The 71,936-nt window shown below is 44.0% G+C and overlaps 1 protein-coding gene and 10 non-coding genes across 11 annotated transcripts; 10 read left to right on the top strand and 1 right to left on the bottom strand.

Annotated features, from left to right (window-relative positions):
* Positions 1-11,754: 11,754 nt before the first annotated feature.
* Positions 11,755-13,034, top strand: LOC141134730 (uncharacterized). Its single transcript, XM_073624167.1, has one exon. It carries the CDS (start codon positions 11,988-11,990, stop codon positions 12,555-12,557), a length of 570 nt encoding a protein of 189 aa, XP_073480268.1. The 5' UTR covers positions 11,755-11,987; the 3' UTR covers positions 12,558-13,034.
* Positions 13,035-29,455: 16,421 nt separating this feature from the next.
* On the top strand, positions 29,456-29,587 carry LOC141135747 (U8 small nucleolar RNA). The gene has a single exon (XR_012243605.1). It is a non-coding gene; the product is annotated as a U8 small nucleolar RNA (small nucleolar RNA).
* A 2,773-nt stretch (positions 29,588-32,360) lies between these two features.
* TRNAI-AAU (transfer RNA isoleucine (anticodon AAU)) lies at positions 32,361-32,434 on the top strand. Its single transcript has one exon. It is a non-coding gene; the product is annotated as a tRNA-Ile (tRNA).
* Positions 32,435-39,660: 7,226 nt separating this feature from the next.
* Positions 39,661-39,793, top strand: LOC141135751 (U8 small nucleolar RNA). The gene has a single exon (XR_012243609.1). It is a non-coding gene; the product is annotated as a U8 small nucleolar RNA (small nucleolar RNA).
* A 337-nt stretch (positions 39,794-40,130) lies between these two features.
* Positions 40,131-40,204, top strand: TRNAI-AAU (transfer RNA isoleucine (anticodon AAU)). Its single transcript has one exon. It is a non-coding gene; the product is annotated as a tRNA-Ile (tRNA).
* Positions 40,205-41,917: 1,713 nt separating this feature from the next.
* On the top strand, positions 41,918-42,049 carry LOC141135748 (U8 small nucleolar RNA). Its single transcript, XR_012243606.1, has one exon. It is a non-coding gene; the product is annotated as a U8 small nucleolar RNA (small nucleolar RNA).
* A 620-nt stretch (positions 42,050-42,669) lies between these two features.
* Positions 42,670-42,801, top strand: LOC141135750 (U8 small nucleolar RNA). Its single transcript, XR_012243608.1, has one exon. It is a non-coding gene; the product is annotated as a U8 small nucleolar RNA (small nucleolar RNA).
* A 2,727-nt stretch (positions 42,802-45,528) lies between these two features.
* On the top strand, positions 45,529-45,660 carry LOC141135749 (U8 small nucleolar RNA). Its single transcript, XR_012243607.1, has one exon. It is a non-coding gene; the product is annotated as a U8 small nucleolar RNA (small nucleolar RNA).
* A 2,934-nt stretch (positions 45,661-48,594) lies between these two features.
* On the top strand, positions 48,595-48,668 carry TRNAI-AAU (transfer RNA isoleucine (anticodon AAU)). Its single transcript has one exon. It is a non-coding gene; the product is annotated as a tRNA-Ile (tRNA).
* A 10,600-nt stretch (positions 48,669-59,268) lies between these two features.
* On the bottom strand, positions 59,269-59,350 carry TRNAS-GCU (transfer RNA serine (anticodon GCU)). Its single transcript has one exon. It is a non-coding gene; the product is annotated as a tRNA-Ser (tRNA).
* Positions 59,351-63,741: 4,391 nt separating this feature from the next.
* On the top strand, positions 63,742-63,813 carry TRNAW-CCA (transfer RNA tryptophan (anticodon CCA)). Its single transcript has one exon. It is a non-coding gene; the product is annotated as a tRNA-Trp (tRNA).
* Positions 63,814-71,936: the final 8,123 nt, after the last annotated feature.

Genomic DNA, 71,936 nt, shown 5'->3' with positions numbered 1-71,936 from the left:
AGGGCACTGTCTGCTTTCGTAGGTGAGTTTGTATAGGGGTAACACTGAATCCACTGCCTTTTTCCAGGAGTTAAGGGTAGGGGGTTCGGCCGACTTCCAGTGCAGAATTATCTCCCTCCTAGCATAGAACAGCGATAATGTAATGCAGAGCTTAGTGTATATGTCCCCCTCCACCTCACCTAAGTAGCTCAGCAGGAGTACCATGGGGTCTAGTGGCACCCTAGTCCCCCCAATGTCACTAAGCATCTCCGCCACTCCCTCCCAGTATGTTCTGAGCCTTGGGCAAGCCCATACCATATGCCAGAACGTTCCCTCCTCAGTCCTGCATCTAGGACAGTACTGGTCCAGATGTGGGTATATCCTGGCCATTCTGTGTGGGGTGAAGTAGGCCCAATATAGAAATTTGAGCTGCATGAACCTGTCTTTGGCTGCTACCATGGATGGGATGTACAGTGGTGACGGAAAGTATCCAGACCCTTTGCTGTGACACTCATATATTTAACTCAGGTGCTGTCCATTTCTTCTGATCATCCTTGAGATGGTTCTACACCTTCATTTGAGTCCAGCTGTGTTTGATTATACTGATTGGACTTGATTAGGAAAGCCACACACCTGTCTATATAAGACCTTACAGCTCACAGTGCATGTCAGAGCAAATGAGAATCATGAGGTCAAAGGAACTGCCTGAAGAGCTCAGAGACAAAATTGTGGTAAGGCACAGATCTGGCCAAGGTTACAAAAAAATTTCTGCTGCACTTAAGGTTCCTAAGAGCACAGTGGCCTCCATAATCCTTAAATGGAAGACGTTTGGGACGACCAGAACCCTTCCTAGAGCTGGTTGTCCGGCCAAACTGAGCTATCGGGGGAGAAGAGCCTTGGTGAGAGAGGTAAAGAAGAACCCAAAGATCACTGTTGCTGAGCTCCAGATATGCAGTCAGGAGATGGGAGAAAGATGTAGAAAGTCAACCATCACTGCAGCCCTCCACCAGTCAGGAGAAAGTTGTAGAAAGTCAACCATCACTGCAGCCCTCCACCAGTCGGGGCTTTATGGCAGAGTGGCCCGACGGAAGCCTCTCCTCAGTGCAAGACACATGAAAGCCCGCATGGAGTTAGCTAAAAAACACCTGAAGGACTCCAAGATGGTGAGAAATAAGATTCTCTGGTCTGATGAGACCAAGATAAAACTTTTTGGCCTTAATTCTAAGCGGTATGTGTGGAGAAATCCAGGCACTGCTCATCACCTGTCCAATACAGTCCCAACAGTGAAGCATGGTGGTGGCAGCATCATGCTGTGGGGGGGTTTTTTAGCTGCAGGGACAGGACGATTGGTTGCAATCGAGGGAAAGATGAATGCGGCCAAGTACAGGGATATCCTGAACGAAAACCCTCTCCAGAGTGCTCAGGACCTCAGACTGGGACGAAGGTTTACCTTCCAACAAGACAATGACCCTAAGCACACAGCTAAAATAACGAAGGAGTGGCTTCACAACAACTCCGTGACTGTTCTTGAATGGCCCATCCAGAGCCTGGACTTAAACCCAATTGAGCATCTCTGGAGAGACCTAAAAATGGCTGTCCACCAACGTTTACCATCCAACCTGACAGAACTGGAGAGGATCTGCAAGGAGGAATGGCAGAGGATGCCCAAATCCAGGTGTGAAAAACGTGTTGCATCTTTCCCAAAAAGACTCATGGCTGTATTAGATCAAAAGGGTGCTTCTACTAAATACTGAGCAAAGGGTCTGAATAGTTAGGACCATGAGATATTTCAGCTTTTCTTTTTTAATAAACCTGCAAAAATGTCAACAATTCTGTGTTTTTCTGTTAATATGGGGTGCTGTGTGTGCATTAATGAGGAAAAAATGAACTTAAATGATTTTAGCAAATGGCTGCAATATAACAAAGAGTAAAAATTTAAGGGGGTCTGAATACTTTCCATCCCCACTGTAGGTAGAAACACAGTCTTCCCACTCGTCCTCCCCCAGTGCTGGGATGTCCTCCTTTCATTTGTCCATTGAGCGGGTGGGTTTAACGTCGTGGGCTACCGTCAGGTATAGGTACAGAGTGGATAGGGGCTACCCCATCGGGCTTGAAGTCAGCAATCGCTCGATTGAGGCTGGTTCCAGAGTCAACTTGTCTGGGAATTGAGCCCTTGTTGCATGTCTCAGTTGCCAGTATTTAAACTCAAAGGACTGGGGCAGGGAGTACTGTAGTTTCATTTCACGGAAACGCATGATCTTGCCATTTGCTATTATGTGCTTGAGGGTGGTGATCCCCCATTTGGCCCATTGTGAGGGGTCTGGTATTTCGTATAGGTGGGGGAGGGCAGGTTTATTCCATAACGGGGTGTGTTGCATGTCTCAGTTGCCAGTATTTAAACTCAAAGGACTGGGGCAGGGAGTACTGTCGTTTCATTTCACGGAAACGCATGATCTTGCCATTTGCTATTATGTGCTATATTTCGTATAGGTGGGGGAGGGCAGGGTTATCCCATAACGGGGTGTGTGGAGAATTGAAATTTGGTTTAGCATAGATTACCCTGGCCTCCCTCCATGCTCTAATGGTTGTCTTCATGAAGACCGTCAAGGGATGGGGGGGCTTTGGGTCCTCTATACACTAAGTTGGTCAAGGCCGCGTATAATCCTTGAATGGTTGCCTTGAGTCTCACCGCAGGATTTTGTCTGGGTTGGGAGAACCACCAGTGTACCGTAACCAAGATGGCTGCCCAGTACTATACCAAACAATTTGGGAGAGCCAGACCTCCTACCGACAAGGGAAGATACAGTATCCGTTTTGCCACCCTAGGTGGTCTCCCGACCCAGATGAAGGAGGTCAGTACTCCCTCCAGGCATCTAAAAAATGATCTAGGTATGTGGGAAGGGGTGTTATGGAAGAAATATAGATATTTAGGAAGGAACACCATTTTGAGCAAGTTGACTCTGCCGACCGGGGTAAGCAGTAGGGTGCGCCAGGCTGTGCACTTGACTGCAAGCAAAGAGAGGAGAGGCTGCACATTCTTTTCTATAAATTCGTGTGTGGTGTTACTAATTTTAATGCCTAGATAGGTGAATTCACCCACCCATTGGAGCGGGGTACCGGTATCTGCCCTGGGAAGCGAGGAGTGCAATGGAAATAAGACCGACTTGCCCCAGTTTATGCGGATGCCCGAGAATCAGCCAAAGTCCTCAAATAGGTCTAGTGCCTTCCGCCGTGATTATGAGGCATCCGCAAGGTAAAGTAGGGTGTCGTCAGTGTATAGGGACACCTTTTCTTCTATTGCACCAACTACTATGCCCTTCACCCCCGCTTCAGCCCTCAGAGCAATGGCAAGGGGCTCAACCGCCAGGGAAAACAGCCCCGGTGATAGAGGGTAGCCCTGACGAGTGCCTCTTCCCAGTGGAAAGGTTTCGGAGAGCGTGCCATTCATGCAGATCCTCACTCATGGGCCGGCATAAAGCATCCTCAACCATGCCATGAACTTCGGTCCAAATCCGAACTTCAAGAGGACCCCCCACAGGAACTCCCACTCCACCGAGTCGAAGGCTTTTTCGGCTTCGAGTGAAGCCACCACTCCCGCCGACTCCGGCCGTGCCATATCCATATGAGTGAAAAGCCTTCTGATTTTGATGCCTGTTCCCCTTCCCGGCATGAACCCTGTCTGGTCCAGATGTACTAAAGCGGTTATGATTGTGTTAAGTCTCATGGCTAACACTTTGGCCAAGAGTTTTGCATCGACATTTATCAATGAGATAGGACGGTATGAGGAACACAGGGACGGGTCTTTGCCTGGCTTGGGGATCACAACTACCACTGCCTCGCTCAAGGAGTCTGGGAGTGCCCCTAACCTCTGCGTCTCGGTTAACATAGCATGTAATTTGGCCATCAACTCTTCTGCATATTGCTTGTAAAACTCAACAGGTATGCCGTCAGGGCCCGGGGACTTACCAGATTGGAGAGACTTAAGGGCTTTTAAGATTTAATCTGTGGTTATGGGGGCATCAAGCGTGTCACGATATTTTGCGGTCAGGACCGGGATGTCAATGGGGTCTAGGTAGGAAGTCAATTTGTCATTGATGTACTTGGCCTTAGAGCTGTAAAGGTTTCTGTGGAAGGAGACAAAGCATTTGTTTATCTCGTCAGGGGCATACAGAAGGTCCCCACCGGGTCCTTGTATGCAAGGTATGCACATCCCCCCTGATTGTTCCCTGGACAGCCAGGCCAACAGTTTTCCGGACTTTCTCCTTGCTCGAATATGCGTTGCGTTTGGGCAAGTAGGCGTTTCTGAGTGAGAGAGGTGCGAATACGAACAGCCTCTCCAGTCAGAGACTGAAGTACATCATAGTCTCTAGGGTCTTTGAATCTGAAAAATTTTGTTTCTAGCAGGTCAGCCTTCCTTTCTGCACTAATCAAGTCAGCTCTTCTCTCCCTTTTTTTGGTACATTTAATGTACAAAATGCAGGGGTCAGATATGTCCTGGGGAGAGGTCTAATGCTAGCAGAGGGGTGGGGGGAGTTAGATATCTGTTAGGGGGAGTCTTTGGGAGGGGAGAGGGCTAGTGCTTGGAGGGGAGGGTAGAGGGCTAGAGCTAGCAAAGGGAGAGTCAGATATGTGCTGGTGGGATGCTTTGGGAGGGGAGAGAGCTAGCAAAGGGGGTCAGATAAGTGCTGGGGAGTGCTTTGGGAGGGGAGAAAGCTAGAGCTAGCAAGGGGGGTGTGGAGGGCGTGAATATGTGCTGGGGGGTTCTTTAGGAGGGGAGAGGACTTGTGCTAGTTGGGGGGTCAGATAAGTGCTAGGGGGATGCTTTGGGACGGGTGAGAGCTAGGGGGGGGTCAGATAGGAGGAGGATAGGGGAGCTTTGATTCACTGACACTCTGCTGTGCTGCACCAGGATGCCGTTGGGGAGACTGTGACATCAGATGTCACTCTCATTGCAGTCCGGTGTGAATAATGTGTCCGGGTCTCGGGCAGATGAAAACCCAAACACATCATTAAAAAAAAACGGACTGTCCGGGAGAAAACCAGACATGTGGCAACCCTACTCCTTGGGCAAGGTACTCTCCTAACGTTGATGGTATGTGGCCTGGTATGGTTCAGGAGGGGATGGTGTGGATGCTCACTGTCCCTCCTTTTCCTCGCTGGCCAGGCTGCATGGCTGGATAAGGGCCTGGTATAGATAGGTATTTTTTGGACACCCACATAATTTTTTTGTGTTTTTGTCTATAGCAGAATGATGTCCGGGTGGTGGCTTTACTGTTCTAAATGGACATCATATGATGTCCTCTCAGGAAGCGTGGCCGGGCAGCGGCGCAATCTGTCACTGGCTGTGTCCACCAGACACAGCCCATGACTGATCAGTGTACCAGCTTACTGCCAGTACCATGTGACCGCTGTGACCAATCACAGCAGATCACATGACAGTTGTAAACAATGGATGGCTTCCTTTCATTATTATTATTTTTTTTTATTATTCGCTAATTTTTTTTTCCCCACAAAAGTGGAGTTACCCTTTAAAGTGGTATGAAATCTAAAAGCAAATGCAAAATATATCACAGCTTACCAATTTTTGGATGTAATGGCAGCATTAGTTGTCTTTTTTAGGCTTTCTTTCTTATAGTTTCATCTGGTGATCTGGCCAGTAAGTCAGTTTTTCAAGAAAACAAGCTCTCTTGCAGATTGTATCAGTTACAGCGATGAGACGAGCCATTCAGCACTAGCAGGGGTGCTTACAGTGATCAGTTTTATTTATTTATGTAAAACCTTTATCCCAAAAGGAAAAAAAACTGTTTGCTGTAACTGCTTATGAATAGAGATGGTCCAGATGTTCGTTTGTCCACAGACGAACAGAAAATATGGGGCATTTGCAGCAAATTCGAGCGCCCTATAATGTACTGCGAGATCTCAGTGAATCGACGGCTGCTGATTGGCCAAAGCCCTCAACATGGGGAGGGTGCTTTGGTGTCTCCCCCAAAGCACCTTGTCTCCATGCTAATGGGGACAAGGGCCTCTTCCGACAACCATGGCCATTGGTTGTTGGGGTCTGCCGGAGTGGGATCCCGGCCCCCCTATGTGAATGGGTATCTGGTACATTGTACTCCTACCCATTCACCACAAAAATTGTCAAAAAGTAAAAACCACAACAGGCAGTTTTTGACAATGTCTTTATTAAAAAAGAAGAAAAAAGGTGTCCCACGATGTCATAGTTACATAGTTACATAGTAGGTGAGGTTGAAAAAAGACACAAGTCCATCAAGTCCAACCTATGTGTGTGATTATGTGTCAGTATTACATTACATATCCCTGTATGTTGCGGTCATTCAGGTGCTTATCTAATAGTTTCTTGAAGCTATCAATGCTCCCCGCTGAGACCACCGCCTGTGGAAGGGAATTCCACATCCTTGCCGCTCTTACAGTAAAGAACCCTCTACGTAGTTTAAGGTTAAACCTCTTTTCTTCTAATTGTAATGAGTGGCCACGAGTCTTATTAAACTCTCTTCTGCGAAAAAGTTTTATCCCTATTGTGGGGTCACCAGTACAGTATTTGTAAATTGAAATCATATCCCCTCTCAAGCGTCTCTTCTCCAGAGAGAATAAGTTCAGTGCTCGCAACCTTTCCTCATAACTAAGATCCTCCAGACCCTTTATTAGCTTTGTTGCCCTTCTTTGTACTCGCTCCATTTCCAGTACGTCCCTCCTTAGGACTGGTGCCCAGAACTGGACAGCATACTCCAGGTGCGGGCGGACCAGAGTCTTGTAGAGCGGGAGAATTATCGTTTTATCCCTGCAGTTGATCCCCCTTTTAATGCATGCCAATATTCTGTTTGCTTTATTAGCAGCAGCTTGGCATTGCATGCCATTGCTGAGCCTATCATCCACTAGGACCCCCAGGTCCTTTTCCATCCTAGATTCCCCCAGAGGTTCTCCCCCCAGTGTATAGATTGCATTCATATTTTTGCCACCCAAATGCATTATTTTACATTTTTCTACATTGAACCTCATTTGCCATGTAGTCGCCCACCCCATTAATTTGTTCAGGTCTTTTTGCAAGATTTCCACATCCTGCGGAGAAGTTATTGCCCTGCTTAGCTTAGTATCCTCTGCAAATACAGAGTTTGAACTGTTTATCCCATCCTCCAGGTCGTTTATGAACAAATTAAATAGGATTGGTCCCAGCACAGAACCCTGGGGAACCCCACTACCCACCCCTGACCATTCTGAGTACTCCCCATTTATCACCACCCTCTGAACACGCCCTTGTAGCCAGTTTTCAATCCATGTACTCACCCTATGGTCCATGCCAACGCACCTTATTTTGTACAGTAAACGTTTATGGGGAACTGTGTCAAATGCTTTTTCAAAATCCAGATACACCACGTCTACGGGCCTTCCTTTATCTAGATGGCAACTCACCTCCTCATAGAAGGTTAATAGATTGGTTTGGCAAGAACGATTCTTCATGAATCCATGCTGATTACTGCTAATGATATCATTCTTATTACTAAAATCTTGTATATAGTCCCTTATCATCCCCTCCAAGAGTTTACATACTATTGATGTTAGGCTAACTGGTCTGTAATTCCCAGGGATGTTTTTTGGGCCCTTTTTAAATATTGGTGCTACATTGGCTTTTCTCCAATCAGCTGGTACCATTCCAGTCAATAGACTGTCTGTAAAAATTAGGAACAACGGTCTGGCAATCACCTGACTGAGTTCCCTAAGTACCCTCGGATGCAAGCCATCTGGTCCCGGTGATTTATTAATGTTAAGTTTCTCAAGTCTAATTTTAATTCCGTCCTCTGTTAACCATGTAGGTGCTTCCTGTGTTGTGTCATGAGGATAAACACTGCAGTTTTGGTTACTGAAGCCCCCCGATTCACTTGTGAAGACTGAGGAGAAGAATAAATTCAATACCTTTGCCATCTCCCCATCCTTTGTAACCAGATGTCCTTCCTCATTCTTTATGGGGCCAATATGGTCTGTCCTCCCTTTTTTACTGTTTACATACTTAAAGAATTTCTTGGGATTTTTTTTGCTCTCCTCCGCTATGTGTCTTTCATGTTCCATCTTAGCCATCCTAATTGCACCCTTACATTTCTTATTGCATTCTTTATAAATTCTGAATGCTGTGGATGATCCCTCAACCTTTTAATTTTTGAAGGCCTTCTCCTTTGCTTTTATATGCATTTTTACATTGGAGTTAAGCCATCCAGGATGTTTGTTCGCTCTTTTAAATTTATTACCCAATGGGATACATTGGCTAATGCCCTTATTTAATATGCTCTTAAAGCAAACCCATCTCTCCTCCGTATTCTTTGTTCCTAATATTTTATCCCAATTTATGCCTGTTAGCAAGGTTTGTAGTTTAGGGAAGTTGGCTCTTTTGAAATTCAGTGTCTTTGTGTTCCCTTCATGTCTCCTATTTGTGTGATTTATACTGAAACTAATTGACCTGTGATCGCTGTTACCTAAATTGCCCCGTATTTCCACATCTGTTATCAGGTCTGTATTGTTGGTAATCAGTAGATCTAGTAATGTTTTATTTCTAGTTGGTGCGTCTACCATCTGACCCATAAAATTGTCCTGCAAGACACTAAGGAACTGGCGAGCCTTAAATGAATGCGCGGTTCCCTCCGCCCAGTCTATGTTTGGATAATTAAAATCCCCCATTATGATAACACTTCCCATCCTTGCTGCTAATCCAATTTGTGATAGGAGATCCGTCTCCACTTCCTCCCTCAGGTTAGGGGGCCTATAGCATACTCCCAGTATTATTTTCCCCTTAGCTTCATCCCTTTGGAGCTCTACCCATAAAGATTCCACCTCCTCCCTAGCCCCCTCAGTGATGTCATCTCTCACATTCACTTGTACATTATTCTTGATATATAGGCATACCCCTCCCCCTTTTTTACCCTCTCTATCCTTGCGGTATAGGGTATACCCTTGAATGTTTGCCAGCCAATCATGAGAGCTGTTGAACCAGGTCTCTGAAATTCCCACAAAATCCAAATCCTCCTTGTACAACAGTATCTCTAGTTCACCCATCTTGTCCGCCAGGCTCCTGGCATTGGTGAACATGCCACATAGTTTAGACCAATCGCATATTGTCCTCGTATTGGGTGTTTCAAGATTGCAACTTGGACTTGCTACTATACTCACCTTGTGTTTTTGTGCTTTGGTTAACCTACCACTAATGCCCCCAATACTACCCTCTGGAATATCTTCCGCGCTGGCTATCACTGTCTCTGGACCCTCCCCCCCATCGCCTAGTTTAAAAACCCCTCTAACTTTTTGGCCATCTTCATTCCCAGCAGATCTGCACCCTCCTCATTTAGGTGCAGTCCGTCCCTTCTATAGTACCGGTTACCGACTGAGAAGTCGGCCCAGTCCTCCAGGAACCCAAACCCCTCCTTACTACACCAGCTCTTCAGCCACTTGTTTACTTCCCTAATCTCCCTCTGCCTCTCTGGTGTGGCTCGATGTACCGGTAGTATTCCTGAGAACACTACCTTGGAGGTCCTGTTCCTCAATTTAGCTCCTAAGTCCCTAAAATCGTTCTTTAGGACACTCCATCTGCCTCTGACTTTGTCATTGGTGCCAACGTGCACCATGACAGCCGGGTCTTCCCCAGCCCCTCCCAGTAATCTGTCCACAAGATCCGTGATGTGCCGAACCCGAGCGCCCGGTAGACAACATACTGTTCGGCGCTTCAGGTCTTGGTTACAGATTGCCCTCTCTGTCCTTCTAAGAATTGAGTCCCCTACCACCAGAATCTGTCTTTCCTTTCCCTTTGCTGCCCCCCCACTCTCACTGGAGGAGTTCCTCCCCTGGCAGCTAGGAGAGTCCCTCATCTCCAGCAGTGCTGGTCCCTGACTGGTTACCCCAATGTCACTCAATGGAGCGTACTTATTGGGATGCTCCAGTCCTGGATCGGCCTCCCTGGCACTTCCTCCTCTACCCCTCCTGACTGTCACCCATCTACTCTTTGCTAGTGCCTGCACCTCTTTGTCTCCACCCGCCTTTGTGCTGGCCCCTGCCGGCACCTGCCATGTACGTTCCTGGCTCACCTTTAGTATGGAGGGACTTCTCAGTGCTGACAGTTGCTTCCCCAGATTCAGAACCTGGGCTTCCAGGGAAACAATGTGCTTACATTTTGCACACCAGTATTCGCCCTCGATCGGATGATCAAGGAACGCATACATGCGGCAAGATGTACAAAGAGTCGCCTCTCCACACCCGCCGGGCATCGTACCTATTAAATTTAGTGAGGATTTGGGGATTTTACCCTGTCCAAATTACCTAACAACTAGCTTCCTGGCACTAATACTCAAGACAATACACAGGTACACGACAAGACAATACACAGGTACACAATACACAAGTACTAACGATCCACACACACTACTCAGACAACACTCAGATACTCACACTACACAGGTCCATCCATCTTCAATCATGCCGCCCGACAGACCTGAAAAATAGAAAAAAAAAAGCTCCGCCTTGATGGGAGGTCTCCCGGCGACTGCTGTCTCTTGGCTGTGACAGCTGTTATATAGGCAAGGTGATGTAATTGAGTGACCCGCCTCCTTCTGACGTCATGTCGAGGTCATCCAGAGTTTTTAAATTTTTCTTTCTATTTTTTGGGTCCATCGGGCGGCGTGATTGACGATAGATGTTCATCGCGGGACACTTTTTTAAAACTTTTTTTTATAAAGGAATTGTCAAAAACTGTCTATTGTGGTTTTTACTTTTTGAAACTTTTTTTAGTGAATGGGTAGGGGTACATTGTACCTGATACCCATTCACATGGGGGGGCCAGAGATCTGGGGGCCCCCTTGTTAAAGGGGGCTTTCAGATTCTAATAAGCCCCCCCACCTGCAGACCCCGGAAGACCCCAAAGCACCCTCCCCATGTTGAGGGGATGTGGCCTGGTATGGTTCAGGAGTGTGGGGTGCACGCTCATTTCCCTCTCTTTCCTGGCCTGCCAGGCTGCTTGCTCGGAAAAGGGTCTGGTATGGATTTTGGGGGGGACCCTACACTTTTTTTTTTTTTAAATGTTGGCATGGAGTTCCTTAAAATCCATACCAGACCCAAAGGGCCTGGTATGAACTGGGGGGGGTGACCTTACGCTGTTTTCTTCCTTGATTCTTCATCTATATTGCCGGGAGCCGGCTATACATTACAGCCGCGATAAGGTTTAAATTAAATGTTTTCCTGTAGAAATGTAATTTTGCTGTGGCACTGTTCTACACATTGCACAGATGCGCCACTTTACAGGCGACTAAGGGGACCCCCCAGGCACGATATTTAAAGGAATATTTCATTTTTATTGTTTCACTTTAAGCATTATTAATATTTGTGTCATTCTCAAAACATTTGGCCACGGCTGTATAGCCCCCCTGCAGGGGTTCCTGGGCTCTCCTGCAGCATTTATAATCTGAAAACATTTCTAACCTTTTACCATTAAAAAAATGGTTGAATGACACATCTGATAAATTGCTGAAATGATTTTAATTCATAATACAATAAAATCTGTTTTACCTAAATTTATATATATATATATATATATATATATATATATATATATATATATATATATATATATATATATATATATATATATATATATACTTGTACTTGGTCTTTGCCAACAATTACAATGTTGTTTCATGCTCTTTTACATTTCAATGGTTGATTTGTTTATTACTTAAAGTGCTTCTTTACAATAAAGTTGTTTCTGTTTTGAATGCTGTGCTAACAATATCACTTCATGTGCTGCTGTCAGCTTTGTCACTGTCATAATGACTTCTAGAGGAATCTTCCAACGTAGTACGGAACTAGAGAGCAACCAGGAAATTGCTGGACAACTTGGGTTTGGCCAGATAAGAGATCTTGTGTATATATACGGCAATCGAGCTTACTAGGAGTATGGAAAGCTATAGACATCAGAGCAGACAGATTTCAGAAGGGACAGTTAATCTACATCTGTAAATATGGGTGCCCTCCTCAGCAGCCTTTACCAAGTTCTTATGAGCTTCTCTGGCACCAAGGCTCGGATCTTGATGCTGGGTCTGGACGGAGCTGGAACGACCACCATCCTCTACAGGCTGAAGTTAAATGAGACAGTACGTACAATCCCAACCATCGGATTCAACGTTGAGACTGTGGAGCCCATCCGTAATGTGACCTTTACTGTCTGGGATTTAGCCTGGCATAGCAAAATTCGACCCCTGTGGAGACATTGCTATCCCAATACAGATGGGTTGATTTTTGTGGTGGACAGTGCTGATACAGAGAGGTTTGATGAAGCCAGGACTGACCTCAGTGCTCTGCTGGGGGATGATGAATTGAGAGGTGTGCCCTTTCTATTGATGGCCAATAAGCAAGATCTCCCAGGTGCCAGGAAAACTATGGAGGTGGCAGATGCGTTTGGACTGGCGAAGATAAAAGGACATCCGTGGCACATCCAGGGGTGCTGTGCAACCAGTGGGGAAGGACTGCTGGAGGGGCTGGAGGTCTTCACCAACTTTGTGAAGCGGTTTCAAAAGAACAAGACTTGCTAAAGGGCTCTCTGGCTTAAATTCATGTCTATCCATATTATCTTGTCTTTTCTTGTCTAGGGAGCTGGAAGAGTGTACAGCATTATTACACTGTTATCAACTTGTTCTTCACAAGCCAAGGAGCGGAGGAACCGTACAAGCCGAAGATTTTCACACTAGTTATCCAGCTCCCCTTGTTGTCTCTACCATGTAAGACTACCAAAGGAAAGGTTTTGTGACTGTGTATAAGAGATCAAGTACTGTGGAAAACACAATTTAAAGGACTGGATGTAGGATCTGAAAAAATTGTAGTGCAAAAATGTAAAAATTTGTGATTTCGCTGACAGATTTGACAATAGAGGGTCTTACTGAGTAAGTAGAAAATTATTTCTGCTATATTTGCATCTAAAAAATATGTCTATTGTTTTAGGCATTTTGTTTATACGCTGTATTTCAATAAATATATATATTTTTTTTAAATAAAACAAGATTTTGAGCAAATATTTGCTGTATTATCCATCCTTACCTGACTTCTTTTTTGGGGCTCCATATCTGATAGGCATACCAGAGCTGCATTAGCCACTCAACAGAGTGTTACCAGGGTCTGCTGTTAAAATTTTTAGACCTGAGCACACGTACTAGACCAATTTAGTCAGTAGCCAAATAACCTACTGGCATATCTTTGGAATGACAAGTACAAGTACAAAGAGAACAAGCAAACTCCATGCAGACAGTGTCCTGGCCTATATTTGAACCATTGCCGCAAGCCACTGTGGTTAAGGTATCTAAACCCAATATAAAAATATTATATAGTTCAATATATGATCACATATATTAAAAAAAATATGTACTGTATACAGGAACACACATATTAAAAAAAAAAAACCAACGTACATACTAGATTACTTAGACAGAGAAAAGCAAGAATGCCACTACCAGTGTAGGGTGCTGTGGCTTAGTTGGTTAAAGCGCCTGCCTAGTAAACAGGAGAGCCTGAGTTCGAATCTCAGCAGTGCCTGCCTTTTCTTAACCACTTGGCACTGGCCATATGCAATTATGCGGCCACTTGGCGCTGACCATATGCAATTATGCGGTCACTTGGCGCCGAGGGGCCCCATATTTGCGTGAATTGTTGCCAATACACCTGTGCTGAGAGTGTGCGCGCTCCCGAAACAGTCACCGTCGTCTAACCGAAAGCTTGTGATCGGAAGTATTTGGATCACGTGACAGCCAATCACGGTGGTCACGTGATATTAAGCCGTGCTCCGCCTCCTGGTGTCATAAAACTCTTAGAGGGCCAGATGGCGCTGGTGCTATGAGGTTAAAGAGTTGGTTCACCACTGCAGATAAAAACAAACTGTGATCCTATGAACAATATCTAACAATTTACCTGTTACTGTTGTAGGTTGTTTTCACCCCTCGTCCACAACATACATTGCAGTTTACACAGTGCACTGTTTATGAGTATGTAAGGCAGTGTCCCCTTCATCATTACTGAGCTCTGTTGTACAGAAGACTGCAAGGGGTTGATTTACTAAAACTGGAGTTTGCAAAATCTGGTGCAGCTGTGCCAATCAACCAATCAGCTTCTAACTTCAGATTGTTCAATGAAACTTTGACAATAAAACCTGGAAGCTGATTGGTTACTATGTACGACTGCACCAGATTCTGAGTGCCCCAGTTTTAGTACATCTCCACGAGTCTGATACCAAATGAGGATCCTCGTGTTGGAAGGTCATCGTTCATCATTATTGATGATGGATTCGCATTGCTGGATGATGTGACTGACATTGGAATTACATTGGGGACTCCTTGGTAGGGGTACCACCTTTTCGTCAAGCCAAACCGGAACACTTTAGCAGCGGCATTTTTTTTTGGGGGGGTATAGCTATAAGATTGTAAAAGACCCGGGACACTTTTGGTGGCCTGAAAGAGAGTGGTAATATGGCGCATAGCGCCGTGGTGAACAGTGTGCGTGGCTAAATTGTGAGTGTTATGTATGGAATGCAGGGGTCAGAAATATTTAATGTACAAAATGCAAGGGTCAGATATGTCCTGGGGAGAGGTCTAATGCTATCAGGGGGTGGGGGGGGCTAGATATTTGCTGGGGGGAGTCTTTGGGAGGGGAGAGGGCTAGTGCTTTCAGGGGGGTTTGGACGTGTGCTGGAGGGATGCTTTGGGAGGGGAGAGGGCTAGAGCTAACAAAGGGGGCAGATATGTGCTAGTTGGACACTTTGGGAGGGGAGAGAGCTAGCAAGGGGGGTCAGATATTTGCTGGGGAGCACTTTGGGAGGGGAGAGAGCTAGAGCTAGCGGGGGGTGAAGGGCTTGAATATGTGCTGGGGGGTGCTTAAGGAAGGGAGAGGACTTTTGCTAGCTGGGGGGGTCAGATAAGTGCTAGGGGGATGCTTTGGGAAGGGAGAGAGCTAGAACTAGCAGGGGGGGTCAGATAGGAGGAGGAGGGGGAAGCTTTGATTCACTGACACTCTGCTGTGCTGAACCAGGCTGTCATCGGGGAGACTGTGACATCAGATGTCACTCTCAGTGCAGTTTGGTGTGAATAATGTGTCCGGGTCTCGGGCAGATGAAAACCCGAACACATCATTCAAAAACCAGACTGTCTGGGAGAAAACCAGACATGTGGCAACCCTATTCCTTGGGCAAGGTACTCTACTAATGTTGATGGTATGTGGCCTGGTATGGTTCAGGAGGGGATGGTGTGGATGCTCACTGTCCCTCCTTTTCCTGGCCAGCCAGGCTGCATGGCTGGATAAGGGCCTGGTATAGATTTTTTGGACACCCACATAATTTTTTCGTGTTTTTGTCTATAGCAGAATGATGTCCGGGTGGTGGCTTTACTGTTCTAAGTGGACATCATATGATGTCCTCTCAGGAAGCGTGGCTGGGCAGCAGCGCGATTTGTCAGTGGCTGTGTCCACCAGACACAGCCCATGACTGATCAGTGTACCAGCTTTCTGCCAGTACCATGTGACCGCTGTGACCAATCACAGCAGGTCACATGACAGTTGTAAACAATGGATAGCTTCCTTTCATTAATTTTTTTTTTATTTGCTATTTTTTTTCCTCACAAAAGTGTAGTTACCCTTTAAAGTGGTATGAAATCTAAAAGTAAATGCATAATATATCACAGCTTACCAATTCTTGGATGTGATGGCTGCATTAGTTTTCTTTTTTAGGCTTTCTTTCTTATAGTTTCATCTGGTGATCTGACCAGTAAGTCAGTTTTTCAAGAAAACAAGCTCTCTTGCAGATTGTATCAGTTACAGCGATGAGACGAGCCATTCAGCACTAGCAGGGGTGCTTACAGTGATCAGTTTTATTTATTTATGTAAAACCTTTATCCCAAAAAGAAAAAAAAATGTTTGCTGTAACTGCTTATAAATAGGGATGGTCCCGATGTTTGAAACGAACGGAAGTTCGACTCGAACATCGGGTGTTTGTTTGTCCACAGACGAACAGAACATATGACCCATTTGCGGCAAATTTAAGTGCCCCGTAATGCACTGCGAGATCTCAGTGCATCGACAGCTGCTGATTGGCCAAAGCATGCACCTGACCTGAATGCTTTGGCCAATCATAGCACAATCTGCTGGGAGAGCCATGATTGGCCAAAGGCAGGGTGCCTTTGGCCAATCATGGCTCAGGGGGGATGAGCGACCGGCCCCCACCCCCCTGAACCATACCAGACCGCTTGCCCTCAACATGGGGAGGGTGCTTTGGGGTCCCCCCCCAAAGCACCTTGTCTCCATGTTGATGGGGACAAGGGCCTCTTCCCGACAACCCTGGCCATTGGTTGTTGGGGTCTGCCGGAGGGGAATCCCGGCCCCCCTATGGGAATGGGTATCGGGTAAATTGAACCCCTACCCATTCACCACAAAAAGTGTCAAAAAGTAAAAACCACAACAGACAGTTTTTGACAATTTCTTTATTAAAAATGTCCATCCATCTTCAATCATGCCGCCCGACGGACCCGAAAAATAGAAGAAAAAAAACCCTCCGTCTTGATGGGAGGCCTCCCAGCGACTGCTGTCTCTTGGCTGTGACAGTTGTTATATAGGCAAGATGACGTAACCAAGTGACTCGCCTCCTTCTGACATCATGTCGTGGTCATCCAGAGTTTTTTCATTTTTTTTTCTATTTTTTGGGTCCGTCGGGCGGCGTGATTGACGATGAATGTTCATCGCGGGACACTTTTTTTTACTTTTTTTAATAAAAGAATTGTTAAAAACTGTCTTTTGTGGTTTTTACTTTTTTACACATTTTTTGGTGAATGGGTAGGGGTACAATGTAATTCACATGGGGGGCTGGGATCTGGGGGCCTGGCAGACCCCAGAAGACCCCAAAGCATCCTCCCCATGTTGAGGGGATGTGGCCTGGTATGGTTCAGGAGTGTGGGGCGCTCACTCGTCCCCTCTCTTTCCTGGCCTGCTAGGCTGCTTGCTCGGATAAGGGTCTCGTATGGATTTTGGTGGGGACCCCACGCTGTTTTTTTTTTAATGTTGGCATGGAGTTCCCCTTAAAATCCATACCAGACCCAAAGGGCCTGGTATGGACTGGGGGGGGGGTGGGGGATCCTATGCTGTTCTTTTTCTTGATTTTTCCTTTATATTGCCGGGAGCCGGTGTCTTGCCGAATAAGTTCCTTCGGCGGATAGGTTCCCCCCCTGTACTGCGCAGGCGCAGCGCCTGCGCAGTACGTACTACTGTCGGCCGCCGGAGATAGCCGAAGCTCAAACGCTTCAATCAGCTGTACACGGCGCCTGCGCTCTGGGTCCAGGTTCCTTCCCCACTATCCAAGTGGACCTAGAGGGGGAATCTAAAAGTGCCGAGCGCAGCGAGGCCGTGCCCGAAGCGTGGCGAGCGAAGCGAGCCCGCGAGGGGCCCTCTTACAGGCGCCGTGTACAGCTGATTTTCAGCTGTTCCGCTTCGGCTATTTCCGCCGGCTTCTACTGCGCATGCGCAGTAGAGGGGGGAACTAATCCGCCGAGCGGAACTTTCTCGGCAGAACACCGGCTATACATTACAGCCACAAGAAGGTTTGAATTACATTTTTTCCTTTAGAAATGTAATTTTGCTGCGACACTGTCCTACACATCACACAGACGCAGGCAGACTAAGGGGACCCCCCCAGGCATGATATTTAAAGGAATATTTCATTTTTATTGTTTCACTTTAAAGCGGGGGTCCACCCACACCGCCAAAAAAAAAATATTAAAAGCCAGCAGCTACAAATACTGCAGCTGCTGACTTTTAATACATGGCCACTTACCTGTCCCAGGTTCCAGCGATGTCGGCAGGCGACGCCGAGAACCCACTCGGTTCGGGAAGGGACGGGAAGAGGCATAGACTCCCATGGGAGTCTATGCCGGAAGTGGGTGCAAATACCTGTCTTAGACAGGTATCTGCACCCCCCTCCCCCCTGAAAGGTGCCAAATGTGACACCGGAGGGGGGGAGGGTTCCAAAAAGCGGAAGTTCCATTTTTGTGTGGAACTCCGCTTTAAGCCTTATTAAAATCATTGCTCCTGAAAAAACGGCCGTTTTTAAACCTTGTTTTTGCATTGAAACATGTCCTGGGGCATGACCCGGGTCCCCAAACACTTTTTATGACAACCACTTGCATATAAGCCTTTAAAATTAGCACTAGCACTAAAGTTAGCTGGAACTCCGCTTTAACCACTTAAGGACCGAGCCTCCTTCTGAGATTTGTTGTTTACAAGTTAAAAACAGTTTTTTTTTTGCTAGAAAATGACTTAGAACCCCCGAACATTATACATATATTTTTTCTAACACCCTAGAGAATAAAATGGCGGTCGTTGCAATACTTTCTGTCACACTGTATTTGCGATCGCGATGATACCTCACATGTGTGGTTTGAACACCGTGTTCATATGCGGGCGCTACTCACATATGCATTCGCTTCTGCACGCGAGCTCGGCGGAACGGGGCACGTTTAAAACATTTTTTTTTTCTTATTTATTTTACCTTTTATTTTTTATTTGTACACTCTTCTTTTAAAAAAAAAAATGGTGTCACTTTTATTCCTATTACAAAAAAAGCATGACAGGACCTCTTAAATATGAGATCTGGGGTCAAAAAGACCTCAGATCTCATATTTTCACTAAAATGCAAAAAAAAAAAAAAAAAAAATTAAAAAGTAAAAAAAAAAAAAAAAAATGGCCTTTTAAGAGCTATGGGTGGAAGTGAGTTTTTGACGTCAATGATATGGAGACGGGTGGGGGCCATCTTCCCCTCACTCATCTCCATACCAAGCCAGGAGAAGGATTCGATCGCCTCTGCCGCTATTGACAGCTCCGGTAAGCGGTGGAAGGCACCGGAGAGCGGCGGGAGGGGGTCCCTCTCCCACCGCCGATAAAAGTGATCTTGCGGCGAATCCGGGGACATCAGCCTTTATCTTGAAGCGGAACACCCACTGAAGAAGACGATACTGGGATTATGGCAGCTAGCTGCTGCCATAACAAAGATATTTCTCTTCAAAATAGTGACATAAAACTGCGGTAGGCGGTCCACAAATGGTTAATATAATGTATACATAATGTTTTTTTTAATGTATAATATAAATATAGTATAAAGACAAAAGAAATGACCAACACACCAATGCAGGGCGCTGTGGCTTAGTTGGTTAAAGCGCCTGTCTAGTAAACAGGAGATCCTGAGTTTGAATCTCAGCAGTGTCTGCCTTTTCTTGAAGGGTTAATTCCCCTTTGCACAAAAAAGTGCCTATACAGTTATAGGGGCCACAAGACTGCACTGCTATGAATAATGCAGCTGCTATTACTTCATGCTATTTTCACTCTTCTAGAAGCCTGACTGAAAAAGTCCCATAGCCGGCGTTTTCCTTTCCTGTCCATAATGCTATGATGCTTTAGCCGATGCGCCAGCCATTAACCTGTTCAGATGACGGCTACAGTGCGGATCTGGTTTGCCAGGAGGCCATCTATTGACGTCCTCCCATTTCAAAGCTGGCCACGCCCCCCTGAAGGGGGCGCGCGGAGTGTGTTGTGATCACCCAAGTCAATGAGACTCGGGTCATCACAGATCCGAGTAAGGGGCCAATCCCGGCCCGTTACCACGTTATCAGCTGTCAGCCAATGACAGCTGATCACGTGATGTAAAAAGAGACTCGGCAATCTTTTTTTTTTCTTCTCACGCTGTCAGCCGATCTCCGGCTTCTGTTTGCAGGGACATCGGTCCCCGAAGAGGAAGAGCCTCTGTGCCCACCAGTACCGCCTGCCAATGCCAGCAATCAGTGCCACGAATCAGTGCCCACCAATCAGTGCCCGCAGTACATCAGTGCCACCTATCAGTGCCCACAAGTGCCACCTAACAATGCCCACCAGTGGTGCCAATCAGTGCCTCATCAGTGCCACCTAGCAGTGCTGCCTATCAGTGTCACCTACCAGTGCCCATCACTGCCACCCATCAGTGCCAGCTATCAGTGCCAGCTATCAGTGCCTGCTATTAGTGTCTGTCAGTGCCACCTATCAATGCCCTTCAGTGCCGCCCATCAGTGCCACCCATCAGGGGATAAGGAAAGGTAGGTTAATTGTAATTAATTCTTCCCCTATTCCTTTATGTGTGTCTACAATTCATTCTGATCTCTTAATATCTCTATTTGTATGCACTCAGAGCAACAGGAATTGTTCATTATTATCAAGGATCTAAATCACTACTCTTTGTGTTTTTCTTGTTAGTGTTCATATGTATTTATTCTACTATAGTGCAGCTATATAGAAAAAAAAAGAGAAAATAACTCACATCCATTTAATAGTGATAACCCCGCTTGGCTTGTTTTTAACACACACCCACAGTGTTTACAATCAAAACAATAAATGATTAATAATAAACAGTTTTTGTGTCAGAGACCTGGAGACAAAAACAGCAGTCATAGGGGATCCTCCAACTGTTGTCCACTCAGCCTGGAATGGAGCTTCTCACAAGCAGAAACTGAGGCGTGGCTTTGGAACTCAGTGTCAGCCTATATACTCTACACTTTGGTTAACAAATAACTGGCACTTTTGATAAACAAACATGTTGGACCTTTATGCAAACTTTTTGATTTAATTCATTGAATGTATACTCGGCATGTGTGTGTAAAATTTTTGGTGCACTATTATTCTATAAAGCACCACGGCACAATAATCGTATAAATATTGTTTGTAGGTGTGGAAACACATGTCAGTGCAGGCAGCAGGCTATATTCACACCCATTTATTGTTTGGATATTTGAGAAAAGGGTATTTTGCTTATTATTATTAGTTCTCATATGAATACTGCCATGTGGTTGTCAGGAATCTACATGGCAGCATACGGTTTATTGGTTGGTGGGAGGGTCAGATCTGCCGTTGAAATATATCAGTAAAGTTTAATTAAAGTTAAATATTGACATAATTTAAAAACAAAGTTGTGTTAGGGTTCATGCTTGTAACCAGCTTAGATATAAAAACTCCAGAGTTCAGAGTTCTAAAAAAAAAAAAATATATATATATATATATATATATATATACCGTATTTATCGGCGTATAACACGCACTTTTTTCCCCTTAAAATCAGGGGAAAATCGCGGGTGCGTGTTATACGCCGATCCCCTGCGATCCTGACCTGTCAGAACAAAAAAATCGCTGACCGCGATTTGAAAATGGCGCCGCCGGTGCCGAAATACACAGTGCCGGTCCTCGGCTCTTCTCGGCGGCTTTCGGTTTCACTCGAGCGCCGCCCGAACCTAGCCGAGTATACTCGGCTAGTTTCGGATAGCTCCGCTCACCGTCCGAGTGGAGCCGAAAGTAAACGAGAGCCGCCGAGAAGAGCCGAGGACTGGCTCTGTGTATTTCGGCGCCGGCGGCGCCATTTTCAAATCGCGGTCGGCGATTTTGAAGCTCAGAGGCTTCAGCAAGACTGCACTGGGGCAAGGCTGGACTGGGGCAAGGCTGCACTGGACACTGGGGAAGGCTGCACTGACATGGCTGCACTGACATGGCTGCACTGGCAAGGCTGCACTGACATGGCTGCACTAGCAAGGCTGCACTGACATGGCTGCACTAGCAAGGCTGCACTGACATGGCTGCACTAGCAAGGCTGCACTGACATGGCTGCACTAGCAAGGCTGCACTGACATGGCTGCACTGACATGGCTGCACTGACAAGGCTGCACTGGGGCAAGGCTTTACTGAGAAGGCTGCAATGATGGGCATTTAAATGTAAGTTTTTTTCCCTTCAAGTTCCCTCCTAAAAGTTTTTTTTCCTTAAAATTCCTTCCTAAATTGAGGTGCGTGTTATACGCCGGTGCGTGTTATACGCCGATAAATACGCTACATATATACATATATATGAACCTTACTATTAACATTTTGCATTTATTGGAAAGGGCATTATGAGCCAAAATCTTGGGAGTTATATGAACACATATAATTTAAAAATATATAGATGCATACTGTATGCACTAGATTAATTAGACAGAGGAAAACAATGATACCTCTACCTGTGTCGGATGCTGTCTGTGGTTTAGTAGGTAAAGTATCTGTCTAGGCAACAGGGGATCCAGAGTTCAAATCTCAGTAGTGCCTAGTACTTATTTACTAAATATACTCATATTTGGTCTCTAGCCATCTAAACTACCCTGTTTCCCCAAAACTAAGACCTAGCATGATGGTCGGTGATGGCTGCAATATAAGCCCAACCCCCCAAAGAAGCCCTAGTTAAAGTCCTTGCAGGGCTTATTTTCGGGGAAACAGGGTAGGGCTTATTTGGGGGGTAGGGCTTATATTGCAGCCATCAACGACAATCACGCTAGGTCTTAATTTCGGGGAAACAGGGTAGTTATTTACTCCAGCAATATTTACCTCAGATCCCACTTCATGGCTGGTGAAAAGCCTTTTAAAAAAAAATTCCAGGCCCATCAGTAGGCTCCTTGCAAGATCCCCTTAATTGTTAAGTTCTCCATCCCCTATGTTAAACTTCTGCAAAAAAACAAAAACAAAAAAACATCCGTATAGGGAGAAAAATGTAAGTTAAAATAAATACCTCCCCACCCAGTTTCTGTATTGCAGGGCGGTGACGTCAGCATCCTTTGAGAAATATCATGGTGAATTATGAGTAGTCCAAATCCACACTTACACCATGAGACGTGTTTTATAATTTTTTATTTTTTTTTATAAAGGACTTTATCAAGTTTGTTGTGTGTTTCTTTACTACTTTTTTATTTGCCCATGCCCTCCTGAGCATGGAGTTCACCAGAGTTTAATAGGTTGCCACTGAAGACCTCTTCAACTCCTCCATGGCGACATCACGGAGCTGGTGGATGTTAGAGACCTTGCGCTCCTCCACCTTCCGTTTGAGGATGCCCCACAGATGCTCAATAATGTTTAGGTCTAGAGACATGCTTGACCAGTACATCATCTTTACCCTCAGCTTCTTTAGCAAGGCAGTGGTCGTCTTGGAGGTGTGTTTGGGGTCGTTATCATGTTGGAATACTGGCCTGTGGCCCAGTCTCCGAAGGGAGGGGATCATGCTCTGCTTCAGTATGTCACAGTACATGTTGGCATTCATGGTTCCCTCAATGAACTGTAGCTCCCCAGTGCACTTGTGCAGCCCCAGACCATGACACTCCCATCACTATGCTTGACTGTAGGCAAGACACACTTGTCTTTGTACTCCTCACCTGGTTGCCACCACACACGCCTGGTCTTGGCCACTGTGCTGCAGCTCAGTTTCAGGGTCTTGGCAATCTTCTTATATCCTAGGCCATCTTTATGTAGAGCAACAATTCTTTTCTCTGATCCTCAGAGAGTTCTTTGTCATGAGGTGCCATGTTGAACTTCTAGTGACCAGTATGAGAGAGTGAGAGTGATAACACCAAATTTAACACACCTGCTCCCCATTCACACCTGAGACCTTGTAACACTAATGAGTCACATGACACCGGGGAGGGACAGTGGCTAATTGGGCCCAATTTGGACATTTTCACTTAGGTGTGTACTCACTTTTGTTGCCAGCGGTTTAGACATGAATAGCTAAGCAAAATCCAGCCTGCACAAGGTGCTGTGGCTTACTTGGTTAAAGTGCCTGTCTAGTAAACAGGAGATCCTGAGTTCGAATCTCAGCAGTGACCGCTTTTTTTGAATGGTTAGTTTGCAGAAGAAAAACTGGCGATAGGAAACCAGTAGATAAAAACAAATTGTGTTGAAAATATTTGAATAATATACTTGCTTTAGATGTAGGCCATTTTCGCCTTCATGAAAAACTCGAATAGTTGGTGTCATCCCATCCTGTAACATTGCTAGAATGTTGTTATGATGCTTCAGAAGACCCTCCAGCTATTGATGCTTCCCTCCGACATCACAAGAGCATGCTCTCTCTCTCTCAGGTCGGAGCTGAATGGCATGCATAGTAGTGCTAGACATACAACTACTTTACATGACGGCTTCCTTGCTGTCAATGGGTGCAAAGGAAGTAGCAGGTGCCAACCTCCTTAGCAACCAGTGTTGTCCAACTATTCCATTCATTTATTTGCCAACAATCCCCAGCCACGTTAAGAAAGGAGTGGGGTTAGTATGACAATACTGACCAAATATGGCGACATGGCCACATGATAAAGGAGCTTCTGAAAGGTGGCAAGGGTGTGTCCATCATCGCTACCCAGCTGATGGTGTTCTTTGCTCGCAACTGCATCTGCAGGACTTTGATCAAACAGTAGACTGTGGTGGAAGCTCCATGTTCTGTTTTTTCCTCCTGCCTTCTTAGAAGTCCTTTCATATGGGTCAAATTTGACAGCTCCATTCCCTTATAATTGGGATACTCTTGGTATTATTTGGGGCTACATGAGGTTAAGCCAGGCTTGTCTAAGCCAAAGACCGTCCACAAGTTGATCAGAGACAAGAGCATTGTGAAATCTGTTCCTGGCCTACCTCTAGCCACTTGCAAGGTGGTCTGGATGAATGTGTCTTCAAAGAGACTCACCAACAGGCACAAAGATCTGACATTGATGGGGATCCAAGAGGGGGTTGCCTCTAAGGACATTTATGTATGCCAGAAACCTGTGCAGATACAGGCACTGCCCCATTTACATCATCCATGAGGAAACTGCTTTCCATGTTTTGTGGGAGTGCTTTGAATGACAACTGCATGGTCATGCAACACTGTACCCATATGACATTTTTATTATTTTTTGAAACAGATAGAGCTTTCTTTTGGTGGTATTTATTCTCAACTGGGTTTTTTTATTTTTTGCTAAACAAACAAAAAAAAGACTGAAAATTTTGAAAAAAACATTTTTCTTAGTCTCTGTTAATTTTTTTTTCCAAATGTAGTGAAGTTCCGGATCTCTAGAGGCCTAATTGTGACCTCCTTGTTGGTAGAGTGGGTTACAAGGCATGGTGGGTGTAATACAAGCTGAAGCGATGGGCGCCAGACACTTTTTGAATGTAAAGAGGTTCTCCTTGCACGCTACAGTTGCTCACTGGAGATCTTCACTCACTGAGCTCCCGGTCTCTCATTAGACTCGAAGAGCCAATTGCCACTGGATCCCCCGAGCTCTTCCACTTCCATTACTCAGTATCTTCCTCAAGTGTCACCCCCGCTTCCCTGCTGGGTCCCTAACTTGGCACTCACAGATACTCTTCACGTGTCACCCCTGCTGACCCACTAGGTCCCTGGCTTGGCACTCACTGATGCTCCTCAAGTGTCACCTCTGCTGTCCCGCTGGGTCCCTGACTTGGCACTTGCTGAAGTTTTCCCTATTCTTCACCGTCACCGGTTGATGAGAAGACTGCTCTGGTACTGGCTCCAGCTTACTCACAGTGGTCTCCGGTAACAAGATGGATGGTCACTTAGTGGTGACAGCTTCCCCTCTACCTCCAACCACAACTGATTCCCCGTCTAGCAGAACCGTTACTCTCGGTTGGACTCCGATCCTGCAGTCCCAACCCTGCGCTGCTTCTCCTTCTTCTGGATAGGCCTCAGACAGCCTAGCAGCCAGATGTCCCTAGGATAGGCCTCAGGCTTCTGGCCTAGCAGCCTGGGGCACGTCCACCCAGACAGCCGTCTAGGTGGCACAGAACCCCAATCACCTGACTCCACCTAAATAAATAGGCTCTCCCAGCAGGCCAAGGGACTAAAGAAAACCCCTGCCAATTGGCTGAGACACCCCATACATTCATAACCTGACCTTGCTAAGCCCTTGTCTATCTAATGTCACCAGCATAACGCCACTTAGTGACAGAAGAGAGAAGGTGCAGCAAGTCCAGAACTAGAGAGGAATCAGTGGATCTACTAACAATTAACCAGGGCAACTACTGCCTGGCAAACTAAACTTATTTAGCAACCCTGCCTAAACACCAGGGTGGTACACAAATAAGTATTTTTTCTTCTTCGATGATGTGCACTGATAGGCTGCACTGATGGGCACTGATGAGGCTGCATTGATGTGGTGGTACTAAAGGGCACTGATAGGCGGCACGGATGAGGCTGCATTGATGAGGCAGCACTGATGGGCACTGATGAAACTCCACTGATAGGTCTGCACTGGTTATCAGTGTAAACAATGTGCTGACAGGTTTTCCGGTTATCGGCACACCTTTCCTCTCACAGACACAGTGAGTAAGGAAAGGACTGCTGATAAGCATAAAATCTGTTTACGTGTAATCTGCTGTGATTGGACACAGCTGATCACATGGTAAAGGGCGGCATTGATTGGCCCTTTACTCTGATTTGTGATCAGCTATGTTCAAAGGATACAGCGTTCACAGAGCCCGCCCAAAGCGCAGCCCAGGGGGGTGGGGTTCTGGCCGGTCGTCTATGGATGCTCTCCCAGAACTATAGTACTATTTTGTAACCCTCGTTTGGCCATAGCGTGATACTAAAGTGGTTATAGACACTTTGTGGTGGGCGAGAAAGCGTCTCATCCACCGGAGGGAGACATACCTGCCAACTTTTTTTGAGATGGGAGCAAGGGACACCTATTAGCAAAAATAGACAGAGGACATCCGAAACATGAAAATAAGACTGAAAATCTTAATGTGAAAAAACACGAGGGTTTACAACCCCTTTAATGTAATCAGATAGCAGTGCTGATGTCCACAACTAGACACCTTACGGACCCCCCCGCCGACTAGCTACACGGGCCTAGTAACTACTCCATCTTGCCGTAGTACCATAAATACAATGTATATATATATATAAAGATATGCCGCAATGCTATGTTAGCAATTGATCTCAGGACGATGCTGTGGAGCGGACATACTACCTCACCCCAGCTATAAAAACCAACGTATGCTAAACAAATTAGTCTAAAGAACTCATGAATGGTAACAAGTATATTATGCTAATCAAATATCAATTCATGAAATACCTAAAAAAAAATTCCTGAATATTACACATGTATATAGCACATATGCTAACCAAATAAAGGTAAATACCATATAAAATTACAGAAATGAATTCACTTATGTGATTTTGCATGTGAGTAATCTATACACTATAGTATTATATTGCACTATTGACACTTTACTCATCCATTGCTGTATAAAAAGTGTTTATATTGTTTAGATAGCATGGCAATCCTTTTAGAAATGTATGCCCTATACACACACACGTGTATATGGGACGTGATTATTGCCTGCAGCTGTCCGTATAGTTTTATTTACAAGTGGTAGCTCGCAAGAGTTTCTCTAATTTTAGTTATTATTACTATTAGTTAGCTAGTTTTTATTTCGGATTTTCAAATTTTCGTTCTTATTTTCTGATTTTCGCTCTTTTGAATTTTTTCGAAATTTTCATTCTTACTTTCGGATTTTCATTCTAATTTTCGGATTTTCAAATTTACGAATTTTCGGAAAACAATGTTAACCACTTATCTACTGGGCACTTTCACCCCCTTTCCTGCCCAGGCCATTTTACAGCTCTCAGCGCTGTCGCACTTTGAATGACAATTGCGCGGTCATGCTACACTGTACCCATGTGAAGTTTTTACCATTTTTTTTACACACAAATAGAGCTTTATTTTGGTGGTATTTAATCACTGCTGGGATTTTTATTTTTTCCTAAAAAAAAAAAAAAAGACCGAACATGTTGAAAAAAAAACAACTTTTTCTTAGTTTCTGTCAGTAAAGTTTGTAAATAAGTAAATTTTCTCCTTCACTAATGTGCACTGATGAGGCAGCACTAACAGGCTGCATTGATGGGCACTGATAAGGTGGCACTTATGGGCACTGTTTAGGTGGCATTGATGAGGAGGCACTAATATTCTGCACTTATGGGCACTGATAGGCAGTACTGATGAGTAGCACTGGTGGGCATTGATAGGTGGCACTGGTAGGCACTGATACATACCTCCCAACATTTTGAGATGGGAATGAGGGACACCTACTAACAAACATATGTAGGCATAGGACACGCCCCTGCCACACCCCCTTAAAGGAGAATTAACCAAAAAAAAAGGGTTAATTAAATCCACAAGTGCTTTTTTTACCACTACTATTCCTTTATATTGGCTTTTAAAATGTACAAATGCAGCAATTTAGAAATTGGGTGAAAGGTTTAGCACTGGGTAACAATTTTTGAAAGATAAAAAGTACAGTTTATACACAACTATATAGATCAGACCAAAATTAGGGACAAATGAGGAGGAAGGAGGGACAGAGGGACATTGCTCCAAATCAGGGACAGTCCCTCCAAATCAGGGACAGTTGGGAGCTATGCTGATAGGTGGTACTGACGAGCCCTGATAGCCGGGAACTGGTGGGCACTGATAGGCGGCATGGATAAGCAGCACTAATGGGCATTAATGGGTGGTACTGATGGGCGGCAAGTGGTTAAATGGGTTTTCATTTACTCAGATATTTTCGAATGAACAAATTTGTTCGACTATCGTCGAAAAAAACGAATTTTGGAACGAAACAAATTGCACATGTCTAATAAACAAAAAAAGTAGTCACCTGTATTGCTATCATGCAACTTTGACTATTATTGCTTTTGCCATAGCTCCCAACTGTCCCTGATTTGTCACTCTGTCCCTCATTCCTCCTCATTTGCCCCTCATTTTGGTCTGATCTATATAGTTGTAAATAAAATGCCCTTTTTATCTATCAAAAAGTGTTTCCCAGCGCTAAACCTTTCATCCCATTCCTAAATTGCTGCATTTGTAAATTCCAAAAACCAATATAAAGGAATAGTAGTGGTAAAAAAAAAGCACATGTGGGTTTAAACAATCTTGTTTTCTTGTACAATTCTCCTTTAAGGGGGCGTGGCAAGGGGTGTGTCCTACGCCTGCATAATTTTGCTGTTAGGTGAACCCTCATTCCAGTCTCAAAAAGTTGGGAGGTGTGCTTTTCCTATTATTGCTGGTCTTCCGGTGCCACCTGCTGACAGTTCCTGTTACACTGCGGAGCTCCTTGGCCTGTATTGCTTATTAACGTAATGTTCATTTTTAATAAAGAAATTACTGGGGCAACTGTGTGACTTTCTACACAAATGTCAGTAAAAAAAAAACCACACACAATTGTGCTCTGATGTCAAATGATTCATAACGTTGTAATCTTCCTATCTGGGGAAAAGAAAAAAAAAGTCACGCTGCCAATTACTAAGATGGCCACCACTGCAGACAGCTAAGCAATGATGCTCTTCCGTAATTTGGCCGCCTCCTCCTTTATGTCACTTCCTGTATGCAAATATCACACAGGAATCATGGGAAAGGAATCCTGGGTCATTTATATTAGATTTTGTAGATTTTTTTAATTGTATTGTATTAAAAAGAATATAGTAAAAATTAAAAAAAATAAATTTGTAATTTTGGAAAATAAAATAAATCATAGAGCCGAGCAGTAATAATCTCTCCCTGAGCTGAGTGAGGATGTCATAATATTGGGTCTTATGTGAGATTGTTACATTGTATTGTCAGTGAGGTTAATCCTTACCTGTTCCTCCTTATGGAGAAACAGAAATGATGAATGGAGGAGGATGAGTGCTGATTACACGATCTCCCCCACTGCCCTGAATGACAACTCAGGGTGGTGCGATTCTGACACCAATCACTGGCAATCACCATCTTTATTGGTTAAAAAATAGAGCAAGACTGGATTCACACCAATACAACGCAGGCAATTCTTGTGTGAGTTCCCAAATCTCTATCTGAACTACATCTATATATTTTAATCAATATAAAGTTGACGCCCACAAATTGGTATGCAGAACGCAGTGCGAACTGTGAAATCGGATGGGATTGAATCGCATTGTGAAAATCAGATTCCAGTGTGGACAAAAAAAAAGGGTCCTGCACCATTTTTGATGCGATTCGAGTTCAGCCATATAAACAGTAGTAGCTTTGAGTAAGCACTTGGTGTAAGTGCGAAACGCGTCAGCCACTCCACAGTCGTATTTTGTGTACCCTATGATCCTGTATTTTTGAATAAAAAGACGGATTTATCCATTCCTGTGTGCGGCTGTCCAGGTCTTCTTGTTCTCTTCTACATATAAACAGTATGTCTGAATTTGCATCACATGTGACGTGCACAGCAATGTAGTGCGAACCACATGCGATGTCGCATAAGTGTTATTATTTTTATTTTTTTGCTATCTCTGCTGTTTGGGGGGAGGGGGGTGATTTCCCTTCCTATTCCACAGCTGGCATTGCACCACCAGTTTAACTTGCCATGCGACTTGACGATTTAAAGTCGCACCCCATGGCAGGTTGCCCCCCCATTTGCGGCAATGGAACCGGTCGAATTGCTGCGCCCCTTAAAAAAAGGTCCCTGCTCTGTTTTCCGTGCGATTTCCGTGCGATTTCAGTGCGACTGGCCTCGGCACCAGTTATGTGAAGCCGCACAGATATCAGCAAGGTGCACATGAAACTTTTGTATGCAGATCTGACCTTAATTACTATCAGCAGACACATATTATTTTTCTCACGTTTTGTATTTGTCAGCAATTATTTTGGGTTAACAGGCCAACCTATAAGGTTTTTTTTCTTGGTGTACTTATTTGCACTCATACATTTCTATTCTGTATTATTGTATGGTGTAGGTTTGGATTGTATGTATCTAGTTATTAGATTGGGAGGATATGATAGGCGCACCAACACATTTTATATTGATTCACAGCAATGGCATCACAGCACTAATTAGTTGGTTGCAGCTCACATTTCCTTCATTGGTTTATTATTACACTCAGGATCCACATCAGCGCTTTCGTTTTGCACATGAAATCGCACCACTTTGAAGTAGCGCAACTTCAAAACCGCACTGATGTGACGGCGCTATATAAGTACCTGGATTAAATAAATAAATAAGATGTGAACCAGGGCTAAGGGCTTGTTCACACCACAAAAAAAAAAAGTACTCTGGATCTGTTCCGGATGCGTTTCTGCATGCACATTCTGGTGCGTTTTTTATGCGTTTACGGGTGCATTCCAGATGCTTTTTTTTCCTTTTTACTGTACTGAGGTCTGGTGCATTTTTTGCTGCCTTTTTGATGTGTTCCAGCGCATTCTGGTGCGTTTTTGATTGTGTTTTACTGCGTTTCAGTACAGCCCAGGGCAGGTAAAATACAGCATGTTCTACTTTGTTTTCTGGAACTGACCACACTGGTGTGAACTACGCCATCGGAAACCATATAACCCTCTACACATGCGTTTTTGATGCAGAAAAAAAACCCACACTGGACTGTATGTGGTGTGAACCAGTGTTCTGCTGAGAAAGTTCCGCTCGGCGTATAAGTTCCCCCCTCTACTGCGCCTGCACAGTAGGTATCGGCGGAAATAGCCGAAGCAGAACAGCTGAAAATCAGCTGTACACGGTGCCTGTAAGAGGGCCCCTCGCGGGCTCGATTCGCTCGCCACGCTTCGGGCACGGCCTCGCTGCGCTCGGCACTTTTAGATTCCCCCTCTAGGTCCACTTGGATGGTGGGGAAGGAACCTGGACCCAGAGCGCAGGTGCCGTGTACAGCTGATTGAAGCATTTGAGCTTCGGCTATCTCCGGCGGCTGCTAGTAGTTGGTACTGCGCAGGCGCTGCCCCTGCGCAGTACAGGGGGGGAACTTATCCGCCGAGGGAACTTTCTCGGCAAGACACCGGCCCTAACAGAGGAAGTGAGGAGGGACTCCATGATTGTCACCTGAGCTGGTGTCCCCATTGGAAGATTTCTCAATTCCTGCTCTGGGGACAACTCAAAATGTGTTATTGGTAAACAGGACATATAGAGAGGGCAAATCTCTGTAACACCTAATCCCTCTCCACTCCATCCAAAAATGTAATCTATCTAATCTATCTATCTATCTTATCTATCTTATCTATCTTATCTATCTTATCTATCTTATCTATCTTATTTATTTATTTATTTATTTATTTCAGGTACTTATATAGCGCTGTCAATTTACGCAGCGCTTTACATATATATATTATACATTCACATCAGTCCCTATACCCTCAAGGAGCTTACAATCTAAGGTCCCTAACTCACATTCATACCTATATCTTATCTATCTTATCTATCTTATCTATCTATCTATCTATCTATCTATCTATCTATCTATCTATCTATCTATCTATCTATCTATCTATCTATCTAGCTATCTTATCTAGCTATCTATCTTATCTATCTATCTATCTATCTATCTATCTATCTATCTATCTATCTATCTATCTATCTATCTATCTATCTATCTATCTATCTATCTAATATTAGTAATATTGTTGCAATTTCTTTCTACTATACAGTATATACAGTATATACAGTATAAAAACAAACGCCAAACAGTAAATCAGCTTTTTTCTAACTAATACATCTACACCCACCTTGTCTTTGGCCGGTTAGCTCAGTTGGTTAGAGCGTGGTGCTAATAACGCCAAGGTCGCGGGTTCGATCCCCGTACGGGCCAAGTGTTTTGACACAGTCCTTTACTTTCAGTAACTTCTGCGGACTTATATATACCAATATGTTCACCTTCACTGTACATTCCAATACAATTGCAGTTTTTTTTTTTAATGACCTTAATGCATTCTTTACATTAACCCCTTCCCAATCGCCGCACGCCGATACACGCCGGCAGAATGGCACGGGTGAGCAAAAGGGCGTACAGGTATGTCCCCTTTAAGATGCGGCATTTTGGGCGCTCGCTGCGTGCTCCGTGACTCGATGTCCGCCGGGACTCGATGTCCGCCGGGTGCCCGTGATCGTGTCACGGAGCGGAAGAACGGGGAGATGCCAGTGTAAACAAGGCATTTCCCCTGTTCTGCCTAGCTACTGCTCCCTGTCATCGAGAGCGGTGATCGCTGTCATGTGAGTGGTGCCCCCCCCCCACAGTTAGAATCACTCCCTAGGACACACTTAACCCCTTGATCGCCCCCTAGTGTTTAACCCCTTCCCTGCCAGTGTCATTTACACAGTTATCAGTGCATTTTTATAGCACTGATCGCTGTATAAATGGCAATGGTCCCAAAATAGTGTCAAAAGTGTCCGATGTGTCCGCCGCAATATCGCAGTCACGATAAAAATCGCAGATCGCCGCCATTACTAATAAAAATAAATAAATAATAAAAATGACATAAATCTATCCCCTGTTTTGTAGATGCTATAACTTTTCCGCAAACCAATCAATATACGCTTGTTGCGATTTTTTTACCAAAAATATGTAGAAGAATACATATCGGCCTAAACTGAGGAAAAAAAATGTTTTTTTATATATTTTTGGGGGATATTTATTATAGCAAAAAGTAAAAAAATTGTTGCTCTTTTTTTGTTTATAGCGCAAAAAATAAAAACCGCAGAGGTGATCAAATGCCACCAAAAGAAAGCTCTATTTGTGGGAAAAAAAGGACGTCAATTTTGTTTGGGTGCAACGTCGCACGACCGCGCAATTGTCAGTTAAAGTGACGCAGTGCCGAATCGCAAAAAGTGCTCTGGTCAGGAAGGGGGTAAATCCTTTATTGGCTGAAGTGGTTAAAGTAAAAAAACCCCCAAAACGTCTCAATGCTTGCCTTAACTACTTGCTGACCAGTCGCCGTCATTATACTGCGTCAGGTTGGCTCCCCTGCACGAAGCTGTACGGCGGGCGCTTTAAAGGGTGGGTAATGATCAGCACTATTCCTCCCACTGACACCAGTGATGGGACACTATTCCCTCTACTGACACCAGTGATGGGGCACTATTGATCTTTTATTAAAAAGAATCAAGCAACCAATTTTATACAAAAGTAAAAAACAAAACCATGATACAATACTTCAACGGAAATCAAAGGAATACACATCCATGTTCAGAATATATACAATATATACATAGTCCACTACCAAAACATTTAACTAGAAAACTAACTATGTTAAAAAGGCAACGAAAACAGAAAATGGTCCATAGTCTCCTCCTCACCTGCATAATCCTCCCGAGGACAGCTACGATCCATCTCACTGCAGAATTTCTGATTCCCACAAACATAGAGCCTCCCATGGAAGCACAACCAGACCAGATCCCTAAATTTAAGGGGGACTCTATCCAAATTAATCAGTCTTAACCCTGCCCTCAAAATTGGGCCTGGGCAATCCCTTAAGGCCAGTGGGTCATGAAAGACTTTGCTCAAGACTCGGCTCATAAGGTCTTTCCTCGGAACTGATCTGAGATCTTCAGCCGACAATCACCACTGCCGCAGTAACTTCAGACACAGAGCGACATAGGCTAGTAGATGACCCCTTAGATTCTTCACTTGGCCACCTTCTTCCCAAAGTTGTAGAAAAGGCCTAAACTGAGATCTAAATATGCCTACCCATCCAGGAGGTTCCACTGCAAGCATATTACCAATGTTAAACTTGAGAAAAATCAGCGAAAAGAAAAGAACTGGGTTGACCATACCTAAGCCACCCTCCCTCCTGGATAGATAGGTAACATTCCTCTTGATGGGGTTCAGTCTGTTCCCCCACAGCATCTGGAAGAACACACTACCAACCCTAGCATAGAGATGCAGACAAAGCTGACATAGAAGAAGGTCGGAATCAGGTAAGTCTTAATCAGATCAACCCTTTCCCTGAGAGATAACTTCCATATCTTCCAGCTGACCACCTTAGTATTGGCAATTTCCAATCTGCCTTCCCAGTTTTTGAGGCCATAATCGCTGGGTCCAAATTCAATGTCTAGAATCTTAATTCTTTCCTGGGGCACTGGAAAGGTGTCTGGGAGATCAAAAACCTCACCTTCCTTTCCCATCCAGAAAACTTCACTCTTTTCCTGATTGATCTTGGAGCCTGATGCTTCAGAGTACCGTGATGTCAGAGAGACCGCCTCCTCCGCTTCATCCGTCCCAGTGATAATCTCAGACACATCGTTCGCATAGGCAACAACCCTCAATGGCGGCTCACCCTGGAGCCCCACTGGTACCCCACACAACATGCTGCTCTCTGGGCTCCTGATGAAGGGATCGATTGCAAACACATAGAGCAGAGCCAACCTCAAAGGACTGCCCAACTCAACCATTAACAAAAGGAAAGCTTATACAAGACCGGCAGACTGTACCTACTAAGGAGCAACCACAGGTACTCATGGTTAACACGATCAAAAGCCTTTGCCTGATCCAATGTCATCAAATACTTTCCCCAGCCTGCAGCCCTGCACTGCTCCAAGGCCTCCCGGACAGTTAAAACCGCTGTGAAGGTGCTCCTACCCTGGACCAAACAGTGCTGATGGCCAGAAAGCAAAGACTCTGCTACTGATGATAGGCGCCAGAAAAATATCTTTGCCAGCACCTTTCTATCGACATTGAGAAGGCTGATGGGGTGCTAATTCTCAATCATCGAAGGATCTTTACCTTTTGAAAGAAGAATCATAGCCGATTGCCTCATGGAAGGGGAAAGCACCCCCCTTGGCAAGGCAACTGTTAAGAACCTCCACCAAATGTGGGGCCAGAATAGACTTAAAGGCTTTGTAAAACTCAGCCGTCAAGCCATCTGGTCCAGGTGACTTTTTGATGGCTGTTCAATTGCCCTTATCACCTCTTCAACTGTGATCTCCTCTGTCAAATTCATCAATGGGACATCTCTATCATTTAGACCTCGAGTAGAGTGCAAAAAGCTTTCCATCCTGTCAGGGTCAAGCTCTTTCCTCCCAAGAAGGTCAGCATAAAAGGACCTCACGACCTCCAGGATCCCCGACCTGGACTTTGTCAAGGAACCTGTACTATCCTTAAGGCCAACGACCATTTTAACAGCTACACCTTGTTTGCAGTTCTGGTAAAGGTTAGGTGAGTGGTACTTCCCATAGTCCCTCTCCAGAACCAAAGAGGCATGCCGGTCATATTGACACTTCCTGAGAAGGAGTTTCACTTGAGAGATTGCCCCAGGATCTCCTCCTCTCGAGACAAGAATATCCAACTTTCTCTGTAAATTTTGGAAGGTCTTGTATTTATTAAACTGTTTTGTATTGGCTAGGCCCCTGAAGAATCCAGCGATCTTCTTTTTGGTCAGCTCCCACCACTCAACCTTGCTGCTACAAAAGTCCAGAATGGTCACCTGTGTCTGAAAGAATTCCTCAAAGGATTGTCTAATATATTCTTCCTTGAAAAAGTCAAATTCAATCTCCAGATGCCCTTGCCCCTCTGAGGGGCATCTAAAGCATTCAGGACCACAGAGGGCATACAGTGATCAGAGAACTCTATTGCCTGCTCCACTGGGGGCGAGAAAGCAGAGGTCTCCTTAAAAAAAAAAAACTATCTATCCTACTCTGACTACTACCTTGATGAAAGGTGAACCCGGTGTCATCCGGGAGGTGTTTAACGTGCACATCCACAAGACCATCATCCCTAACCATACTATTTAAAAAAAACGCTATCATATCCCAGCTTGTTCTTCTTGTCCTTGGGCCTAGTTACTGTATTAAAGTCACCTCCAAAGACCACTTGCCGGGATGTAAAAAGAAATGGCTTGATCCTTTATCGAGCTTAGTCAAAATCTCACCATAATTCTTTAACCAGACCTCTAGATCCCGAGCAGGAACACACTCATTAGTGAGAATAATTGTGATCTTTTTCCCTGTTGATCTCTGTGAAACTGCAACTGGGGCCAGACCTTCACCGAGCCTCATATTGCTCCCAGAACAGGTCAAGACCCTCTAGCCTGGTGAAGCTAATAATATATTCCCAGCTCCCAGTTACATGTATTAGGGCATACAGATCGTTTACCCCAAAACCCATCTCCAAAATCATGTCCACCACCGCATGCCGTGCTGGAGGGATTGCACCACCTTCCTATTTAAGAATGACTACATTTCGTCTCGGACCCCCAGCAGCAGCCAAAGACCCAAGACCAGATCCTGGGGTGCATAAAATGGTAGCTTGTAGGGGGAAAACCAGCTTGGTAGTGGAGCTACCAGGAGCACAGAGTACCACCTGGGCAAAAGTAGGCTTATCAGGGCCAAGGCCCCACACTGATGTCACAGTAGTCTGTATATTATTATTAATTGCTTGGACTGCTAATATAGAACATGAAAGACACATAGCGGAGGAGAGCAAAAAAAATCCCAAGAAATTCTTTAAGTATGTAAACAGTAAAAAAGGGAGGACACACCATATTGGCCCCATAAAGAATGAGGAAGGACATCTGGTTACAAAGGATGGGGAGATGGCAAAGGTATTGAATTTATTCTTCTCCTCAGTATTCACGAGTGAATCGGGGGGCTTCAGTAACCAAAACTGCAGTGTTTATCCTCATGACACAACACAGGAAGCACCTACATGGTTATTAGAGGACGGAATTAAAATTAGACTTGAGAAACTTAACATTAATAAATCACCGGGACCAGATGGCTTGCATCCGAGGGTACTTAGGGAACTCAGTCAGGTGATTGCCAGACCGTTGTTCCTAATTTTTACAGACAGTCTATTGACTGGAATGGTACCAGCTGATTGGAGAAAAGCCAATGTAGCACCAATATTTAAAAAGGGCCCAAAAAACATCCCTGGGAATTACAGACCAGTTAGCCTAACATCAATAGTATGTAAACTCTTGGAGGGGATGATAAGGGACTATATACAAGATTTTAGTAATAAGAATGATATCATTAGCAGTAATCAGCATGGATTCATGAAGAATCGTTCTTGCCAAACCAATCTATTAACCTTCTATGAGGAGGTGAGTTGCCATCTAGGTAAAGGAAGGCCCGTAGACGTGGTGTATCTGGATTTTGCAAAAGCATTTGACACAGTTCCCCATAAACGTTTACTGTACAAAATAAGGTCCATTGGCATGGACCGTAGGGTGAGTACATGGATTGAAAACTGGCTACAAGGGCGTGTTCAGAGGGTGGTGATAAATGGGGAGTACCCAGAATGGTCAGGGGTGGGTAGTGGGGTTCCCCAGGGTTCTGTGCTGGGACCAATCCTATTTAATTTGTTTATAAACGACCTGGAGGATGGGATAAACAGTTCAATCTCTGTATTTGCAGACGATACTATGCTAAGCAGGGCAATAACTTCTCCTCAGCATGTGGAAATCTTGCAAAAAGACCTGAACAAATTAATGGGGTGGGCGACTACATGGCAAATGAGATTCAATGTAGAAAAATGTAAAATAATGCATTTGGGTGGCAAAAATATGAATGCAATCTATACACTGGGGGGAGAACCTCTGGGGGAATCTAGGATGGAAAAGGACCTGGGGGTCCTAGTAGATGATAGGCTCAGCAATGGCATGCAAGCTGCTGCTAATAAAGCAAACAGAATATTGGCATGCATTAAAAGGGGGATCAACTCCAGAGATAAAACGATAATTCTCCCGCTCTACAAGACTCTGGTCCGGCCGCACCTAGAGTATGCTGTCCAGTTCTGGGCACCAGTCTTCAGGAGGGGTGTACTGGAAATGGAGCGAGTACAAAGAAGGGCAACAAAGCTAATAAAGGGTCTGGAGGATCTTAGTTATGAGGAAAGGTTGCGAGCACTGAACTTATTCTCTCTGGAGAAGAGATGCTTGAGAGGGGATATGATTTCAATTTACAAATACTGTACTGGTGACCCCACAATAGGGATAAAACTTTTTCGCAGAAGAGAGTTTAATAAGACTCGTGGCCACTCATTACAATTAGAAGAAAAGAGGTTTAACCTTAAACTACGTAGAGGGTTCTTTACTGTAATAGCGGCAAGGATGTGGAATTCCCTTCCACAGGCGGTAGTCTCAGCGGGGAGCATTGATAGCTTCAAGAAACTATTAGATAATCACCTGAATGACCGCAACATACAGGGATATGTAATGAAATACTGACACATAATCACACACATAGGTTGGACTTGATGGACTTGTGTCTTTTTTTCAACCTCACCTACTATGTAACTATGTAACTATGACTGAGCTGGGACGATTATCCATCACACTTGCGGACGATTGCTATTAGTCACACACACACATTTGATTTCCCATCAGGAATAGTCACAGTTTCTGCTGCAATACCAGCTGTCGCCTGAAGCTGCGCTGTAGAGTCTTCAGCAGCTGTCGGGCAAACAGCTTTGGACTCAGCTAAAGGAGGGTTAATAGGTTCAGCTGACACTTGTGGTTCCTCTGCAGAAATGACATTTTTTAAATGTAACTTTTGCTGCACTGCAGCATTAGCAGGCACAGCATTGCTGCACACAGGATTAGCAAATTGACAGTCACTGGGCACATTTTCAGCATTACTCATGGTGTTAAATCAGTTGGCAGAATGCAGTGTGACCTGTGAAATCGGATGGAATTGAGTCGTGTGAGTGTGAAAATCCGATTCCAGTGTAGACAAAAAAAAAAAAAAAGGGTCCTGCACCATTTTGGTGCGAATGCGATGCGATGCGATGCGATGCAATTTGATTTCAGCCCTACAAACTGTAGGGCTGAATTTGCATTGCATGTGATGTCTGGCAACGCATAAGTGTTGACCCGGCCAGTTACGTAAAAGGGTTATTTTTTATTTCTTTTTTAGCCTGTGTCATTTATATCAGATCTGTTTGAATTGTATTAAAAAGAATAGACTCAAAGAAAGTGTAAAAAGGGGGAATTTGTAATTTTGGAAAAGAAAATAAGTCATAAAGCCTGGCAGTAATAATGTCTCCCTGACCTGAGTGAGAATGTCATAATATTGGGTCTTATGTGTGATTGTTATGTTGTATTGTCAGTGAGGTTGATCCTTATCTGTTCCTCCTAATGGAGAAACAGAAATGATGAATGGAGGAGGATGAGTGCTGATTACACTGATCTCCCCCACTGCTCTGAATGACAACTCAGGGTGGTGCAATTCTGACACTAATCACTGGCAATCATCTATCAAATTGTTGAAGAGCGGAATAGTTATATTAAATAATAAGGTAGAGCTAAAGGAGATTTTCCTTCATTTTCTATTTCTTAGTCAAAAGAGGAAGTGAAGGTCTCCCTGATTATCATCTGAGCTGGTATCCCCATTGAAATATTTCTCCACTATTCCTGTTCTGGGGATAACTCAAATTTTTTTTATTGGTAAATAGAATCCAAAAATTTAAAAAAAAAATGCCTTTTATTATCAATTGCAATTAAAAAAAAAGATCAAGGAGTGTAAAATGACTTTTTCACACTGATATTTACATTGAAGACCACCCTTTCTATGGCCGGTTAGCTCAGTTGGTTAGAGCGTGGTGCTAATAACGCCAAGGTCGCGGGTTCGATCCCCGTACGGGCCAATTGTTTTGACACAGTATCTTTGCTTTCAGTAACTTCCAGTGACTGATAAAAATATGTTCAACTACACTGTGCATTTAAATACATTTGCAGGTTTTTTCTTTTTTTTTGCCTTAACCACTTCAGCCCTGGAAGATTTTCCCCCTTAATGACCAGGCCATTTTTTGCAATACGTCACTGCGTTGCTTTAACTGACAATTGCGCGGTCGTGCGACGTTATACCCAAACAAAATTGACGTCCTTTTTTTCCCACAAATAGAGCTTTCTTTTGGTGGTATTTGATCACCTCTGCAGTTTTTATTTTTTGCGCTATAAACAAAAAAACGGCGACAATTTTGAAAAAAAAATATATATTTTTTTACTTTTTGCTATAATAAATATCCAAAAAAAAGTTAAAAAAAAAAATTTCTTCCCCAGTTTAGGCCAATATGTATTCCTCTACATATTTTTGGTAAACAAAAATCGTAATAAGTGTATATTGATTGGGGACCTTCAAAATAGGGGATAGATTTATGGCATTATTATTATTATTTTTATTTTTTTTACTAGTAATGGTGGTGATCAGCAATTTTAAGCAGGACTGCGACATTGCGGACACGTTTGACACTTTTTTGTGACCAGTGACATTTATACAGCGATCAGTGCTATAAAAATGCACTGATTACTGTGTAAATGTCACTGGCAGGGAAGAGGGTTAACACTAGGGAGCGATCAAGGGGTTAAACGTGTTCCCTAGGGAGGTGTTTCTAATTGTGGGGGGAGGGGATTGACTGGGAGTACAGAGAGAGATCGCTGTTCCTGATCACTAGGAACAGACGATCACTCTGTACTTCCCTGTCAGAACGGGGATCTCTTTGTTTAGATTGACAGATCCCCTTTCTGCCTCTCTGTGGAGCGATCGCGGGTGGCCAGCAGACATCGCGGCCGCTGGCCACGCGCATCAGCTCCCCTGCTATGCAACATGCGTTCCCGCTATAGCTCTTAAAGAAGCTGACGTACGGGTATGGCAATTCGCGGGAACGAGCCGACCCGCTGCAGTATATTGACAGCGGCTGGTCAGCAAGCGGTTAATGCATTCTTTGCACTACTTGCCTTAATATCACTTTATTATCATTTTAAGTTAACCACTTGCCGACTGGCCATAGTATATGTACCTGTATAAAATATGCACATATTCAGAGCAAAAATTGCTGTATTGTCTCTGATGCACATAGTTCCTATATCATCAGTGCCACCTAGTGGCCATAGTGCTTTTTTTCCCCCCAGAAATTAGGCAAACAGTAGAAACACACATTAAGGCCACTAGATGGCGCTGATGATAGTGGAGCTAATCATATTAGGGAAAATACAGCAAATTTTCATTCTCACTGTGTGGAGTTTTTATACATAGACTCCTTAATGTCAAATTTAATTGGGGGGGGTAAATGATGGCTATTTTTAGGGGCGAAAGTGATATAACAAGCAATTTGGCCACATCCTCCTGCGCGTCACTTCCTGTATGCAAATATCACACAGGAATCATGGGAAAGAAATCCTGGGTCATTTATATTCGATCGGTTTGAATTGTATTAAAAGGAATAGACTAAAAAAAAAGTGTAAAAAGGGGGAATTTGTAATTTTGGAAAATAAAATAAATAATAGAGCCGAGCAGTAATAATGTCTCCCTGAGCTGAGTGAGGATGTCATAATATTGGGTCTTTTGTGAGAGTGTTGTATTGTCAGTGAGGTTAATCCTTACCTGTTCCTCCTTATGGAGAAGCAGAAATGATGAATGGAGGAGGATGAGTGCTGATTACACGATCTCCCCCACTGCTCTGAATGACAACTCAGGGTGGTGCAATTCTGACACTAATCACTGGCAATCACAATTTTCATTGGTTTAACAGCAGAACAATCATACTGATTAATAAATACAACAATGCTGCCATCATACTGGTGTGGTTCCTGAATTGCAGGCAGTTCTCTGCAAACTGCTGAACGCGTATATACAAAGTTGATGACACCCCCAAATCAGTTCTCAGAATGCAGGGTGACCTGTGAAATCGGATGGAATTGAGTTGAGTGAGTTTGAAAATCCGATTCCAGTGTAGACAAAAAAAAAAAAAAAAGGGTCCTGCACCATTTTGGTGCCGATGCGATGCGATGCAATTTCAGCCCTACAAACTGTAGGGCTGAATTTGCATCACATGTGATGTTCACAGCAATGTGGAGCGAATCACATGCGATGTCTGGCAACGTATAAGTGTTGACCCGGCCAGGTAAAAGGGTTATTTTTTCTTTTTTGGCCTGTCATTTATATTAAATCTGTTTGAATTGTATTACAAGGAAGAGACTCAAAAAAGTGTAAAAAGGGGAGTTTGTAATTTTGGAAAATAAAATAAATCATAGAGCCGAGCAGGAATAATGTCTCCCTGAGCTGAGTGAGGATGTCATAATATTGGGTCTTGTGTGAGGGTATTATGTTGTATTGTCAGTGAGGTTAATCCTTACCTGTTCCTCCTAATGGAGAAACAGAAATGATGAATGGAGGAGGATGAGTGCTGATTACATGATCTCCCCCACTGCTCTGAATGACAACTCAGGGTGGTGTGATTCTGACACTACTCACTGGCAATCATCTATTAATTGGTTAAAGAACAGAATAATTATATTAAATAATAAGATAGAGCTAAAGGAGATTTTCCTTCTAATCTGTATCTTAGCCAAAAGAGAAAGTGAAGGACTCTCTGATTATCGTTTAAACTGGTGTCCCGACCATTGGAAGATTTCTCCTCTATTCCTGTTCTGGAGAGAACTTTTTTTTTTTTTATTGGTAAATGGGATATATAGAGAGGGAAAATCTCTAATTCCTAATCCCTCTCCACTCTATCCAAAAATTTAAAAAAAAATGCATTTTATTATGAATTGCAATTAAAACAGAGATCAAATATAAAATAACTTTTTCACACTGATATTGACATTGAAGAGCACCCCTTCCATGGCCGGTTAGCTCAGTTGGTTAGAGCGTGGTGCTAATAACGCCAAGTTCGATCCCCCCCGTGTTTTGACACAATACTTTCCTTTCAGTGACTGATAACAATATGTTCAACTACACCGCATTTAAATACATTTGCAGGTTTTTCTTTTTTTTTTTTGCCTTTCCCACTTCAGCCTCGGAAGATTTTCCCCCTTAATGACCAGGCCATTTTTTGCGATACGTCACTGCGTCGCTTTAACTGACAATTGCGCGGTTGTGCGACGTTGTAACCAAATAAAATTGACGTCCATTTTTTTCCCACAAATAGAGCTTTCTTTTGGTGATATTTGATCACCTCTGTAGTTTATATTTTTTGCGCTATAAACAAAAAAACTGACAATTTTGAAAAAAACAAACAAACTATTTTTTACTTTTTGCTATAATAAATATCCAAAAAAAAGTAACAAAAAACACATTTCATCAGTTTAGGCCAATATGTATTCTACATATTTTTGGTAAAAAAAAATCACAATAAGTTGGTATTGATTGGGGATCTACAAAACAGGGGATAGATTTATGCAGGGCTTCAGAGACTAGGTACAGGAACTCCCCTTTTTAGAGTCACTCCTTGTCTCCACTCTCTACCCACCCCCGAGTACTGTCCCTTGGTTCCAGCCCCCTACCCACCTCCCAGCACCACCCCTTTTAGAGCATACAGAACTAAATAACATTTGTGGTGCTAAGTATTTTGTATGGAATTTGTCAATGATAACAAGAAAAGCAGTAAAACAGATCCCCTGCAGACAGAAACAATAGACCCCCTCATTAACAAAAAAAATCCCCCCAGCAACAATAGACTGCATGCAAAAATATACCCCCCCCAGCAACAACAAATCTCCCCGCATCCAGCATCAATAGACCCTCCAGCAGCCAGCAACAATAGGCCCCTCCCTAGACAGTAGATCCCTCCTAGCAACAACTGACCTCCCAGCAACAATAGACCTCCCCAGCAACAATAGACCCACTGCAAAAATAGGTCCTCTCCCACAACAATGGATCCCCCAACAGCCAGTATCAACAGACCCTGCAGCACTCCCCAACACCCCTTGCCATTACATACATTCAGTCCTGGAGGTGCCGGAACTGCGTTCCCCCGCGTTCCCGCTGAGAAAAAGCCCAGGATTTATGGCATTTTTTTTTTTTTACACTAGTAATGGTGGTGATCAGCAATTTTAAGCAGGACTGCGACATTGCGGACACGTTTGACACTTTTTTGTGACCAGTGACATTTATACAGCGATCAGTGCTATAAAAATGCACTGATTACTGTGTAAATGTCACTGGCAGGGAAGGGGTTAACACTAGGGGGCGATCAAGGGGTTAAATGTGTTCCCTAGGGCGGTGTTTCTTATTGTGGGGGGGGGATGGGACTGACTGGGAGTACCGAGAGATCGCTGTTCCTGATCAATAGGAACAGACGATCACGCTGTGCTTCCCTGTCAGAACAGGGATCTCTTTGTTTAGATTGACAGATCCCCGTTCTGCCTCTCTGTGGAGCAATCACGGGTGGCCGCTGGCCACGTGCATCAGCTCCCCTGCTGCGCAACATGCATGCCCACTATAGCTCTTAAAGGAGCCAACGTGCCGTTATGGCGATTCACGGGAACGAGCCGACCTGCTGCAGTATATTGACAGCGGCTGGTCAGCAAGCGGTTAATGCATTCTTTGCACTACTTGCCTTAATATCACTTTATTATCATTTTAAGTTAACCACTTACCGACTGGCCACAGTATATGTACCTGTATAAAATATTCACATATTCAGAGCAAAAATTGCTGTATTTTCTCTGATGCACATAGTTCCTATATCATCAGTGCCACCTAGTGGCCATAGTGCTTCCCCCCCCCCCCCCCAGAAATTAGGCAAACAGTAGAAAAACACATTAAAACCACTAGATGGCGCTGATGATAGTGGAGCTAATCATATTAGGGAAAATACAGCAAATTTTCATTCTCACTGTGTGCAGTTTTTATACATAGACTCCTTAATGTCAAATTTAATGGGGGGGGGTAAATGATGGTTATTTTTAGGGGCAAAAGTGATATAACAAGCAGTTTGGCCACATCCTCCTGCGCGTCACTTCCTGTATGCAAATATCACACAGGAATCATGGGAAGGAAATCCTGGGTCATTTATATTCGATCGGTTTGAGTTGTATTAGAAGCAATAGAGTCAAAAAAAAGTGTAAAAAGGTGGAATTTGTAATTTTGAAAAATAAAATAAACAATAGAGCCTGCCAGTAAAAATGTCTCCCTGAGCTGAGTGAGGATGTCATAATATTGGGTCTTTTGTGAAACTGTTACATTGTATTGTCAGTGAGGTTAATCCTTACCTGTTCCTCCTTATGGAGAAACAGAAATGATGAATGGAGGAGGATGAGTGCTGATTACACGATCTCCCCCACTGCTCTGAATGACAACTCAGGGTGGTGCGATTCTGACACTAATCACTGGCAATCATCTATTAATTGGGTAAAGAATAGAATAAATAATAAGGTAGAGCTAATGGAGATTCCCCTTATTTTCCTATTCCTTAGCCTTTGGAAGTGATGGACTCCCTGATTATCATGTGAGCTGGTGTCCCCATTGGAAGATTTCTCCACTATTCCTGTTCTGGGGATAACTCAAATTTATTTATTGGTAAATGGGATATATCCCCTTCCCGCCGACTGTACGCAGATGTGCGGCCTCGGGTTTATACCTGGATGATGCCCGCAGCTGCAGGCATCATCCCGGTACCGTTGTTCAGAGCGGGCAATCGGCTATCCGAGTATAACAACCGATGCGGCTAAAAGCCACTCGGCTGTTATACCGGAGGAGCAGGAGGGGACGTCCCCCCTCCCGTCGCTCTTACCGGGCCTCCCGTTCCATCGCGAGGCCCGATGACCAATCGGACGCCTCCGGCGGCTCGGGGTCGTTCCAGCCTCCTAATCGTAAACACGGAAGCGATGTCATGACGTCACTTCCCGTTTTTTAAAAATACACAGTATTCAGAATCGCCGCTTTCGGCAATCTGAATACTTTGAAGTGCGAAGGAGGGATCGGGGGTCTTTTAGACCCCCGATCCCTCCATAAAGAGTACCTGTCACCACCTATTACTGTCACAAGGGATGTTTACATTCCTTGTGACAGCAATAAAAGTCATCAAAAAAACATTTTTTTTAAGCACAATTTATAAATATAAAAATAAATAAAATAAATAAGAATTTTGTTTTTAAAAGCGCCCCGTCCCCGCGAGCTCGCGCAGCAAAGAAAACGCATACGGAAGTCGTGCCCGCATATGTAAACGACGTTCAAATCACACATGTGAGGTATCGTCGCAATTGTCAGAGCGAGTGCAATAATTCTACCACTAGACCTCCTCTGTAACTCTAACCTAGTAACTGTAAAAAAAATTTAAAGCGTCGCCTATGGAAATTCTTAGGTACCGTAGTTTATCACCATTCCACGAGTGCGTGCAATTATAAAGCGTTACATGTTTTGTATCTATTTACTCGGCGTAACATCATCTTTCACATTATACATGTAGCGCTGACAATATTTGTTTTTAAATATTTGCAATGCTGTAAGGTTAATAAGTTGGTATGTGGCGCCATCTAGCGGTCAAAATATATATAATTACAGCACATTTATATTTCTTTCATTGTTCAAAAGTTTGACATGGAAGTATTTTGTTTGTTTACTTCTGGACATTAACTTGACCTACCCACAATGCTCAATGACTCCCACAAATCTCAGGGTGAAGAACTGCATTGTGGGGAGACTATAAAAAGGCTGGGAGCAGCCATCTTAGCTTTCTTGTTCCTGGGACGCGTGGCCGGCAGCAGGACTCTGTGGGTGTCCCACAGGGTTGCGGCCTATCCTGTGAAGAAGCGGAACAGCAGCCAGCAATCCTGCCATTGATGACAGTGTGATGGAGCAGCAGAAGTGATCGTTCCGGAGACCCGAGAGGGAGGTAACCGAGGACTCCCGGTCATCGTATAAGCGGAACAGCGCAACAGCGTGATTGCAACTCCATACAGACTGAGAACTTACGGAGTGGAGACACCCATCTGTCCGGATCCAGTGAGGTGAGAGGGTTAACGCCCAGAAGTTTGTTCCACACTACACACATTCAGAGTTATTACAGAGTGTTGCTGGGACTGATAGTCCCACGGAACAATTCAGTTGGGAAAATCACATTTGCACAGATTTACAATCAGATTTCAACATACAGGAATTGATACTGGATGTTTGTTCCTTTCAAGTAAGAGTATTCAACCCATTAGCCTGACTCTAATTTATTTTTGTGCACCACTTCGCACCGAGCAATTGGCCAAAGGGAAACCCTGTGGATTACAAGTATTGAAGACTGAAGATGACAGGACTATTCCTTTCATCGCGGGGCTCCGCGTTTAGTCATAAAAGAGAGTGACTGTACTGTCAAAGCAGGGGGAGCTCCCTAGTGTCTATATTGTGGGGCATTTATGTTCCTGTGTCTTTGCGCCTGCTACAGTGTGCTGGAGGTCGGAAGGTGTCCGGAGTTAAGACAATTTCACTTTGAACACTGGTCCCACCTGGAGACACGCTAATAGGGGATCTATTTAAGAAAATTATATATATATATATATATATATATATATGTATATAAGCATATATTTGTGTTCTAAGATTGTTGTGAATATCCACTGTGCTTTCACACTACGTTGGTGTGATCGCATAGTTATTGTAATTACTTTTAATATCACTTCAGTAAAAGAAGTAATTCTGGTTAACCACAAATTCTTGTGCGCAGTGTTGTATTTCTCCTGTAGGTGGAGCACCAAACACTCAGGTAATATATTGAATTATAATTTGTATTAGCATCATTATAACACTGCACTACAGCTGTGTCAAGGGGATTGAACAAAGTTTAAGGGGTGTAAGATATCAGAGAACAGGCCCGATCAAAATCAACAGCTCCTTCGGGGGTAATTGCTACATACAAAAAAATTGGGGTAACTTTACTGTTTGGATTTTTTAAAATTCATGAAAGTGTCCCTTTTCCCAAAAACACCGCTGCACAAATACCGTGTGATATAAAATATTGCAACAATCTCTATTTTATTCTCTAGATTCTCTGCTAAAAATATATATATAATGTTTGGGGGTTCTAAGTAATTTTCTAGCAAAAAATACGGATTTTAACTTGTAAACACCAAATTTCAAAAATAGGCTTAGTCATGAAAGGGATATAGAGAGGGAAAATCTCTAATGCCTAAGCCGTCTCCACTCTATCCAAAAATGTTTTAAAAAATTGCTTTTTATCATCAATTGCAATTAAAACAAAGATCAAGAAGTATAAAATATCGACTTTTTCACACTGATATTGACATAGAAGACCACCTCATCTTCAATGGCCGGTTAGCTCAGTTGGTTAGAGCGTGGTGCTAATAACGCCAAGGTCGCGGGTTCAATCCCCGTACGGGCCAAGCGTTTTGACACAGTCCTTTGCTTTCAATAACTTCCATTGATTGATAACAATATGTTCAACTACACTGTGCATTTAAATACATTTGCAGGTTTTTTAGCTTTAAGCACTTCAGCCCCGGAAGATTTTCCCCCTTAATGACCAGGCCATTTTTTGCGATATGGCACTGTGTCGCTTTAACTGACAATTGCGCGGTCGTGCGACATTGTACCCAAATAAAATTGACGTCCTTTTTTTTCCCACAAATAGAGCTTTCTTTTGGTGGTATTTTATCACCTCTGCGGTTTTTATTTTTTGCGCTATAAACAAAAAAACCCGTCAATTTTGAAAAACAAACAATATTTTTTACTTTTTGCTATAATAAATATCCAAAAAAAAGTAAAAAAAAATAATTTCTTCATCAGTTTAGGCCAATATGTATTCCTCTACATATTTTTGGTAAAAAATCAAAATAAGTCTTATTGATTGGGGATCTACAAAACAGGGGATAGATTTATGCAGGGCTTCAGAGACTAGGTACAGGAACTCCCCTTTCAGAGTCACTCCTTGTCTCCACTCTCTACCCACCCCCGAGTACTGTCCCTTGGTTCCAGCCCCCTACCCACCTCTCAGCACCACCCCTTTTAGAGAATACAGAACTAAGTAACATTTGTGGTGCTAAGTATTTTGTATGGAATTTGTCAATGATAACAAGAAAAGCAGTAAAACAGATCCCCTGCAGGCAGAAACAATAGACCCCCTCATTAACAAAAAAAACCCCCCCAGCAACAATAGACTGCATGCAAAAATATACCCCCCCCCCCAGCAACAACAAATCTCCCCACAGCCAGCATCAATAGACCCTCCAGCAGCCAGCAACAATAGGCCCCTCCCTAGACAGTAGATCCCTCCTAGCAACAACTGACCTCCCAGCAACAATAGACCTCCCCAGCAACAATAGACCCACTGCAAAAATAGGTCCTCTCCCACAACAATGGATCCCCCAGCAGCCAGTATCAACAGACCCTGCAGCACTCCCCAACACCCCTTGCCATTACATACATTCAGTCCTGGAGGTGCCGGAACTGCGTTCCCCCCGCGTTCCCGCTGAAAAAAAACCCTGGATTTATGGCATTTTTATTATTATTATTTTTTTTACTAGTAATGGTGGTGATCAGCAATTTTTAGCGGGACTGCGACATTGCGGACACGTTTGACACTTTTTTGTGACCAGTGACATTTATACAGCTATCAGTGCTATAAAAATGCACTGATTACTGTGTAAATGTCACTGGCAGGGAAGGGGTTAACACTAGGGGGCGATCAAGGGGTAAATGTGTTCCCTAGGGAGGTGTTTCTAACTGTGGGGGGAGGGGACTGACTGGGAGTACAGAGAGAGATCGCTGTTCCTGATCACTAGGAACAGACGATCACGCTGTGCTTCCCTGTCAGAACGGGGATCTCTTTGTTTAGATTGACAGATCCCTGTTCTGCCTCTCTGTGGAGCGATCGCGGTTGGCCAGCGGACATCGCAGCCGCTGGTCACGTGCATCAGCTCCCCTGCTGTGCAATGTGCGTGCCCGCTATAGCTCTTAAAGGAGCCGACGTACCGGTATGACGATTCGCGGGAATGAGCCAACCTGCTGCAGTATATTGACAGCGGCTGGTTGGCAATCAGTTAATGCATTCTTTGCACTACTTGCCTTAATATCATTTTATTATCATTTTAGGTTAACCACTTGCCGACTGTGGCCGGTCGGCTCTATTGCACGAAACAATGTACCTATACGTAATTTCGTGCAATAGACAGCTGGTCACATGTGCACCGCCGGAGGCGCGCGTGGATTGGCCAGAGGGGGAGCCAATCAGCAAGTTTGGCGGGCGCGATGTCCGCCTGCCACCCACGATCGTTTCACAGAGAGGCAGAACAGAGATCTGTCAATGTAAACAAGGCAGATCTCCATTCACAGAGATCTTCTGTTCCTGCTAAGCGTGAACACGGAACTCTGTGTTCATCCAGTGAGTCCATCCCCCACACAGTAAGCAAGCACCTCCTAGGGACACACTTAACCCTTTGATGCCAGTCTCATTAGTACAGTAACAGTGCACATTTTTAGCACTCTTCACTGTAATTATGTCACTGGTTTCCAAAAAAGTGTCAAAAGTGTCAGTTAGGTGTCCGAATTGTCCGCAATGTCGCAGTCCCACTAAAAATCGCTGATCGGCACCATTACTAGTAAAAAATAAATAAATAAATAAGTAAAAATGCCATAAAAATATCCCATAATTTGTAGGCGCGATACCTTTTGCAAAAAAAAAAAAAAAAACGATATACGCTTATTGCATAGAATGCATTATATTGAAAAATCATAAGGGTTTACAACTTATTTAATGTCTCTTTAATATTACTTTAAGTTAAAGTGACTCTGTCATAAGAGAATTATGGGGGGGGGTGACAGCTTTCCTTCTGAAAATGCTAAATGTCTGGCTGTATCTGTATCAGCATGCTTTAGTTCCAATCTGGGAATCAGCATTTTCTAAATCAATGGTCTCCAAACTGTAGCCCTTTGCATGCCTTGATTTGGCTCTTGGGGCACTATTCCTACTAGTCACTATAATGATGGGACAATATTTCTCCCACTGACACCAATGATGGGGTGTTATTCCTTCCACTGACACCAATGATGGTGCACTATTCCTCCCACTGACACCAATGATGGGGCACTATTCCTCCCACTGACACGAGTAATGGGACACTATTCCTCCCACTGACACCAATGATGGGGCACTATTCCTCCCACTGACACCAATGATGGGGCACTATTCCTCCCACTGACACGAGTAATGGGACACTATTCCTCCCACTGACACGAGTAATGGGACACTATTCCTTCCACTGACATCAATGATGGGCACTATTCCTCCCACTAATATTAATGATTGGACACTATTCCTCCCGCTGACACCAGTGATGGGACACTATTCCTACCACTGTTGGAAGAATCAGTGCTCATCAGTACCCTACAGTGCCATCAGTGCCACTAAAGTGATCATCATTGCCACTACAGTGCCCAATTAGTGCTCATCAGAGCCACTACAGTGATCATCAGTGCCACTACAGTGCCCTATTAGTGCTCATCAGTGCCACCCTATCAGTGGTTCCTCATCAGCGCCGTAAAAAAATGCGTTTAAAAAATGCCATTTTCAAAAAACTTGTGGAAAAAATGACATGTTCAAAAGACTCATAATGCCTCGTAGAATATACTTTGGGGCGTTTGCTTTTCAAAATGGGGTCATTTTATGGACATTTCCATTCTCCTGGTGCTCCAGGGCCTTCAAAAGTGTAATAGGTAGTCAGGAAATTAGATGTGTAATTTATGCTCCTAGAACATCTGACGGTGCTCCTTGCATGTTGGGCCTCTCTATGTGGCCAGGTTGTGAAAAAGTCTCACACATGTGGTATCACCATACACAGGAGTAGCAGAATGTATTTTGGGGTGTAGTTGCAAGTATGCCTATACCTTGTGAGAGAAATAACCTATTAATATGACAATTTTGTGAAAACAAAAAAATCTTAATTTTGCAAAGAATTTGGGGAAAAAATTACAACTTCAAAAAACTCACCATGCCTCTTAAAAACAGAAAATTGTATACATACCTTTCCGTAATTTTCCTTTCCTGACGCATCCCATGGCAGCACACACATTGGGTTGTGACTCCGCCTCCACAACCTGATAGGACTGGTTAGCTATAAGATTTGAAGAGGAGTCCACCTTTGCATTCTCAGTAACTATCACCTTAGAGGGGTGGGATCCTGTGTGCTGCCATGGGATGCGTCAGAAAAGGAAAATTATGGAAAGGTATGTATACAATTTTCCGTTTTCCTGACGCATCATGGCAGCACACACATTGGGAAATAGCTCGCTATATGGGTGGGTGCTTTCAGAAGATTTTATTTGCTCAAGTACAGGGTATAAAAGAATTAGACTGAATGATTGATCTCCCGAACTCAACCGTAGTTAATTGAGCCGGGTCTATTCTGTAGTGTGATATGAAAGTGTTTCTGGAAGACCAGGTTGCAGCCTTGCAAATGGTTTCTGAGGACACTCTACAGTACGCTGCCCAGGAGGTCGCTACCGCTCTAGTCGAGTGGGCCTTTAATCTGTCCGGTATTGGGAGTAGCCGAATTTGGTACGCTCTTTTGATGGTTCTCACTAGCCAAGAAGCTATTGTTCTTGAGGAAGCTGCCTGGCCTTTTCTTGCGCCATGTGGTATGACTAGAAGGTTGTCAGTCTTTCTGAATTGTTTGGTAGCTTCTAAGTAGATAGAGTTAACAGATTTAATGTCCAACGGATGTGGATTCCCTTCACTAGTAAGAAAAACTGGAAGATTGATCTCCGAGTTGAAGTGGAAGGTAGATGCTACCTTAGGTATAAATTGATCTGATGGTCTATCTGGGTAAAAGACCAGATGCGGCTCTTTGATTAGTAGAGCTTGTAACTCTGAGACTCTTTTGGCAGATGTTATTGCGACCAGGAAAGATAATTTAAACGTAGATCCCATAAGGATACTGATTCCAGAGGAAAGAAGGGTTCTCTAGACAGAGCCTCTAATACAATCGATAGATCCCAAGTCGGAAAGGTTGGTTTTCTTGGTGGCCTTATTTTCAGGCATGCTTTTTGGAATTGGATTATGAGCGGATCCAGTGCCCATTTGGTTCCCGTCATTGCGGATAGTGCAGAGACCTGGACTTTGAGAGTGCTTGAGGCTAGCCCCTTCTACAGTCCTAGTTGTAGGAACTCTAGGTGTCCCGTACCTTACAGCGGAGCCCAAAATGATGAGGGTGGCCTCTTGCACGGTTCCGGTCCAAGCACCCCTGGCGGTGGGTACAGGGAGTGCGAGGGCAACGAAAGGGTGCAGGTGCCTGCAGGCAGGAGGCTGGAACTTGGAGATATAGGAACCTCTGCTGAGGAGATGTGGAAACTGATCACCAAACTTGTTCAGCGGGAGCCAGATCAGGATCAACTGCAGAATCAGGAACAGGCAGGAGTCGGCAACAGGCTGGCAGTGGGGTACCAAGTCAGAAGGCAAAACCGTAGTCAGGAACAGGCAGGGGTTGGCAACAGACGGGCAGCAGGGTACAGAATCAGGAGACAGAGCGTAATCATAAGTTCAAGCCAAGGTCAGTATTGCAAGTAGAGGCAGGTTCAGCAGGCAGGGGAGATCCAAGAGAATGGTCAGAAGATAGCTGGGTTTTCAGGAACAAGGTCAATCAGGCAGAGTAACAACAGGAACACAGGGACATGCTGAAGACAATCCAGCACTGATGCTAGGCAGACTCTCTGTTTATATAGGGTGCTGTGTGCCAGGATTGGCGCCAGCGTACGTGAGTACGCGCATTAGCAACTTAGCACATTAGCACTTTGGCACATTGGCGCATGCGCGTTAGCATATTAGCGCTTTGGCACTCGCGGACGCGCGTTAGCGCGTGTGCGCATTCGCATAGAGGTGCCATTGTGCATGCCCACCCTGGATCTCATTTGCCTCTGGCTATGGTTCCGTGCATGCACCTTGGCATTAGCAGAATGAGGATTGGCAGCTGCTGCATGGAGACGGGTGCTTGCTGTGTGAGTTCTCTGACACTAGGACTTGAGAGACTGAAGGAGAGAGTGGGTTCCAAGACTGTTGCTGCGAAAATGCGGTGAATTTTTCCCAGATTTTGCTATATGTGTTGTTCGTTGTCCCTTTTCTAGCCTGTTGAAGTGTGTTCACTACTCTAAGTGAACACCCTTGGTCTAGTAGCCTCTCCCTTTCAACCTCCAGGCCGTTAGGTGTAGTCTTTCCGGTGCTGGGTGAAGGAATGGGCCTTGTGAGAGCAAATCTGGGGTCACTGGGAGCGGAAATGGCTCTTCTGTGTTTAGTTGTAGGATGGTCAAAAACCATGGCCTTCTCGGCCAGAACGGCAATACTGCTATGACAATGGACGTCGATCTCCTCAGCCTGGACAGAAATCTGGCTATTAGGGGAATCGGAGGGAAAATATATCCTAAGTGGAAACTCCATGGGTGATGGAGACAGTCGATCCCTGCTGCAGTTGGATAGGTGGCTCTCGATAGGAACCGGGGACATTTGTTGTTCTGTGGAGTTGCTGCCAAATCCACATCGGGGATCCCCCATTTGCGAGTGAGAAGAGCAAATACTTGAGGGTTGAGAGACCACTCGTTGTTTGATATGAATATTTGGCTCAGGTTGTCCGCGAGTTGGTTCTGTGCTGCCGGGACATATATTGCCTTGATATCTGTCAGGTGAACTTGAGCCCATTCGATTATAGGGCGAACTTCCTCCATGAGTGTGTTGCTCCGGGTACCTCCTTGTCTGTGAATGTAATTCACAGCCACTGTGTTGTCCATGCGTAGGAGAACGTTTCTTCCTGTAAGAAGTGGTCTGAATGTTAGTAGAGCTTTCCAGGCGGTTCTGAGTTCCAGAATGTTTAAAACTATACCTTGTGGGTGAAAGGACCAACGGCCCTGTGCCCCTTGATGTTGATAATGTGCCCCCCACCCCTGGAGGCTGGCATCCGTGGTGATTATCTCTGGTAGTGGCGGTATTATGGGACGGCTACCTGATAGGTTGCTGATTTGAGTCCACCACCATGCAGACTTCTTCACTGCCGGGTTGATCATGATCCGTTGGTTCATTGATGACCCGTTCCACTGTTTTAGGAACGAATTCTGGAATGTTTTTGAGTTCCATTGGGACCACTGGACCATTAGGAAGGTGGAAGACATTGAACCCAGGATGCTTAGACACGTTCTGGCTGATAAGTACTGCTAGGAGTTTCTCTATTTTCTGTATCAGCGGATCTATTTTCGCTTGAGGAAGACTGACTGTGTTGTAACTGGTGTCTATCTCGGCTCCCAAAAAAAAGATTCTTTGTGCCGGAACCAGGTTGCTCTTTTTCCAATTTATAATCCATCCAAACTGTTGGAGTGTGGAGATTAATATTGTTCGATGTAGAAGCAGAGTTTGTCGACTGTCGGCTAAGAGTAGTATGTCGTTGAGAGGACAGTGTAGGACTCTCAGTCCTTTTTCCCGGTAGCAAAACTTTTGTAAAGGTCCTGGGAGCTGTTGATATTCCAAATGGGAGGCTCTGAAACTGAAAGTGTTGGTGGCCTATTGCGAAGCGTAGATACTTCTGGAAGGTTTGGTGCACGGGAATATGCAAATAGGCGTCGGACAAATCGACCGAGAGCATCCAATCTATTGTCCCTATTGCTAGTAGTACTGATTGAAGGCTCTCCATCTTAAATGATTCGACTAGAATCGTTTTGTTGATGCTTTTTAGATCGAGTACTGGTCTCAAGTCTCCAGTCTTTTTTGTTACTAAAAAAAGAGGAGAATAGAATCCTGTGCCTTTCTGTTCCCGTGGAACCTCTACGATTGCCTGTTTTTGTAGTAATTCCAGGATATACTTGGTTAGAAGTTTTTGTTTCGGAAGGGAAGACGGTAGTCTGGTAACTCTGTAGAGCTCTCTGGGCGGCTTATGTTTGAATGTCCATCTGTGACCCTCTTGGATGGTGGATATCGTCCAGGGGTCTCTTATAAAGTGTATCCATACATGAGCAAATAGCCTCAACCTCGCACCCAGGTTGGGCTTGCGTGCCATCAAAACGACTTTTGTTGAACCCCTGAGTTGGGGTTTTTGGGCTTCTGCACCCTCACAAAAGATGGTTGTGGATTTTGCCAATTCCGCTTAAATTGTTTCCCTGGCCTATAAGACCTTGCTTCTCGATATCTTTCGGGTAGATGTCATCTAAACGGTGGGTTTTTTTGCTGTTTAGGTCTCCTATCTGAGGGAATGAGACCTGATTTACCTCCAGTAACTTTCGAGATTGCAGAATCTAGCTTAGGCCCGAATAGGTTTGTTCCGTCGTATAGTATTTTACACCAACTGGATTTTGAAGTCGCATCTGCGACCCAGGGCTTTAGCCACAACGCTTTTCTGGACGTTACTGCTGCCAACATTGCTCTCGCTGAGGATCTTATGATATCCACCGATGCCTCTGCCACGAAGTCTCCCGCCAGGCTGAGTTCCTGTAGAGCAGAAGTGATTTTCTCCCGTTCTGCTGCTTCTAGTAATAATTTTTCGATGTTAGATGACCAGCTGGTGATGGCTCTACCGACTGCTGCCAGTGTAACTGCCAGCCTGCAGGCCCCTCCTGCCGCCGAATAGGCTTTTTTAAGATCGAGGTCTATCTTTCGATCCATTATGTCTCTAAAGGTGATGGCATCTTCGATTGGTAAGGTTACATGACGCGCCAGGCGCATTAATGAGGAATCTACCACAGGTGCTGAGATGAGCGGATTTACCATTGGTTCCCTCGGTGGGTAAAGCTTGGCTAGCCTATTATTTAGACCAGATTTTTTATCTGGCTTTTGCCACTCATCCTTTATTAGCTCTTCGAGCTCATCGATAAATGGAAAAGTTTCGGGATCTCTTTGTAGGTTAGGAAAGTATTTCCTTAGTTTACAAGGAGCGTCCTTTTCTTCCTCCCATCCGATTGCCTTTTTACTGATCTCGCAAAAGGATCTATTAGTGCGAAGTCGAAGGAAGTGGGTATTAGTATTTCCTCCTCCTCTGGTGAATCCTCTTAGTCCTGGGGTTCGTAAGAAGTTGAGGCCGAAGTGGATTGTCTAATTGATTCGGATGTTGCTACCTGCATAATGGATTCTTTTACTGATTCTCTTATTATGTTGGATGCCTGTATTGCGTCAGCTTCTTTTTCGCAGGTTGCCTCGTCGAAGCATGTTTGGCATACCAGTTTGCCAGGTAGCGCTTGCGCTCCACAGACCCAGCAGGTATTAGCCGCAGGACGGATACACTGCTCATCTCGAGGCTGGTGAGAAGATGTTGAATCTCTATGGTGGGAGAATCTTAAATGACTTCTCCGAGAATGAGAGTGTCTTGAAGGTGAACGCTCTTTTCTTTTAGAATGTGATGACCTTGACGACCTGCCGGATCTACCAGTACAAGATGGTATTAGTGGCAGTTCTCTCTTTTTTTCTCCTCTTCATTACTTACCCATTATATGCCCCCTTACCTTGTAGTCCGTGGATGGTCTGCTGTGGCAGCGGCCTCCATAGGAGAAAGTAGAGTGTGTCTATGAAGGGAGAAAAGAAAGGAAAAGAATTCCCCTTCTTTTTTTTTTTTTAACATGTATAATTCAAAAAAAAAAAAAAAATTTCTTTTTTTTTTTTTTTTTGCCAGTGCTGAGAAGAGAGGGAGAGAGAGGAAGACTTACCAGCAGCAGGAACAGAGATTGACCAGCAAGGCAGAAATGAATGGAGCAGTACTTGAGTGGAGGGTGGTCTCTTACCCTACAAACAACATCTAAATGTCAGAAATGCGGTTTTTAAATAAAGCGCTGTCGCTGCGGCACTGACGTCATGGGCCGCGCATGCGCCCTAGCTATCCGCGGTGTTCAGCGCCATTTTGGATGCTGGCGAAAGAGGGTGCAGGCTATCCACCACCATGCAGAGGTCATTTCCTGGCGCCATGAGTCCGAGCCGGCCGCCATGATGGGACAGGCAAGGCGAGGAACTACAGCGCCCAACGTGCTCAGACGGAGACTAAGGAAAAAAAAATAAAGATGATTTATTATAGATACAGTGGAAACCTGCCAGGTGGTAAGAAACTGAACTTTAAAAGGTAAGAGGTGGAGACCGCTGCGCATTTTTAAACCTGTTTAAGGCTTTTTGAAAAATATAAGTAAGACATACCCCTGAGACCATCAGAGTGGGGTTCCCTGCATAAAGCTCGTCTGGAGGCTGTACAGTCAGGGCTTCCAACTAGGAGAGGCTGAACCTAGCTGGGGCGAATCGGCAAGGGGTTCCAAGCTCTAACCAGTCGATCCATCCAGGTGAGGAAAAAAAGGAGAATGCAAAGGTGGACTCCTCTTCAAATCTTATAGCTAACCAGTCCTATCAGGTTGTGGAGGCGGAGTTACAACCCAATGTGTGTGCTGCCATGATGCGTCAGGAAAATAGCTTGGAAGTCTACCTTCCAAGGTCCAAGTTCATTTGGGGGGGGGGGGGGGGGGTGTTTGTCCTTTCCTGGCTTGTTAGTGTCTCAAGAAATGAGACAATGATTTCCTCCATAGCTTGTAGACTCTATAACTTTCACAAAGACCAAATAATATACACTAATTTGGGTTATTTTTTTGCCAAAGTAATGTAGCAGTATAAATTTTGGTCAAAATTTAAGAAGAAAATTTACCAATCTGCACAATTTTATTCAGGAATTAAGAAAAATGCATGTTTTTACAAAAATGTTCTATATTTTATTATTTATAGCATAGCAAAAAAAAAAAAAAAAAAAAAACAGTGGTGATTAAATACCATCAAACGAAAAAGGACGAAAATGTCATATGGGCACAGTGTTGGATGACTGAGTAAATGTCATTCAAAGTGTAAGAGCACTGAAAATTGGCCTAGTTAGGAAGGGGGTATAAGTGCCCACAGAGCAAGTGGTTAGCTAATGCTAATTCTAATTTTTTAACTGACAACAAGCCTCGTTCACCTTGAGCAATCAATAGAGCACAGCAACAAAAAAAGGTCTCACTCGACGAGGATGGGATTCGAACCCACGCGTGCAGAGCACAATGGATTAGCAGTCCATCGCCTTAACCACTCGGCCACCTCGTCTACGTGCCTGGTGTTTTTAAAATTTTTGTTTTTTTTTTTAGAAAAGACTTTTAGAAATGAATGACATTCTATTGTGCATAAGTGGACATGCAAACACCAAGAGAAAACTAGGAAGGGAAATCATTGTCCGGTATCCTGTCATAGACAGATATTTCTATATAAACACAGCAACCAATCTTATTGGACATTATGGAGGAGGATGTCACCGAGCTACTACCTCCTCCAGTAGACATTTGAAGACCAGGCCTTTTCTGGCACTTTTTGTTTACAAGTTTAAATCAGTATTTTTTGCTCGAAAATTACTTAGAACCCCCAAACATTATTATTATTTTTTTTTTTAGCAGAGACCCTAGAGAATAAAATGGTGATCGTTGCACTATTTTATGTCACGCGGTATTTGTGCAGAGGTTTTTCAAACGCAATTCCTAAGAAAAAAAAGACACTTGAATGAATTTAAATTTTTTTTTAAAAAATTAAAAAAAAATAATACATAATATATATCCAAATTCTTTGTAAAAAATAAAAGATGATGTTGCACAGAGTAATGATGATAAACTACGATACTTAAAAACCTCTATAGACAGTGCTTTAAATTTTTTTACCTTTTACCTTTTTAGAGTTGCAGAGGAGGTCTAGTGCTAGAATTATTGCTCTCGCTCGTTTACGACAATACCTCACACTGTTTACATCTGGGTGCACGACTTATGCATGAGTTCATTTTTACTTATTTATTTTATTTTTTATTTTTACACTGCCCCTATTTATTTTTGGATCACTTTGTATTCCTATTACAAGGAATGTAAACATCTCTTGTAATAGAATGAATTTTATGGAGAGATCTGGGGTCAGTAAGACCCCAAATCTCTCATTTACCTTTAGAAGCAAAAAATCTTTTGCTTAAAAAAAAAAATAGTAAATGGTTTACTCCCGCCCTAAACTGGAAGTGACGGTTTAAAAAAATAATACACAATTTGTACCCCAATTTTTGTAAAAAATGAAAGATGATGTTGCGCCGAGTAAATAGATACTTTACATGCCACGCTTTTTTTTTTTTAAATCAAATCCTTTTTATTATTTTATATGGAAACAACATTAAAACACGCTCTTAAATTGCGCACTGGACGTGGAATGACGACAAACTACGGTACCTAAAAATCTCTATAGGCAACACTGTAAACATTTTTACAGGTTACTAGACATGTGCACTGCCGAAAAAAATAATTTGTTTTCATTTAATTTGTTTTGTTTTTTTGTTTGTTTTTCGGGTCATTCGTTATGACAACAATTCGTAAATTCGAAAATTCATACATTTTTTAATTCGTGAATTTGTAAATTCGTAAATTTGAAAATTCGAAAATTCATACATTCGAAAATTCATAAATTGGAAAATCCAAAAATAAGAAAGAAAATCTGAAAATTCGAAAGAATAACTAACTAATAAAAACAAACTATTAAATTATAGGTATTGGAATTTAATTTCAAATTTGGCTGTTAGCAAATGTAACAAATACGAATTTATCTAAAGTTATGAATTATCCGAAATAAGGAATGCCGCATCTAAACAAATGGAAAGGAACTAATTAATAATAAATAATAATAAAATATAATAAAAAGTTTTAATTATTATTATTATTATTGGTATGTATTATTATTAATTCGTTACGCTCTATTCGTTTAGTTACGGCATTCGTTATTTCGGATAATTCGTACCTTTGGATAAATTTGTATTCGTTACGTTCACTAACAGACAAATTTGATAGGAAATTCCAATACCTATGATTTAATAGTTAAGTTATTATTCATTAGTTATTATAAACAGTAAATCATCCACTTATATATATATTAATTAGAGAAACAGTTGATGGTACTGTTCATGACATAAGTCAAAAATGTGAAAGAAAATGGGAATACCACAGCGCAAACAAGCTTAATTGGGTAATAGTAAAGTGCTAGTGCTAATATAGACTGAATGTGCAAAAAACACAATGAATTGTGTGAAAATTCATTAAACAAGTATGTAGCCAGTGAAAACTCAAAATGTGCAAAAATGCATATATACTCCAATTATGAAATTGCTTTACCAAGTGCTAGGATTGAACTAAATATTATTTATTTTATTTATATTTATTTATAAATATTTTATATTTATGTATTATTATTTTATTTTTTTTGGCACATTTAGTTCAAGCCTAGCACTTGGTAAAGCAATTTCGTAATTGGAGTTGTATATATGCTTTTTTGCACATTTTGAATTTTCACTGGCTACATGCTTGTTTAATTAATTTTCACAAATTCATTGTGTTTTTTGCACATTTAGTCTATATTAGCCCTAGCACTTTACTATTACCCAATTAAGCTTGTTTGCATTGTGGTATTCCCATTTTCTTTCACATTAGTTAGTTATTATTTCAGATTTTTGAATTTTCGGATATTCAAATTTTGAATTTCTGAATTTCCTAATTGACAAATCTACGAATTTTCGATCATTCCAATTTACGAATATTCGTAAAAAAATGTTTTAAACAGGTTTTCGTTAACTCGGATATTTCCGAATTAACAAATTTGTCGAAATTCCTTAATCGCATATCGACCAGCCGCCACAGTTGTACTGCGGCAGAATGGCACGGCTGGGCGAAACGACGTTATGTAACGTCGCTTCGCCCTGTGGCCACTAGGGGGCACGTGAGCGCCGCTGGCTCGCTCCCCGAGCCGATGGGAGTGCCCGAAGGTCTCGATCACCGACAGGCTCCCGCGATCGCTCGGGGCACATGGAGAACCCAGAACGGTGTGTGTAAACACACCGTTTCCGGTTCTCTGAGCAGGGAACTGACAGATCGTCTGTTCATACAGAGTATGAACAACGATCTGTTAGCTTTCCTGCACTGTCCACATCCCCCTTCAGTTAGAACACAAACTAGGACACACATTAACCCCTTCACTGCCCCCTCGTGTTAACCCCTTCACTGCCAGTGACATTTTTACAGTAATCGATGCATTTTTAATCGCACTGATTGATGTATTAATGCCAATGGTCCCAAAAATGTGTCAAAATTGTCCGACTTGTCCGCCATAATGTCGCAGTCACAATAAAAATCGCTGATCGCCGCCATTACTAGTAAAAAAAAAAATATTAATAAAAATGCCATAAAACTATCCCATATTTTGTAGATGATAACTTTTGCGCAAACCAAACAATGTCTGCTTATTGCGATTTTTTTTTTACCAAAAATATGTAGAAGAATACGTATCGGCCTAAACTGAGGAATTTTTTTTTTTGTATATTTTTTTGGGGATATTTATTATAGCAAAAAGTAAAAAATAATGCGTTTTTTTCAAAATTGTCGCTCTTTTTTTGTTTATAGTGCAAAAAATAAAAACCGCAGAGGTGATCAAATACCATCAAAAGAAAGCTCTATTTGTGGGGAAAAAAGGATGTCGACTTTGTTTGGGAGCCACGTCGCACGACCGCGCAATTGTCAGTTAAAGCGACGCAGTGTAGAATCGCAAAAAGTGCTCTGGTCTTTGGCCAGCCAAATGGTCCGGGGCTGTACTATTTCGGAACGAAATGAATTGCACATGTCTACAGGTTACCTGTTTAGAGTTACAGAGGAGGTCTAGCCTAGGTCAATAAGACCCTAAATCTCTCCTTTTCCTTGAAAAGCAAAAAAAAATAAAAATTGTGTACTCCCGCCCTAGACCAGAAGTGACGTCATGTCGTTGCTCTGGTCCTCCAAGACCGTAGAGGTGATCAGAGACAATCTGGTTTCTAGCAACCTTTATGGGCATGACCTGCGTGACCTGTCGGATCATTTCATGTGCGTGCCGGTAATAACGGTAAGCCTAAGAAACACCGCTGAGCGGCGGGAGGGGGGGGATCCAACGGCCAAAGGGATCCAACGGCCAATTAGCCACTCAAACTCCTTTAATGAGACAGCTGGTTAAAAAAAGAAGAACCAGGGTTATGGCTGATATCTTCAGCCATAATGCTGGTAAACCACTTGCAAGGCACAACGTATATATATACATATTGCGGTCGGCAAGTGGCTAGAGAATTAGAAAAAATACAAAGGTGGACACAAAAAGATTACAAATGTTACATCATAAACAAACTCAACTTCAAGAATTTGCATAGTTTTTATAGAGATCTAACCAGCAACCTTGGCATTATTAGTACCACGGCTAACTGACCAGAGTTTTCTGGGTTTTTCATGGACCATGAATGAGTATATACACCAGTTTTCATGTTCAAACTATTGAAATACTATTGGTCTGTATGGAACATCTGATCACTACCCGTGTACTATTGTTTTATCTTGTAAAATGCAATAAAAACCTATTTGACTATTTGACTCTAAATGCTATTGATCCACATAACCAGAATTACCTCATGTGACTCTGTGGCGCAACGGTAGCGCGTCTGACTCCAGATCAGAAGGTTGCGTGTTCAAATCACGTCAGGGTCAACTGACTTTTGTTAAGGCTTACTACTTAAAGTGGAATGATGACATAAAGGAAATGCAAGCAGGCAGGATTTTTAATGCAGAAGAGACATACTGCGTCTCTCCTGCATTCATTTTCCTAACCTGCGTGTACACACCGTAAACTGACCGGCGCACATGCAGCTCAGTGTACACCAAGCTGTTTTGCAAACCATTTAGTGAGTGATTGAGAGATTGTTCTGCTGCCAACACATCACTTGCAGTCTAGGTGATTCCCAATGCTAACACCTACAGCAATTTTTTTAAGTCTGCAGGCTTAAATAATTTATGGATGAGTTGACTTGCTGGAGGAAGAACCAGTAAGTAGAATTATGGGACTATAGGGCCGGTTTATTATATCACTCTCTATTGGGACCTGTGTTTACGGCAGCGTTAATCTTTACGTCAAATTTTTCTTTTGTTTTAGTCATAGTCTTTTAACTAAAATGCAGTTTTTAGTCTTAGTCGTATTTTAGTCATCTGAATTGTTTTCGTTTTAGTCGTATTTTAGTCATCTTTATTGTTTTTGTTTTAGTCGTATTTTAGTCATCTGAATTGTTTTCGTTTTAGTCGTATTTTATTCATGTGAATTGTTTTCCTTTTATTCGTATTTTAGTCGACTAAAATCTCCAGTACATTTTAGAAGACTAAAATAGATTTAGGTAAATTGTAATGTATTTATTCAAAGTGTTACTAAACCCAGGAGCCTCTATTCACTATATCTGGTCTCCCACAGTACACAGAACATGGAAATGCAATTATTTTAGTAAATATAAACTGCTAAATACCTTTTCTTATCAGTAGTATATAGCAGTCTTGTGACTTCTATCAGTGTCTGGTTAAAGCTTGTAGGAGGAGTTTTCATTCTCCCCTCACTGTCCAATGAGGCTGCAGGACCCCTGACCCTCTGTCTGGACAGTGCTGATTGGCCCTGTGCTGATCACACACACCCTCCCAAGAAAAATAAAAATCTGGCAAAACACACCAAACTGAGCATGTGCAGAGTGCCTCCAAGTCTCTGTTCTACCAGCAGATAGATTTGTACTGTGGAAAAAGGGGGGGGGTCAGAGAAGACAGGATCAAACAGCCTTTTTACACAATGCGGAGGATTAACCCCTCAGGTTCCACAGTGAGTATAACAAGCATGCTTTACTGCATATACAGACCGATTTTACTGTTTGGTGTGTATTGCTAGAGATTTTCCTTTCTTGTTGGGAGAATGCATGTGATCAGCACAGGGCCAATCAGCACTGTCCAGACAGAGGGTCGGGGGTCCTGCAGCCTCATAGCACAGTCAGAGGAGAATGAAAACTCCTACAAGCTTTAGCCAGACACTGATAGAAGTCATATATATTTATATATTATGTAACCTGGGGGAAAGGTAGCAGGTACAAGAGCTTCCTGGGATAAGCAGGCTTTCAGGCACAGATACCAGAACAAGTGAAGTAGTGACAAACAGTGAAGTGTTTAATGGTGATATTTACAAGTCTATAGAGGTGCTGTACATTGTTCAAAACAAACAGAACAAAATAGCCAAACAAAAACCTAGCCGTGTCTCGGCTCTAACTATACACTATGCATGCCCTAACTACCAGACTGAGCAAGCCTACCGCTTGTCAGTTTCCACATAAACTACATAACAGCTTTTTACCAACCTTTTTGCTCTCACAGACCAGTGTTGTCTGTGTTTCCCAGGCAGAGAGCAAAAGCTGTCTGCTCAGGTGAGCTTAAATTAGCCTGGGGAAGAGGACCAAGACCCGAACTGGATCATGGATCAGAGATTCCTGAATGTGTACGAGAGGAGCCTGGGAGACGTACAAACCCCGAACAGGACTTTTCCTGGCTCTCTCTGGGACGCTCTGCTACATATCATCCCCCCTTGTTTCAACCCCAGGGTTGGAACACCTGTAGCACAACAGGAGTGAACACGGGACAGGGCATCTAGATTCTCCATCTCAACACCTGGCCTGTGTTTTACAGTGAAGGAGTAATCCTGTAGAGCCAAAAAGATTCCTCTGCTACTGAGGACCATTTCACCATTACAGAGTCTTTCCCTTTCGTAAGGTCTGTCAGTGGGGCAGCTATAGTTGCAAAATTTGGGAAAAATCTTCTATAATACCCCGCAATGCCAAGAAAGGCCCTGACCTGCTTCTTATCTCCTGGATGGCTTCTATTTTACTCACTTGACGTTTTATGACACCACGGCCAATAGTGTAGCCCAAATACTTGGCTTCCTCTAGACCAATGGCACATTTTTTTGGATTTGCTGTAAAACCTTCTTTGAAGAGGGAATCAAGGACAGCCTGGACACAGGGTAAGTGAGACTCCCAGTCAGTGCCACGTACCACTATGTCATCTAGATAGGCTGCTGCATATCATTGGTGGGGTCTTAGGGTCCTGTCCATGGCCCTCTGAAATGTCGCGGGGGCATTTTGCAACCCAAAAGGTATTTTTTTATATTGAAAGGAACCCTCTGCGATCACAAATGCAGTCTTCTCTTTGGCGCTACCAGTCAGGGGTATTTGCCAATAACCTTTTGTCAAGTCCAAAGTGGTCAGATAGTGAGCCTTGCCAAGTCGGTCTATAAGTTCGTCTCTCTTACGGAGAAACGCCGCGTCAGACGGAGCCACGGGACCTGACGTCACCACACCAGCTGGCTAGCTTCATCGCGGCCGAGCTGTCTGTTTCGATCTGATTTTTCGCTTTACTCTTGATGTCGGCTACCCATCATTTTGCCATTAAAAAGCTTTTACCTACTACACTATAGAGGACCCTCTGTTTGTTTGATTTCTCCCTACACATAACGAGTAATCCTACAGAGGCGTAGCTCATCATACGGCTATCGCAGCGCTCAAGAAGGACCCGAGGCGGATCCAAGTCTGCAAATGAAATCAGCAGTTCCTGCCGATAATATCCGGCATCTCTGAGCTCTGAAGACCCCCGTAATAGGGGTCCAGCATATCTGGTAAGCGGCCCCCCCCTTCTTTTACCATTATCCGGCTTGTTCAAAAGAAAAGGAGATGAAATTCCGCAATTAGAAGGAAGGACAGTTAATATAGAAATATACACTGAATAAGCTTACAGGACTTTTTATTTAATATTCACTTTTCAGGATTACACAATAGTAAAACAATTTATTTATTCATACCCAATATTATGAAACTTTAGGTTGAAGGTTAATCTTTAATCACCGTGTTTTTTTGACATTAGTAGCGCACCTGAATTTTTTTTTACTATGTGTCAAAGTTTGTCACTGCATTAAGCTTCCTGAAGTCGTTACAGAACCTCCAAGTGCCATCCGGTTTTGGGACTAACACGATGGGGCTAGACCAGTCACTATTGGATTCCTCAATGACATCTAGCTCCAACATTCTTTTAACTTCATCGCTGATGTCCTTTCTCCTTGCTTCAGGAATTCGGTACGGTTTGAGCTTGACACGGACCCCAGGTTCAGTAACAATATCAATGAACATTTCTCTCTGTTCCCTATCAGGAACTCTCTAGCTTCCTGTTTTGGGAATATGACAGGGTGTCTGTAATCGTGACCTCAGGGATCAGAGGGGACTCAGTAACCTTTGCCGTTACCGGGAGGGACCTCACAGTTAACACCAGTCTATCCTTCCAGGGCTTTAACAGGTTTATGTGGTAAATCTGTTCGGGCTTCCCTTTTCCTGGTTGATGTACCTTGTAATTGACCTCCCCAACTCTTTCAATTACTTCAAGGGGACCATGCCACTTAGCCAGGAACTTGCTCTCAACATTGGGAACTAACACCAGGACCCTGTCATCAGGTGAGAAAACACAGAGTTGGACCTCCCTGTTGTATATCCTCTGTTGGGCTGCTTGGGCCTGCAGTAAGTGTTCTTTTACCATCGGCATGATTGCTGCAATCCTCTTCTGCATTTGAGCGATATGCTCAATGACACTTTTATGGGGTGTCTGCTCCCCCTCCCAAGTTTCTTTGGCTATGTCCAAGAGTCCCTGGGGGTGTCTCCCATAAAGCAACTCAAATGGAGAGTACCCCGTGGAGGACTGAGGAACCTCCCTGATGGCAAACATCAAGTATGGTATCAGGAAGTCCCAGTTTTTCCTATCCTTGTCAACAACCTTTTTTAACATGCTATTTAATGTCTTATTGAAGCGTTCCACCAAGCCATCCTTTTGAGGATGGTACACCAAGGTCCGCAACTGCGTCACCTTAAATAACTTGCACAGCTCCCTAGTTATATGTGACATAAATGGGGTGCCCTGGTCTGTAAGGACTTCTTTAGGGATGCCAACATGACTGAACACCATAAACAGCTCTTTGGCAATGTTTTTAGCAGACTCAGTGCGTAAGGGAACTGCCTCAGGGTAACGGGTAGCATAATCCATGATTACAAGGATATGCTGAGGACCCTGGGCAGACTGGGGGAATGGACCCACAAGTAGGGATGAGCCGAACACCCCCCGGTTCAGTTCGCACCAGAACCTGCGAACGGACCGAAAGTTCGCACGAACGTTAGAACCCCATTGACGTCTATGGGACTCAAACGTTCGAAATCAAAAGTTATCATTTTAAAGGCTAATTTGCATGGTATTGTCCTAAAAAGGGTTTGGGGACCCGGGTCCTACCCCAGGGGACATGTATCAATGCAAAAAAAACTTTTAAAAACGGCCGTTTTTTCGGGAGCAGTGATTTTAATGATGCTTAAAGTAAAAAAAAAAAAAGTGAAATATTCCTTTAAATATCGTACCTGAGGGGTGTCTATAGTATGCCTGTAAAGTGACGCGTGTTTCCCGTGTTTAGAACAGTCCCTGCACCAAATGTCATTTTTAAAGGAAAAAATCTCATTTAAAACTGCTTGCGGGTTTAATGTAATGTCGGGTCCTGGCAATATGGATGAAAATCAGTGAGACAAACGGCATGGGTACCCCCCAGTCCATTACCAGGCCCTTTGGGTCTTGTATGGATATTAAGGGGAACCCCGCACCCAAATTAAAATAAGGAAAGGTGTGGGGCCACCAGGCCCTATATACTCTGAACAGCAGTATACAGGCTGTAGGTTTGTTGTTAAGTAGAATCTCTTTGTAATTTTGAACGGGTACATTTTTAACGTGTTTAGCTCCAGCCAAAAAATCTTTTTTAAGCTTTTTGGAAAACATAGGGAAGGGTTATCACCCCTGTGACATTTGTTTTGCTGTCTTTCCTCCTCTTCAGAAGATTTCACCTCACTTTTTGTCCCAATGGATTGGAAAGCATCAGTGGAAAGGAGAAATGTTTTTCCCATATTAACTCTTACAGGAGAGAATTTCCCTTCCTAGGGGTAGATTTATTCTCACTTCCTGTTGTCTCCTTCCGTTTGCAAGTAGGAGTCGTTTGTAAGTTAGTTGTTTGAAAGTAGGGTCCTGCCCTATATACTCAGCAGAAATTTGGGCCTTAGGTGTTGCTGTGGCCACAACACTGTAAGCCCTCACAGGGCTCTGCTGTGAAATATTAGATCAAGAATTGTAATTACATGCCCCTGTTGAACAGGAGCTGAAAAATTAGGCCTTAGGCACTGGTGCTGGTGCCACAACACTGCAACCCCTCACAGACACTCTAGTTGGAATGCAGGAACGAGCCCTGCTGCAAAGTATTGCATCAAAAATTGTAATTACACGCCCCTGTTAAACAAGGGCTGAAAAATTGGGCCTTAGGCACTGGTGCTGGTGCCACAACACTGCAACCCCTCACAGACACTCTAGTTGGAATGCAGGAACGAGCCCTGCTGCAAAGTATTACATCAAAAATCGTAATTACACGCCCCTGTTAAACAGGGGCTGAAAAATTGTGCCTTAGGCACTGGTGGTGGCACCCAGAACCAAAAATGTTCTTACAAGCTATCAGCGTGATGATTGAGGAGGAAGAGGATAATTACTCAGGGATAGTCACTCAGCATCAGCATAGGCAGTCTTTGAAGGGATCTGAGATTTCAAAAAAAATTATTCGGTTACATCAGCATCAGGTGCTTGGTAGCTGGTGGTGATCCAAGACTCATTCATTTTTATGAAGGTCAGTCGATCGACCGAGTCAGTGGACAGACGCACCCTGTGATCGGTTACCACACCTCCAGCAGCACTGAATGTGCGTTCCGAAAGAACGCTGGATGCAGGACAGGCCAGTAGCTCAATTGCATACTGTGCAAGCTCTGGCCAGTGATCCATCCTCAAGACCCAGTAACCCAGAGGATTTTCGGTGGGAAAGGTGTCCAAGTCTGATCTTGCCCCTAGGTATTCCTGCACCATGTAAAACAGACGCTGGCGATGGTTGCTGGAACCGATCATACCTTGGGGCTGCGGACCAAAAAATTGTCTGAACGCATCGGTCAGACAGCCACCTTCTCCACCGCTCCTTCTTTGACTGACCGAAGCCTCAGCAACACATTGTCCAGAAACAGGAGTTTGTAACCTCCCAGTCTCTGGGAACGCGTTGCACAGACCTTTCTGCAAGGCCTCCCGAAGATGTTTCATCCTCTGCTCCCTCTGCGATGGCAAGATAAGGTCCGCAACCTTACCCTTGTAACGTGGATCAAGGAGGGTTGCCAGCCAGTATTGGTCCTTCTCCTTGATACCACGAATACGAGGATCCTTACGCAGGCTTTGCAGGATCAGGGAGGCCATGCAGCGTAGGTTTGCTGAGACATTCGGTCCGGAGTCCTCTGGGTCACTAAGGACGACATGGTCCGCAGCCACCTCCTCCCAGCCACGTACAAGTCCATGTGTTTCTTGGGACTGATCCCTTAAAGACTGCTGCTGATGCTGAGTGCCAGGCTCCACCTCCATACTGACACAATCTTCCTCCTCCTCCTCTTCCTCCTCGTCCTCTTCCTGTGTGATCGGCGGGCACGCAGGAACACTGTCTGGATAAAGGGGGCCTTGAGAGCTAAGGAAGTCCTCCTCTTCCTGCCTCTGTTCTGCCTCAAGTGCCCTGTCCATTATTCCACGCAGCGTGTGCTCCAACAGGTGGACAAGGGGGACAGTGTCACTGATGCATGCACTGTCACTGCTCACCATCCTCGTGGCCTCCTCAAATGGTGACAGGACAGTGCATGCATCCCTGATCATGGCCCACTGGCGTGGGGAAAAAAAAACAAGCTCCCCTGACCCTGTCCTGGTGCCATAGTCGCACAGGTACTCATTGATGGCCCTCTGCTGCGTGTGCAGCCGCTGCAGCACGGCCAATGTTGAGTTCCACCTGGTGGGCATGTCACAGATTAGGCGGTTCTTGGGCAGGTTAAACTCCTTTTGGAGGTCCATCAGCCGAGCACTGGCATTATATGACCGGCGGAAATGCACACAGACTTTCCTGGCCTGCCTCAGGACATCCTGTAAGCCCGGGTACCTGCCCAAGAACCGCTACACCACCAAGTTAAGGACGTGAGCCAAACAGGGCACATGGGTCATTTGTCCCTGTCGGAGGGCAGAGAGGAGGTTGGTGCCATTGTCGCAAACCACCATTCCTGCCTTAAGTTGGCGTGGCGTCAACCACCTCTGAACCTGCCCCTGCAGAGCTGACAGAACCTCTGCCCCAGTGTGGCTCCTGTCCCCCAAGCACACCAGCTCAAGCACCGCATGGCATCTTTTGGCCTGCGTACTTGCGTAGCCCCTTGAACGACTACGGAGCACCGCTGGTTCCGAGGAAGAGGCCATGGAGGAAGAAGAAGAGGAGGGGGTGGAGGAGAGAGGTGTGTCACAATCATTAGCATTTTGGAGGCGTGACAACCTCCAACACTACTGCACCTTGTCCTGCATCCTTCCCAGCTGCCAGCAGAGTCACCCAATGCGCCGTGAAACTTAGGTAACGTCCCTGTCCATGCCTGCTGGACCATGAGTCAGCGGTAATATGCACCTTACCGCTGACCTCCCTGTCCAGCGAGGCATGGACATTGCCTTCCACATGCTGGTAGAGAGCCGGAATCGCCTTCCGTGAGAAAAAGTGGCGTTTGGGTACCTGCCACTGAGGAACCGCACATTCCACAAACTCACGGAAGGGGGCAGAGTCTACCAACTGAAAAGGCAGCAGTTGAAGTGCTAGCAATTTTGCCAAGCTAGCATTCAACTGTTGGGCATGTGGATGGCTGGGAGCA

The sequence above is a fragment of the Aquarana catesbeiana genome, linkage group LG03 (genome assembly GCF_042186555.1).
Source record: "Aquarana catesbeiana isolate 2022-GZ linkage group LG03, ASM4218655v1, whole genome shotgun sequence".
Taxonomy (NCBI): Eukaryota; Metazoa; Chordata; class Amphibia; order Anura; family Ranidae; genus Aquarana; species Aquarana catesbeiana.
The sequence above is the reverse complement of the archived record's forward strand: the minus strand, read 5'-3'. Positions and strand labels throughout refer to the sequence as shown.

What these genes read in the sequence shown, in the direction of transcription:
- LOC141134730 (XM_073624167.1), top strand. Translation starts at nt 11,988, where the DNA reads ATGGGTGCCCTCCTCAGCAGCCTTTACCAAGTTCTTATGAGCTTCTCT.